Source organism: Numida meleagris, chromosome 2, assembly GCF_002078875.1.
Source record: "Numida meleagris isolate 19003 breed g44 Domestic line chromosome 2, NumMel1.0, whole genome shotgun sequence".
Lineage (NCBI taxonomy): Eukaryota > Metazoa > Chordata > Aves > Galliformes > Numididae > Numida > Numida meleagris.
Genome location: NC_034410.1, coordinates 24,030,771 through 24,102,859, shown reverse-complemented (window position 1 = coordinate 24,102,859; position 72,089 = coordinate 24,030,771). Strand labels below are relative to the sequence as shown.

The window sequence follows — 72,089 nt, the reverse complement described above, 5'->3', positions numbered from 1 at the left end:
GCCCTGGTCAGAAAATACCAAAAAGGCAGCTATGGTTGCACAGGCTACAGGTGCCATTCATCCCAAGCACTTTAGCAAAGAGCTTTCCCAAACCATGCTCTACCACCACTGCTAATGCCTCTACTGAGGTAGAAGCATCCTCTAGTTTATTACGAATTCTGCTTACACTGAAGTAAATGGAAAAACTTTTATTGTCTTGGAATTACCACATAAATATGTGGTTCATAGAGATCTCTGGAGACACCCGCACCCAAAGTAAAATGGGCTGTTACTGTCATCTAGGCTGACTAACCTCTTCTTAAAGACATCTGCAGTTTTCTCAGGCAACATGATGCACTGTTTTCATAGAATCATAGAATCATTTAGGTTGGAAAAGACCACTACTATCTTCTAGTCCAACCATCAACCCATCCTCACCATGGCCACTGACCATGTCCCTCAGTGCCATATCTACACGTTTCTTGAACACCTCCAGGGATAGTGACTCCACCACCTCCCTGGGCAGCCTGTTCCAGTGCATCATCACCCTTTCTGAGAAGAAATTTTTCCTCATGTCCAGCCTGAACCTACCCTGGTGCAACTTAAAGCAATTACCTCTTGTCCTACCACTAGTTACCTGGGAAAAGAGGATGACTCCCACCTCGCTACACCTCTCACCGCCTTTCAGGTCACTGTAGAGAGCAATAAGGTCTTCCCTGAGCCTCCTCTTTTCCAGACTGAACAGCCCCAGTTCCCTCAGCCGCTCCTCATAAGACTTGCGCTCCAGCTCTATTGCCCTTCTCCGAACATCCTCCAGGGCCTCAGTGTCTTTCTTGTAGTGAGGGACCCAAAACTGAACACAGCACTCAAGGTGCAGACTCACCAGCACTGAGTACAGAGGGACAATCACCTCTAGTTCTTTGCTACAATTTCTCTTAATAAATCCTTCCCACTAAATCTCAAGCCTTGCTTTATCCCCTACAAGCATGCGCTTTCCCTTTCTCTTTGCAGCAGCCTTCAACATAGGTTTTTTTCACTCTAAGAAACCCTAATTCTTTTGCTCTTCCTTCAGAGGTCCCGTTTTCTCCAGTCCTTATCAGAGCAGCTCTATGAAATATTCCTGGTTGTTCTGGGACCACATCTCCCTGCATTGCACACCATGAACTCCCAAAGTTCAAAGAGACCTTGGCAAGAGAGTAAACAGCGCTGTTTCCTCAACTATAGATTAGGGATAACTTAAAGAAAAACAAACAAACAAACAAACAACAAAAACAAAAAGACAACAATAAAAGAAGCTTCACATACAGGCATCCCATCACTTAAGAAACAGTGATTTGGTTATATGAAAGCCACTTCTCTGACCACAAAAGGCGTGCTTTCCTGGATGGATGGTAGCAGGATCCAGAAGGTGCAGGTATCCCATATCTCACCGGACGGAAGAAGAAGCCTAATGTGGGGAAGAGGATGAGGAGAGGGCAGGATATGAGTTCTGACCAGTCCAACAAGATGACTGCACGTAGTCATGTTTGGCTGCTATTTACTGGGCTCTGAGACAGCATGTGATGTTGCAGCTGCAGGAGGCAGTAGGCAGGAGGCAGGGCTAGGTTGCTCCTGTGGTGGCAGCTTGATACAAATCCCCTTAGTGCATTTCTGTGTCAAGGTCTGGAATAGAGTAGGATACAAATTCAACACTCAGGAGATGGGATGAATCCAGAGGAGATTCAGTTGATCCACAATGAGGGCCTTGCACTTCAGAAGTAGCTACGCATGGTATATTATTAAAAATAACTGCTTGGAAGTAGCTATTCTGACTCCAGCCAGAGACAGCCCGATAGGTCACGTGGTAACATTCAAACCGAGCCTTGAAATGTGGACAGGTGAAACTAGGATGAAACCACCAACAAAAAATCTCCTCAGCTTCAACAAGGCTAAAATCTGCCTCTGTATTTCAGTACAGATACACCCATGTGATGGATGCCATGGGAATTTATAATCATAGGTGCTGTGACTGAAAGGACCTGTCAGGTCACTCCGTCTGTTCTCCCAAATAATAAATAATTTGTTCCTTAGTGATACCAGAAAAGAATTACAGCTCATACTGAATTCAATTATCTGCCTAAAAAGGCAACGAGAATCTAGGGACTTGCAAGCAACCTTTATCATCTTATTTATTTCCAGGTGATTTCCTGAAAGTAGTCACAGCTTGATGCTTTTGTGAGGTCCCATAACTCCCTTCTCAGAGAAGATGTATTTAAAGTAATCATCCATTTATGCCATTTATACCTGGCAGATAACTGAACACTAAGCACCATTTTAGATTTGTCTGATAAAAAAATTTGAAAGAGATTTCCGTGAAAATAGGATTTCAATGATATTTTGGGGAAAACACTCTGCTTATACCATTTCTTAAATTTAGAACTAAATTGCTACTAATGGGCAAAGGAAGAGTCTCATGCATCAGGCTTTGGTGCACCATGCGCTCCTTTGCATGTGGCGGTGGGGTCAATTAAGAAGTGTTTCATTTTGCAGTGAGGTATTTGCAATGCCGTGGAAGCCAACGGAATTACAGCAGTGCAAATGGGAGTGATGCAGTCGTGAATAGGTGCATGAGCTAAAGGCCTATTTTAAGTCATGTTCCAACTGTGTTAATTGGCAAAAGATAAAACAAACACACTGCTTGTTTTGCTGCTGTAAGGAGTTTGTGTTGAAAACCATGACTAAATAATAATTAACAGGCTTCAAGTAATCAATCAATCGTACTTCATGAAAATAAGTTCTAAACCAGAGTCTTGGACTCAGCTTTAAAGTTCGATGGTGGGGTTTTTTTTTGGTTTGGGTGTTTTTTTCTTTCCTTCTTTCTTTCTTTCTTTTTTTTTTTTTAAAGACAGCAATGATGCAAAGCTGAAACTAAATCCAGGCTTGCACTTGATTAGCAATTCCTTATTGTGGTTTTACAATGTAAAATTTGTACAAACAGATTAAGTGTGTTTTTAAGCTGTTCCTAAATAGCCTGGGAACTAAGAATTAAGCGCAGATTCTGCCCAGCCCCTAAAAAACCAACACACCCTTCTCCAAGCCCAACACCTGCTGTTAAAAATACATCACACGATGCTCTGATCTTGTATACCAGCAGATGTGAAGATGCCCAGAGGTCTCTCAGATGTTTGTGTTCCTGGGTCACATGAGGGCACCAGGAAGGGGAGGGAAATTATGCTGGAATTCCAAAGGTCACCGCTGGACAAAAATAGTCAAAATTGCACACATGTTGAGAAAAACAAAGGTTCAGAAATCTGAAAATCTGGCCAAGGAGCTTTCCTGAGAGCAATATTTCATCCCTGAATTAAAAGGAAAGGAAAGGAGAATACAGTGTGAAGGAATGGAAAAGAATGTCACCAGGAGAAAGAAAGGGCTCTTAGGACGGCCTATGGCCTCAAGCTGAAAATAAGTAGCAATTTCCAGCCCAAATGGGTAAGGCTTTCCTCTTTCACATGGCTTCCCTGGGTGAGCTTTTACATATTCCTACCTGCACTGAGCTGGTACGCTTTCAGGTTATGATGAATAATTACCATTAATGATCTGCTGTGTTATTGTGTGTTCAGAAGAATTTTATTTCCAGCACACCTGACTGGGCTACACTGCTTTATCTGCACATTTTTAGCCAGCGGAAGAGCCTGGAATTTGCCCCCATGATTTTACAGCTGTACTCTCTGATTTTAGGGATATTATTCACAGCGTTAAGTTGTTATTTACCCAGAAGACATGTGGCAGCTCCCTGCACAGCCCTCACCCCAGGGGTCAGCCTGCTCTCCTTGCACCCAGGCAGGCCTTGCAGCCTCGCATGGCCCCAGTGGGAGGAAGCGGTGCTCAAAGGGCTCTTGTGTGGGGGGGAGGCCCAGGCCATGCACATACAGCACATGGCAATGTTAACAGGGCTCGGGGCTTCTTAAAATAATCAACCCAGCAGCAGTGACACAGCAAAATACATCATAATCACATCAATTATGCAATCACTATTTTGTGAAAACAAGCCTCTGGGATTTCTTTTTAAGTAATCAAAGAAATATCAGACAGGAAAACAATGAACCTTCCTATTACAAATGAGCAAGTCTCCACTGGAGAGAAAAAAAGAGAGACGAGAAACCGGCCCCAGACATGCCACAAAAACACCGAATTCTGCCTGCGAGAAGGTGACCCTGGGCTCTGCTCCTCGGCCCTGGGAGAGGACAGAGATGCTCAGTGCTGGCTTTGCTTGCCTGCAGTCCCTGGGCAGTGGGGAATGGTGGCAGTGCCACCAGATCCCTGTGCCCATCACCTGCAGGGAGAGCTGCCACTCTGGCCATGTTTTGCCAAAACCTTGTGTGAAACATGCTCAGTGCTGCCTGTTTGGAGGCCTTAGAGGATGCTTCAACCTTCTCCCTGCTAACTCCTGAGTGCTGCTCTGAGCTGTTCGCACCGGGATGTGTGAGCCTTGGGGCTGGGTTACAGCTGCTGAGACCGCAGCCTGCGTTTGGCAGTGAGCTTTGGAAGGAACTATAAAGAAGCACTTCGCCCCGCAGCTAAAAATCCTGATAAAATCTGTAAGCATCTGAATGGCAAAGGGGGAAAAAAAGGGTCAATTCAGTCCTCTACCTTCCTTTTGCATTTTCAGCTCATCCCCCCATTACCGTGGCTGCTCTCTGAGGCAATGAAGCATCTCTGCTTGTCCTCCGTACCTCCTGGTCCCAAGGCTGACTGCTGAGGTGCAGCCACCAGGGCTCCCACACAGCCCATCTAGTGCCAGTTCTGACCAAAATGTCACCCCAGTAGCTTGCATCCTCTTGGCAGGGTGAGGGGCAGCAGCAGGGAAGCCCAGAGGAAGGGAAATACGACGCTGTAACAAACTCTCATTTTGGCCTATAAGCAGCTGAATGAGGGCCACTGCTTCTGTGAGAGGACAAGAATTCTCCTCCTTTACCATTTTGTCCCAGCCCTGGCCACGTCCCATTGTCCCAAAAAGCTGCTGCTGGCCCTTGCAGGCTGAGGGAGCGATGTCAGCCAGGGGCCTGGTTGTGCTGGGGTAAGCGGGCCCCTCAGGACAGGGATCCAGCAGCAGTGGCTAGCAGGGCCCTGCCTTGCCGACATCAAGCATGAATAATCGGGCTTTCATGTGGCTGAAAGGTGGGAGGTGAAGGCTCAGTGCAGCACCTTCCGCCTGGGGCCAGGGCATAGAGGCTGCCGGCTCCCACCCCTTCCCTCCAGCCTCCTGCCAGCCCCAGGGGCCGGGGAAGCCACCCTCCCACCCCTCACAACATGCTTTGAGCTCCAAGGAGCCTCCTCCTAAATGTGTCCCCTGATGCTTCCCAGGTGTCCCATCTCAACTCTGTCTTTGTCATATTGGTCCCCGAGGTGGCTGGGCTCCTGTGGTCACAAAGGGGATGCTCTCCTCGGGTTCCAGCAAAGGGTGGCCACAAAGGATTTGGACATCACTACGTTTCAGCAAGGGTTGGTGCTTAAATGCCTCAGATGCATCTGAACAGCCAGCCCCCAGACTCATCCCTTCTCTCCTCTGCTGAGCAGAGGAAAATTCCTACAGAGCTGCAAGGGTACCTAGTGCACATGGTTTCTCTGGTGGCATGAGGGATGTTTCCCTTCAATGTCCCCTATCACAGTTGCTTGTGGCACTTCTGCTTACTGTCCCTGCTGGGATGCTTTTATTCATGCTCAGAAGGACGAGTTATTTACAGCAACATTAAAACTGGATGTGTGAGGTGATCCCAGTTCTAAAAGTATTAGGGGCTGGGCTTTGCCACAGGAGAGAATTTCTCTATGTATCTACCCCTTCAGGATCAGTAACACAAAATCAAGTAGTGCTTTGCCTGGCTTCATACTCAATGTCCCGTGCGAAAATTCTTCCAATGCAAGTGTGAAGAAAAGATTTCATAACGCATCCCCATTCCAGAAGGAGAAGAAATCATTGTACATCGCAGAAGCTGCTCTCTCTTCCTCTTCATCCAGCCTAGCTACTTTTATGCCTCTCTTTCTGGTTCACTCCCTTCATTTTCTTCTAGATCCTGTGCATGACTACTGTTGCCAAAGTTGCTTATCTCACTTCTGCATAACGAAGCTGTGCAGATCTGGCTCTGAAGATTTCGGTGCATACCAGGCTAGCCAAAGGCAGGCAAATCAATACTCTGAAAGCCATTTATCTCAGAGTTAAATCTTTTCTTTACACTTCCTTACAAATCTAATTACCGAATTGCTCTGCTGTGAAGCCTTTTCAGCGTGCCTGCATTTTCCTATCTCTGAAGGGTGATCTTGGGGGACTTACAAAGAAATGAGTTATCATGCTGATTTTTCTTGTGTTCAGGTTTCAGAACTTTTTAACCTAGCTGTGCAGTCAGGGTACAAGAAATCCTCCAGTATTTCTCTCTCTTTATATTATGTTTAAATATGTCCTGAGCAAATTCAGCTTGATTCTGCAGGGGCAGAACACTGTGGCTGGATATTGAGCATGGACCACTGCCACAGGCACCAGTGGAAAGCTTTGGACACTCAGCCCTGTGCAGGCACGATGCTTAGGAAAGATCAATGTGGCACATACAAATACAACCTAATCAAATACAAAATATAAATTAATGCACAGAAGGGGGAAAAAGACATAAAATAGTAACCAAATGCACTAATAGACCACAGCAACTCCTGATTTTTGAATCATGGTTTTGAAGCAGACAAGAAAAAAGCTAATTTGACAGAGCTGAGGAGTTATGAGACACTGTATTGTACACAGCTCACTGTATGGAGACCAGCTAATGAATTCAGACAGCCTGAAAGGAAAGGAAAATGAGTGCCTTATGCACAGATGCTTCTCATTGTCATTTAATTTACTCTAATTCTATCTATGTATAGTCATATTTCTCCAGTTTAAATTCATAATAACTAAGGAAACAAAGAATATACCACGGTGGAGTTATTAAGAGAACCTACTCTACAGTTAACAGTCAGCATTTACTACTCTGAAATACCTACATATGCAAAAGAGCAGTGGGAGAAATCACAACAAGCTTGAAGGAATGAGTGTGGAATGGATCTTGCTGCTTTTAATTATTAGGAATTCTCTTCTGCTTTCAATGATGCTAGAAGTGAAACAAATACGTCTCGGAAAGTTTTGGAGCTTGGACGCTCAGATCAGACCTGCCTGCAAAGCTGATGCCTACCTGCAGAGGAAGGGGAAGAAACAGGTGAGGCTTTGAATGAAGACTGAGAGAACATCTCAGCTCTGTACCAAACCTCCCCGATGACAGTGAGGAAACCCTTTAGCCCCTCTCTGCTTCACTTCTACATCAGTAGCACAGTCTGGACTACAACATTTCTGTGCCTGCCTTCTTTTTTTGGTTAACAAGCCTCTCCATATCAAGTAAGCAACAATCACTGTCACCTGGGGGAGTCAGGCACTAGTGCAAAGACACCCCAGGTTATGCGCACACACATAGATGGTACAAATAAAATGCAAGCACATGTACAGTGCAGGAGATGCAGATGCTGGGGCTTAGCTTTTGTAGTGCTCTTAGCACGGCATGTGTGGTCGCGCCACACCATTCACTTCAGCCGCCCCTTCCCTCCCTGAAAAAGACAGTTTTATGCTCACTGTTTGATTAAAATAGTGCTAATATTTTAATTTAAAATGTGCAAAGGCATAGTGCAGAGTCTTAATCGACACCTTGCAAACAAGAAGAAAAGAGAGGAAGGAGTGCACCAGATTCTGCTGCTTTTTTTTTCTGTGGTCTCTTTAGAGAAGAAAAGGGCACGAGAGGGAGAAAGAAAGGTCCTAGTTGAATTAATGTAAATGTATGAATGAGACACTTCTAAGCATACCCAGGTGCCTTGCCAGCTCAATGCAGAGAGGTCACAGAGAAATAGAATGTCTAATCATTGAAATAAACACAGCTGTGCATACTTACATTTTCCATACCTATTTTGCTAGTGGGGAAAAAATAATCACTCCTCAGAAGATCTTTTCCAGCCACTTCTACCTTCTTTATTTTTTATCCAAATTTTTGTTTAAGAAGTGTTTGAGAGTTAGTTTTTAAAATTTCTTTCTTTCTTTCTTTCTTTTTTTTTTTGAAAACATTAAAATAAGAATTACTCACTGTAGCCGGATTCCTGTTCCCTTTTGGGTGATTTCTAGCATTTGGAATGCTACTTTGCCTTCCAAACATTTTTGGTATCAAATTGTGTGGAAGTGTGCAAAGACCATTTTTTTCAGTGTGGAATTTAATACTTGTGAAATTTTAAGGCAAGGAAGAAGGAGACTAAAAGGGTTTTTGGACTGCAAGCACAAAGCTGAAGATTTTGTTTGGACGGAGCCAGTGGGGAAAAAAGAGCAGAAATAATTCTGCTCGAAGTGAGGCACACAAAATTTAGGAGGAACCAGTGAGGACAGTCTTTTTTTATATATAATTTTCACAGACATAAGAAGAATATTTGAAAGCCTTTGAATTCATCGTGAATGTTTTGAACAGATACGTTGTTTCAGTATTTTATGCAAATCAAATTAAAGCCAAGAAATTTGGCTGAAAAGCACCACTGCTTTTGGATTAGTAATATGGTCAAATAACAAATATTACCTCTCCTGAGAAATCTCCCGACACTTACAGCTTCTTTTAGGGAATTTATTGTCACAGCATTGTGCAGAAAATGTCTGGCAGAGTAGGAGAGCTCCTTGAAAAATTAAGTCAAATAACTGCAGCTACTTATTGCTTGTGGCCAGAAAGCTGCTTTTAGCAAATGCTTTGAAAACAAGGGGCTCAGCCACCAATTATTGCTGCAGTGCATGCAAAGTATGCCCGCATACAACTTGTAGATACCGGCCTGTTGCTGGGAATTGTACCAACCGCTGCCTGCTGCCTAGCTTTGTGACAGCCCCTCACGGCAACGCACGTTTCTATTTTGCTTTTCCTCATGACCAAAAATACTGCTCCAAGCTGAAAACTTCTTTTAATTCCTAGGACAGGGGAAAATGTGCTCGTTGTTTTACTGAAGTAATCTTGATTCGGATAGAGATAAAAAACTATATTAAAATCAAATTTTAGTGTTGTTTAAGATACATTCCCTAATTTGGAGATAGAGCAAGGAGCGAAAGTATTTCCCGGGGTTGTCTGCAACCCCACAGCTTTCAGCCTCCCTGCTCCACTGCTTTGTCTATAGCAAGCATCCTGCGGGAGCACGGCTGCACCAGCAGGGAAACCACCTCCCCTTTCCACAAGCCAAGGCATCTGTCCCCGTACGGGCTTGCTCAGCCCCCATGGAGCTGAGCCTGGATGCCAGAGTTCACCTCTTTGGAGGCAGAAGACATTAATCAAGGCAGCAGGATTAGATGGGAAGGATTCTGTTGGCGTGGCTTTCCGTCTTGTGCTCCTTCCCAAGGCAGCTGGAGGATGGGTCTGACACGAGTGCCCCAAATTCTATGGTTTTTTTTTTTCTTCCCTGGGAAAAGTGGAAACAAGAGGAAAAGAGACAGAGAGGGATCATTATGGCTAATTCTCTTTTAAATATCCAGGCCAATTCAGATAATGTTATAGCAAGGGCCATATTGAAACAATTTTTAAATAACCTTTCCCTCTTGCTTCTGCACAACCTTATCACTGTTTTCCCTACATAGGGAAACAAAACTCACACCAAGGCTTCAAGCAGTGCACAGGGCTTGCAATGTGCTCCAACAGCAGCTCCCTTGAACATACTCCCCAAGAGAAGGGCTCTGCTTCACCTTTTAAGGCACAGCTTCATAGTTGTGTGCTACACGGTTTGAAAAAATGTTCTTAAAAACCACACTGCTGGCAAAAAAACCACATGAAGTGAAATCATCTCTTTAAAATGTATTTTTAAACAGTTTTTGAACAGTTCCCTCACACAGTGGAGCTCATTGAGTATACAAATAGCCAGCTGTAAATAACCGGGAGACTCAGAGCTGCAGAGCAGATCAAATACTCAAAGGCAGGGAATATTCAAAGCCACGGTTTCAGTAGGTACATTTCAAAACCTAGGGCAGTTGGCAAGAACCAGAACCAGCTTTGTAATATCAATGGCCCAATGCAGCTGCCGATTTCTGGAAGTCTAGCTCAAATCTGCTTCACGGTGTGAACATCTCCAAATACTTCTTCATAGAAGCAAGGGGAAGGCGAGATGGGCACTGAATTCCTGAATGACAGAGGCTGTGGAGACAGCTCAGGAGAGCAGTAGGAACGAGGCATCTGTGTAACCTGCCATGTGAGAAAAGCCTGTGGGAGAAAGGAAACTCACCCCAGCAAAGTGCTGAGGAGAGCCAGAAAATCTCTCCAAAGATACAGTAAAGAGGGCAGGGACCAATTTATCTCATTAATCCACGAGGCCAGAAGAACGAGTAACAGGGTTTGAATTACAGAAGTGCTACAGTAATCACAATGCTGACAAATGTTCTCCCTTACAAGGAGTAAGAGGAGGAAGTGTCGTCAGAGAACTGGATTGAAATAAAAAGGGGTTGATTTATTGTCTGATTCCATCCAGGTTTCCATCATGTCTTCAGCTTTTCCACCACTAATGCAGGTTTCAGGAGGATCAATGAAATGCTGTTGCTGCAGTGTCCTAGCATGCAAGTTATAGTAGAAAGAATGATTGAACTTGCGTCACCTGAATTTTACACCCATGTAATTGCAACAGCATCAGTATACATGGAAGGAAGATAACAGACAAAATCACTTGTATTTTCTTTACAGCAAAGGCCTTAGAGGAAAAGCAAGTCACCTGGTAGCTTGTGCATGGACTAGTCACAAATCTTTCCTAAAAAGATAGCGTCATCTGGGATTATTAGACAATTCTGATTCTCTAAACTAGAAGTCAAAGGAACAAACGTTTAAGAAAAGTTTAAACGAGAATTTAAAATGTTTCAATTCTTTTATATGAAAGAAAAAAATATTTTGATTTGCTCAGTATGAAACGTTCCCTTGCGTCACTTGGAGCAGCACATTAAGCAGCAGGCTGAGGTCCCAGGGAGGGAGAAGCCAGCTTTTCCATCCAATAGCTCCTACTGTGAAGGAGAAGAGGGTTCAATACTTCTCTTCCAGAAGCTGTAGCTGGGGAGCATCTAATCTGCCAGGCTACAGCATCCCAAAGCAATGGAAGCTTTCAGTTTATCTGTTCTACTTTGCTTATATCTACATCTTTTACATGAAATGAGTTGTTCTACCCTTGGGGTCAATATTTTCCTCACCATCCTAATGACAAATGTTCACCTGCCACCCCTTCTGATTAAGTGATGTGTCAATGTCCCATGCAAAGAGCAGCGTCAGCAGAGAGAACTGCTGGAGACCCCACCTGAAAACAAAAGGCAACTGTGTCAGATCCATGCCAAGGACAGGCAGGTCATAACCCTCTTAGGCAGCTGTGAAAATTGAGCTTGGGTTCAATTCAGCCTGTAATTTTATTGAAATTGTTCAATAAACTGGAATACCCAGCTGGAATTAGTTGGTAATATTAGTGAAATGCCAGGGATGCTATTTTTTTTTGCCCAACAATCGAAAATCAGCAAACGTAAGGAATATAATAGTTTGATATCATCTAAGAAGGTTAGACATGCAACTTGGGGAAAATAGGACTTCTTTTAAAGAAGGTAAGTAACCCTTGGATCAGCTTGGATAGGAACATGGTAGAGCTTCAGTCTCTTGCAGCCTTTAAGTCACGATTGCCCATCTTTCTGAAATATGGGCTGTAATCTGAGCAGAAAAGTCCGATGCCTGTATTATTAGATAAGTTTGATGACTTGTGCTGGGGGATCAGACTACATACCCCTTGTGTCCTACTAGGGCCTTAGATGTCCTCAATATCAGATTAAATGAGAGTGAAGAAGGGCACAATGACGAGCCCTACTCTTTGCCTACTGTGTTTGCAGCATTAGATGTGTCACGCTGAGGCTCATGCATGAACAGGGACCCACTGGAAAAGCTAGTTCTGGTTTCATTTATACACTGAATTGATTGAAGGCAAGCCTATGAGCGATTGCTCACTTTACATTCATTCCCAGAACTCTCACTTTTGATTTAGCTCAAGTGACTTTGAACAAGTTTGAGCTCCCTTGAAACAGAGCATGCAGAGATAAGAACATCCACGCACAGGCTCACACTTCAATTACAATTTGAATTAAAACCTGGCTTGTTCCATTCCAAGGCTGGATGCAAACAAAATCACTTGAGGCACTGTGGAGCCCTGACTGGCATACGACTTAATTGCTAATCACCTCTGACAGCCCGTTGGCTCACTAGGCCTCAACACAACGTGCAACCTGCCAACAAGAAGTTAGTCAGCAATAAATAAAGTTACAGATTCTGGGACTTCAGCTGATTCCAGCCTGCCTGTGGGGATGACAAAAAGAGGAATTTTCAAACCTCTGTTCTCCTACAAAGCTGGTTACAACCAGGCCCGGTGGAAAACGAACGTGGGCCAAGTGCTCCGTGTCGTGGCCCCAGACTCAGCCGGTTATTACGAAATGTCATTCTCTGTTGTGCAGCTGGCATTTCAGAGCATTTCCAGTCCTGAGTTTACTGGTACTGTCTGGCTAAATTTGATTGCCCTGCAGTCACTTGATTCTATTTCATGGCCAATTTGCTCTACCGGTCTGGTGCATGGCAGAGGCTGTCTTGGCCACTTGATGTGGTGGTAACCAGCAGAGATCTGCTGGCTCAAACCAGAGTGACTCAGCAGAGAAGCTGGCTTCGCACGCATGAACCTGACTCATCTTCCAGTCACTGAGAAAATGGTTTTATCCAGGAAATAGCCTGCACCATCAAGGCCTTTTCACAGAATATGCTGTCCTCAGTTTCATTCTTAGAAAATCATTCATACTCCAGCACTAAAACAAGAAGGATTAGTCTCCTAGAAAGTGAGATTCCAGCATTGCCTGGAGAGTTCAATGGGCCAGGAGCACATTTCCCTATGGATATACAGGGACTCAGTGGCAGGTGAAGGGGTGATACCCCAGCTGGTGAGAGCACTGTGGTATATCCTTCGGTGAGGGGTATGAGGCCCTGGCAGATGCCGGGAAGGGGTCAGGCTGACTCCAAACATAGGAAAATCTTACTGCTCTTGGTTGCACCCTGTTCAAGAGGCTCCTCGGCTGGAGCTGAGGAGCAGAGGTCCTACAGCACCCAAGAATCTCCTACATATATAGCAGGAATTATGCCTGGCTCATTCCAGAGAACTCCCCAGCAAAGGGAAAACACAAAATTAAGGATGTTTTTCTGGGGGAAAGGAGTGATCAATGAAACCACTGCTTCTGCAGTGCAGCTGCTTGATCTTGTGGGATATCGATGTACAGTCCTTTGTGGGTTAGTATAAAGAACCAGCACTGTCATGTTTCCAAGATAAAACTATTCAGGGGTAAATTTCCCATTCCTTTAAGACATCAAAAAAACCCTTGACAGCAACTTCTGAGTACATCCTATTCTTCTTTCCTCCTCAGAATCATGGTAGAAAAACAGTTTATTGATCTCTGCTAAGAAATCAAATGTTGTTATAACTCTGAAGGGTGTCCAGTTACAGAGAAAATCGGTGGTAATTGGAAGCTTCGTGCAGACCTCATGTGACCCTGCTCATTCCGGAACAGAAAACTGTTTTTGTCTAACTTCGAAAGAAACCAGACAAGCCCTGCAAGGTTACTTATAATCCTGACACCGCTCTCAGAATTGCCATATGCTGGGAACATGCTTTCTTGCCTATCTACAGTATATCTCTGAAGGACTTTGTTACAGCCCTGATATTTGGCATATCTTAAGCCTATTTAGAACATCAACACCATCAATCACTTGGTATGGGGCCGAGCAGCTGGATGAACCTTGGCTATCATGCAAAGGCTATTTGTCATCTGGGCAAGTCTGTTTGGCGTACAGCGCTCCAGTCCCAGAACAATTTTCCCTCTCCAAAAATATTCTCTTTGATTCAGGAAACACGTGATTAATAATGAACAAGGGCTTAAAGATGGAGGTCAAGGCTGAAGTCTTAACCAAACAAGTGCATTGCTTACTAACGTTTGCCTCAGTCTTCAAATATTCCCTTGAAGAGCACTTTTGGTGGAGAAACCCAAAACTGTTCTCAGGTAACTTAAGATCCAAGAGACCTGAGTGACCGTGGCTGCAACAGAGGTTTTCCTCAACCGTGATGATGTTCTTACAAATCAGTAGCTAAACATCAAATCTGTAATAGCAACCTACACCTAGGATAAACCGTGCACAATTAAATTCCCATTCTCTCTAACACAAGCGATACTTGGCACATCAGATATATAGGCAGTTAGCTCTCTCTTTAAAATAAGAAATATTCGCTGAAGTGTCTTAACCATCTGTGTGAGCCAAAATAAGAGCAGGGGAGTTTACATAAACAGTCTTAGCGTGCTTAACAAGCATGTAGCTAATGATTTATTTTTTTAAGCCTCAACAATAGGGGATATAAGCAAGTACTTCATCACTTGTGTCTCTTTGCTGTTAATGAAAGACTTGTAATTAGTGGGTGACTAAACTTCAAAAGTACATGTTACTTCAGTACATGGGGCTATAAAAGACAGATTCTCCCCAGCCATCTGCAGAGCCAGAAGGAAAAGGGAGGAGAAAAATATTTTGAAAGTTTGCCTTATCAGTTAGTGCATTTTGTTCACACTTTCAGCCCCGCTTCTTAGCCCCTCTCCGTCACTTATCTCTCTCCATCTTCTCCATATTTGTCAGATGTCTAATCTTGTTTAGAGTGTAAACAGGCAGGGCATTTTTAAAATCAGATCCCAACAGAGTGCAGTGCAATCTAACATCTGACTCGCTGTGGGGTTTGCTGGGTAGGAAGCACATGCCGTGCTTCTGTTACAGGGACGGCCCTATTAAGCAATGACAATGCATGTAAACCCCAAATTTGTTAGTGCTCATTGTTAATAAAGCAGGGTGAGTGACCTTGTCATATTTAACAGCTTTGAGCAGACACAGCAGTGTAGATCCTGAGGGCAAAAAAAAAAAAAAAAAAGAATTTCCACTAGTGATGTAATAACATACCCAGATAATTAGCCCCTTTCCCATTTCCAACGGCTCGAATAACTCCGTAGTCCAGCTGGCAGACTCACGATGCTCTGCACCCATGCAGTCAGCATTTGTCCAAACAGAACCCAAAACAAAAATCAGAGCAGTCTGTCTCGCCTCCAGCCCAGGGCAGCATTCAGAGGGGAGCGTGGCTCCAACCAGTGGCACCACCACCTCCGGCTTCCTGCAGGCTCAGAGGCTTCAAGCAGCAGCAAGAAGTGACCCAACAATGTGGCGAAAGATGCACATTTTAGCTGCTTTTCAAACGGAGCTGAAAACTCTAGGGACTGAGGAGTGAAATACCTTGTTTACTGCTAAATTCCCAATTCATGTAACTAAGCAACACAGCACTACGGCTCCAGAAAATGGAAGCAAAATTAGTTTTTTAACAATGCCACATTACCTTTGTACATCTTGTTCCAACTCTCCCTCAGGGTCTTACATGAATGAATCAGAAAATTGCTCCCTTATGCGAGGCTTGTGTCTGCACCTGCATTAAATCCATGTCAGAGAGGGGTGGAGGAGGCGATGCTGGGAGCGCCAATAGGATGGCACATCCGGATTGCAGCGCTCGGTCTGTCCAGCACGACAATTGCCTTTAATAGCTTTTTGAGGCACGACAAGAAATGAGCCTTGCACCGGTGGTGGTCCCTTCAGATAAAAAACAGAATAAAAACAATTCGGGAGCTTGTTTCGTGGAGTGCCTGTCTCCCATATGGCTGGACATCTCCCTGCAAACAGTCAGAGATACAGAGTGCATGTAAATGGGTATTAATTGCTGACACTTACAACATTTTTGTAAATGGAAGTATTTTCTTTGCAGCAGACTAATATTTTCAATGGTAGAAAACGGGAATTTCAAACCGTTAGGATTGGTGCCTGCGGGTGTCTTGGAGCCGGATTCCTGGACCGATGCCCACAGCCTTGGTCTGGCACAGAGCCAGACCCAGTGCTGAAAGGGCCTGTTTTCTGGTTCTGGTTTTGGATGTCGCTTCCATGAGTTTGGCACAGGCGGACTGGAACACGAGCTCAGCCTTGAACCTGAGCATTAGACTAAAGCTAATCTGAAGCTTCAGCCCACTTTGCATTATTCCCGCTGGTTAATTCCAGCTGTTCAACTTCTCCCCCTGCCACTGAGCCAGGGAGGGTTTTGTTGACAAATTTGCCATGCGTTTCAAGGAAAGCAGGATCTGGCCAAGGCTTTGGGGTTATATATTTTTTTCCACTTCAGGAAATGGAAGTGTTGGCAAAAATATTCTCCGTTGTTTAGGATAAGAGTGTGTTTGGACATATCCAGTTTTAAGCAGTCTGCTTAGCCTGATACTCTTGATATATGAGACAGCAAAGAAATATGTCTAGGAGCCTTGGAATGAGGCATCTTTTTTATAAGATGAGTGAAATACACACGAGGATGAAATATTACTTGCATATTACCACCAAAGCTGGTTAAAATTCACTCAATTGACTCCAGATGTGGGTTTCTTCAGCAATTTTAAAGTTAGCACTACTGTAACTAGGTGTGAGGCCAAGGCAAACTACTCTAGTGCTTTATAGCACTTGGAAGCTACAGTAGTCAAATCAAAATATGTTACAAGAGAATCAGTTTCTTTAAGCTTAACAGCAGGAAGGATTTAATATACTGAATACAGCCAACCCATCTTCATTTGAAACAACATAAAATAAATCCTTACCACATTTGTGACTTACTATTTGCATAAAGGACCTGGTTCAAGAAGCAGATCACTGGCATTACTCATGCAAGCAGGGCCATGCAACTTTGCAGTACTTTTTATTTATTTTCAAGAGGTTACAACTGCATGTCCATGCTCTGTTAATGGGGTCAGTCATCTGAATATTGTGAGCTACTTTTCAGTATATATTTTGTGCTTAATGGAATATATAAATTCTACTTTTGCGCTCCTTCCTCTGCTTGATCATTCTCCTTGCAATTAGAACTCTGTCAAAGCTTCAGAGAGGCATTCACTGCTTTGCTCACTAGCAGTAAGTTTTACTTGTCCTACAGTGAATTGCAGTGGTATTTTATCAGTGTCTTTTCATATCTTATCTATTAACTAGCTGCTCATGATTACACTGGCACAAGACTCTTTGTTATTGCCTTCATCCATTATTTCGTTAGCAAGCCATGAGACCAATTCCTAATGAAAGGCAAGCAGCTTCTGAGTGCCTTCCTAACCAATGCTGACGGCATCCTGGGCTCAGCTCGCCTCTCCTCCCTGAATGGGCACAACCAGGATGCCCGTCCTCTGCCCTGCCCAAGGAGCCCAGAGTGGCCACGGCAACAGCCTGGTAAGACCTCGCTCTTAAAGCCCCCAGGAGTTTACCACCTTTATGGAACTTAATTGAGTTTGTGTTGTTCATTACTCTTTGTAAAATACAGAGGGGACCTTGGAAACAGGACTTAAGAGCACCCTTAGAAAATAAAAAACAAGAAACGAAAATGATTTATTTTAAAGTAAGTAAAGCAGTCCCCTGACTTCTGAACATTTAATGCTGGCCATATTGCAGCCATCCTATACTGGAATGACAGACGTGCTGAACTTTCAGCTCAGAAAAAGCTTTTCCTGGCTGTAGAGAAAGAAGTAAGAGTTGCCACAAAATTGCACAGTAACCTAAGTGTTTAAGATTGTCTCTAAACCACTCAAAACCAGCTTCTTTCTGCCTGACATTTCCAGCATGCGCACATTGCAGAGAATAATTCTAACGCACAATTTAAGGTGGCCAGGTAAGTCTCTTTTAATGTATTTCATATAGCAAAGATTTAGAAAGAAAACCTGAGGTCATTTAGGGGTTTTGACTGAACTTCTCTTGAAAGAGATTTAGCAGAAAACGGTGCTAGTATGTTAGTATGTGCTGGTGATATAAGGACACATCCTCAGCTGGTAAAAATCAGCTTGTAGCTCCACACATGGCAGGGGAGTTCTGCCAAGTCACAACAGCTCTCATGCAAATTTGCTCTGATGGTTTCAGAATACTTTAGTTCTTCGGTAAAACACTGTTTAACTCAAAGTTTAGAAGAGATATAAGCAGCAGAAAAAAAAGGAAAAGGTGACAATAAACCAGGAGAAAATATCTCACACTTAAGAGCCCCTGGCATGCTACACACCACTATTTGATTAAGTGAAGTTGTAATACAAAGACAAGGATTAATCACACAAAAGAGCAACATAATTAATTGCAAAAGCTAAAGGAGAATTTCAAGAAAGAATGCATCCTTTCATTTAGCTTACAAAAATACAATTAGTAATTATTACCGATTTCCTGGAGAAAGTCCAGAGCAGAATTAAAAATATCTTGAGTCACAAGGAAGTTCATTGGTCTGCAGGGACAAGCATGCTAGCTCTGTGAAGCCTGTATTTGTTCAGCAAACTTCTCATTTTTAAAGTGATTGGGGCTGAGTTACACACCAGGACACCCATGACTGGGCCCATGCCAGGACCAGGAAACTCTTATTTTTAAAAGTCAGTTATCTATCTTAAATAAAGGTGGATTTCTGCCTAAAAATTTTGTAACATCTGCTGTGAGTAATATTTAAGGATCACTGTAATTCAGAGAAATCATTACAAGCAACCAGAAAAAAAACACACCCATTTAAGAACAAATGTATTATAAAGGCATCGTGAGTGGATCAATCTGACCTAAATTATTTTAGCTCATGTCAGAGGGAATGATGCGTTTCAGAGGAACAATATCCTTTAAAACTTTATCCGCCTGGGATCGTCTGATCAGCCTTCACATTTGTTCCAGCTTGCGTGCACACTAACACTTCAGTCACAGGCATCTCACAAGGCGTGCAGCTGATGGTCCTGCTCTGTTTCCCCTCCCTGGGACAGCAGCAGCTCCCACACAAGGCTGCTGCCTTCTTAGTCTCTCCTCTTTTTTCAAAGGCATCTCCAGGCAGTTCTGTTTCTAGTGCTGCATTCCTGTTATGAGCACATCTCTATTATGAATACAACATATTATGAAATACAGGAGGCAGCAGGAAATGCTTTTCAATGTGCAAGCACTGGAGCAGTGGCACAAGTACCCAGAGGCTGCAGAGTCTCCTCGGAGACCTTCAGAAGCCGCCTGGACGTGGGCCTGGGCATCCTGCTCGGGGTGTCCCTGCTGAGCAGGGGGCGGGCCGCATGGACCCAGAGCTCCTGCCCACCTCAACCATGCTGAGATGCTGTGATTATTTGAAAAGGGATTTGTGCCAGTCTTGATCCTAAGTTCTTGTTGAAGTTTGGCCCATCGGTTATGGAGAACTGGGCTGTGGCCTGCATCCCTGGTGCCTGGTGCTGCTGGTTGAGAGCTGCCCAGAGCCTGGGGGAGCCTGGATGGGAGTAGTGCCAATGCAGCCAGGTGCACACCATCTCCTTCTGCACTGCCTAGGGGGAAGGAAAGGGAGCAGGAACAAATTATTGTGGGGGCCATTCCAGAGAGGGAGGAGCACGAGCAACCCTGAAATTGTTTTAGCCTAGCGTTGGGATAAAGGTGGCACAGAACAAACCTCGAAATCCGGCAGCCATGAACACCTCCGTATGCACCTTCCCCACTTAACTGAAACCTGCTTGGGGTTACCCAAAATGCTTCTGTGGCATTGAAGTTCATTGTAACCAGGCATTTCAGTTTGCTTGCTTTCTATGTTGCTGTTGAAAACAGAGTTGAATACATCTTCTGTGGTGCACAAAAGGACAGATAACCCATTTTATTTAAAGCTGTTAGCATTTTATTTAAAGTTCTTAGCTAATGCCCGTGAGAAGCGGCACTGATGAAAATACAGACTCTGGCAGTGAACAGCTCCAAATAGAAAGTGCCAGGGAGATTCCTGTACTTACAGGGAGATGGAGGAGATATACATAATCTAATAGGTCTTTTCCATCTCATTTTTTGTCATTATGATTCATGCTAATTGTTAGTGGGAAATCACTTAGTGTCAGCAACAGAGGCAACACATTCATTTCTTTTTAGTCATTGCACATACATTGTATTTGAGGTGAGAAAAAGGGTTTATTTCTCCTCTCCTTTTCTCAGAAGCATGTTTGGATTTCATGCATAAATAGCCTTTCTTTCCTTAATCTGATTCAGATGACAGTATGCATTTGCATAAAGCTTCTTCTTGGGGAAACCATTCAAACCTTTATCTAGAGACAGAAGACATGCCTCAGAATTTTGTCCTGCTTTATAGACAGCTTTTTTTTTTTCCTCTTTTTTTTTTCTGATGCATTATTTGTATCATATGCTAATTTATTATAATGGTTATTAAGAGCACCAGGCCTTGCCTTTCAGCTTCCCGCATTTCCCCAGGCATACCTTAACATTCCATTCTATTCAGCTGCACTCATCTTCTCCTGTCAGGAAGTATAGAACAATTAATACGTACTGCAGATAAAAATGTTCACACCAACCCACACATTATTTGTTGTGGCTGCAGCTCCAATGTGCTCTGTGCTTTCTAGACATCCTAGCTGGATCTGTCCCAGTGGAACAGGAAAGGTAACGTAACGTAAAACTGCTCATTTTTACCATACCACCTATGGTTGGCCAGAGGGACAGTGCCATAGCATAGCTTAGCCTAAAAAAATCAGTCTTTGTCAAATAAAGCTCAGATTGAGGCATGGGAGTTTAAAATCTTCCAGACTGTGCTTCAGAGGTACTCATCCATTGACAGGGAGGGAAGTCAGGACAGCAATAGTCCTCCTTGGATTTTCGCTGTCTTGGGCGAAAATCTCACCCTTGTATCTCCACTGAGGAGATGCATCCATCTCGACCAGGCCTGAAGAAGATCCCTTTCCCGTCACGTTCATACAGTTCCCTCACCAACAAGGAAGGTTTCAAACTCCTATCCTACCTCCATCCTGAATTTCTTGTGATAAAGCTTTTACCTTAGATGGATTTCATGCTCTGAGGTTTTGAACTGATATTCATATACGTCAATAGATCCACAATGGGATAAAGCTAAGCCATGACTCTACCCCTAGTTTCCACTTTGGCTCGTTTCTGATTCTTGAATTCAGAGCAATATCCTTCTAGCTCTGACAAAACGTAGTGCACAGGATAAGTCATTTTTGTGGCTATGTAACCGAAGAAAGAGTGATCCTGTCTTTACAACCTTAGTTTTGAAAAAGTGTATGATTTATAATGTAGCAGCAAATCTAGATATATTTCATGGCCTTTAATAAATAGTAAAATTGTACCGGACACTTTTATGAAACTAAGTTTCTGTTGTCCCAGTCCTGAAGTGGAAGTTTGAACGAGGCCAGTATCAATATTTTTCTCAATACAATACCATGTGTTTTAGAAAGCTAAAATCCATACACACTTCATTAAAGTGGTACTTTTTCATGGAGTATTTTTCCATGTCTCAAGCTGATACAATATTTATCATAATCACTGAGTTATTAACTGTCTTCTTGGGAAAGAGAGGTATAGATAGATGTTACATCAGCAGTAAGTCAACAGTTAGAATAAGAATAGATTAACATCCATTCAGTATGGTGCTACAATTGTGCTAAGGTGTTTAGTGACACCATAAACTACAAAAAGCACAAGTCAATTAACCTGTCCTATGGGAGGATTTTGTATTTGCATCTCAGCTGAAGTGGCTCTCAGTGAACTAATACAGTGATAAACAGCAATACATCACTGTGTGCATGTTTAGATACCCACATAAAATTATTTCAAAGCAGTCAGAAAGATAGGTAAGCATCTTCCAATGAAATGAATGAAGGCAAAATTCTAAATCCAATCATCTATGTTTTAAAATCACAGCTATTTTTTGCATCAATTATTTCACTGAGATAATTCATAAAAGCAATAGTTTTCTGATCAGAGCCCCAAATTTCCCAAATGTAGCAACAATCCTTAATTATCAAGCTTATTTAATGTGCATACAAACTAAAGAAGGCGAAGGTTAAATATCATGTTTGAAATAATTCAGTAATCAGGAAATGAATCCTTTAAAGAGAGACAAAAATGATTCAGTGGGAGGCAAGCATTCTACTGTTGCTGCTCAGAGCAACATTTGCATTCCTAATTATTCCACGTTGAGTAATATATTACAAAAAGGAATAAGTATTATGCATGTGCAGCATCAACTCATTTCTGAAGGATAAGTAAAGTAAATCAGAGAATTCATCTATTATGAACCACTGAAAGTCTATGATTCAGAAGCACTTTGGAACCCAACACTTGAGAATCCTGAAGTATCTCTCCTGGGCCAGTGGACGTAACTGTTCATATGAGGAACTGTTTCTTGGATCTGTACAGCTGTCATTACCACACACAAAAAAGACAACGCTAAGTTGGTTGGACAGGCCAAACCCCTATCAGCAATTAAGTTATACCGCTCAATGGAGAGTCTCAAACACAGTCCCATGTTTTATAAGAGCTCATACTTACAGCACTTGTGACACTGCCAGCTGCCTTATGCTCCAGGTGCCTTGCACTCTGCTGAAATATGGGATTTGACTGAAGTCTGCACGGTATTCTGCCCTGCACTGCCATAAACAATGTCCACAGGCTTGTGAGATTCTTCCTCAGGAGGGAAATCCTTTTCTGTATCCTCGCTTTCCTGTTTTTACCCACCCCGGGTCTCAAATGAAGGGAAGAAGGGAGAAATTCACTGAAAATGGGACAACTCCACATAAGCACACCTCAAATATCTTCTTTTGTATTCCCCACAGGGAGTCGTGCACACAGCTCTTAGGTATAAAGAGCTCTTCTGTAACGAGCACCCAACCTTCCCAGGAGGCCAGTGGCTGCCCTAAGGCTCACACAGGGTTACACAGCACCTGCTTGATTTTCTCATTTATTGCCACCACGGTCTGTGCAGCTGAAGAAGAGGATGCACAGGAGAGAAGCAGTGCCAATGAAAGAATAAGATATTGGAGTTCATCCTTGTTTCTTCCGACAAACTGGAAATGCAACATTTCTGCAGAACATCTACTGATGTAACATGTGTGTCTGTATATTGTTCATAGCCTCCCTACAGTGTTCATTCCCCAAGGAGAAGCTGGAGAATACCCTGTGGCTGGAGGACAGCCAGGATATGGTGACAACATCAAGTCATCCCTAAGCTTTTGTTTTACCATGGCATATTCCTCCTCCACCTTTGCTGGTCATTTATTGGAAAATACTGATATTATAAATAGACGTGGGATTCCCAGTTTAAATCCCCAAACCAGCCCCTGAATGGGACTGCAAATGAGTGCACAAGGCAGAAAGTGTCAGGATCTTAGAGAGTGAGATGCACAAGGGCGAACACTGGCACAGGGATGGGGAGAACTGGTCTTCTCCGCCAAAACCTCCCTTCATCCCTGCTGATCTCCATGGAGCCTAGCCTCTCTGTAGAGCCCTCTTCTGCCTTCTGATTCAGTGTGGCTAAGAAGTGCAAACAGCAGCAGTGACAGAAACACACACCTCCCACTGCCCAGACTGCTTCCCAGCTCTGACTTCAGATCAATAAAAACTGTTAAAGACCGTCTTCTTCCCATTCAGCACATGAAGTTAGCTGCAGGCTTGCTGGCAGGATGGTTAGAAGGACCAGAGTGCTCAAGCATCCAGGGACCAAATAAATAACAGTATCTTTTGTGAGACTTCCCTGTTTCTTGCTAAAGAGATGCTGGGGAAGCACATTCTGAAATAAGCAATGTGACAATAAGGTTAAAACAACAAAACAAAACCCAACAAATCAAAACAACACCATCAAAACAAACAAAAAAACCTCCCAAAAACGTGCATAAGCCTATATAGACATAGCTATATAATAATGGTAATACTTCCTGCTAATTGTAATGATTGCTCTTCTCAAATAAATATCAGACCTGTCAGACCTGGAGAGCACTATTTCTTTAAAACGGTGTGTCTGTCCCTAGAGATCTCCCAGATCTGTAGCTAACAAATCACATAAACTTGCATCAGTGACCAAACAACATTAGGACTCAGGTTTCGGATGTGAGGAATGCCTGCTTTTTTTCTACTAAGATCAGTAACAGCTGAAGAAATCCAACGACATTCTTTATAAGCCCCTCAGAGCTTATAAAATAGTATTAGCTATTATCATAGTTAATATCACTTGATGTGGAAATATAAACTTGGGAAAACAAGTAGTAAAACATTTGTGTAAATGTAACTCCTGACATCTATATTTATTAATTTGCTTTTGAGGAGTTTTCCATATTAAAGAAGAGATTGAATAATCTGAATGTGCAAAATACCATGTTGTCACTAATATATTTTATTTGATTACAAAAGCAATATTAAAACGTTTTCAATATAATTCTTATGCAAAATTCAGTACGCAAGATTTTTTTTCCCCCCAAATCTAACACACTTTTGACAAGAAACAGATATGTTGAAAGACATCAATAAATGTACTGATTAAGAGTTTGAGACACTTACTTTAAAAATCTGGAGCAAAGGATGACTATTCTAATTACCTAAGACATGTGAAGTCAATTGTCCTTAATACTTTAAGAATGACAGATTACAAATGAATAGATATTAGGGCTTTCTGCTCTGTTGCTTGCTGAAGAATCTGTTGAAGGACAAGTACTTGGATGTGTCACCTTGCGTCTGGGGAGGAAGGGAACAAAGACAACTGAAAGGATGATGATGGGAAAAGTAAGATTACCTCGGTGTTGCATTCTTTCCTAAATCCAAACTGGGGGCTGATTCTCCAAAAGAAAACAATGCTTTGTGTCTCTCAATTAGAAATACTTAGAGGTATACACAGCTAAGCCCTAAGTGTTAGATTCTCTTCACAGACTCGAGTACTTCCAAGAGATCTCACAGACCGTATTTCTTATATATTAAAAAAAGAAATTAATTCTCTTCAGTGCTGAAATGACCCAGCCCTCAGACCAAGTTTTCTGCTCCTTTCAAGAGAAAAGGCTCAAACAGCTAAACACCTAATGATGTCAGTTCGAGCCTTCAGCTCAATAAGGATCCAGTCTTCGCTCCAAGTGGTCCTGTAAAGCTGCTTTGCCTCCAAACAGAGGAGGTACACCTACTCCTCTGCAGGTCAGGAAGAATACAGGTTATGGTTAGCAAGTGTGGTATTTCTTCTAAGTAATGATTTTTAGATGGAAGCAGACTGTGAGAGTGAGTTCTGAAGGTGCAATACCCATGCTTCTACTCCTCATCCAAGAACCACAGCATGAGATCAGAGATAGCACAATTATCTAGTTTACATCTCCTGCATGAAATACATAATTTGCTTCTTCCTACAGGCAAGCCCACCAGGGATCCTTTGCCTCATGCAGCTACGTGCAGTGTAGAGGCAAAGAGAACTCAGTATAAGTCCCAGAGCAAGCACAGCAGGTGCTTGTCCACGAGGTCCCCCCACACAGCCACTGCAAACAGCAACAGCAAACAGCGGGGTTGTGCCATGACAGCCCCTCCTGGCACACAGTGCTTGGTGACGGGGCTGCCTTGAGCCCAGCCATACAGTCTGGCCAACCCTCCTCAGAGACCTACACGGGGGGAGTTAGGGTCTTCTGAACCTGTGATCAACACCCATGTCAATGCCTGCCTGCTGCCCTTTGCACAGGCCTCACCGAAACTCACCATGGAGGTATTTATGACATGTCCATTACGCAGCATCTGAACACCTGGAAGAGAAAAGGCTCTGTATTCTATCACCAGTCCTCCCAGTTGTGCTGTTCTGCTTTCTATTCTCATCCACTATAAATATCTCAGCTATTCCTCTGTCCCCTCTTTCAGCATGAAATGCAATGTAAAAAAATGATTTTCTCTTATCTAAGTCACCAAGCAAGAAAATATTTTTCTTCAAGTCCATAAGAAAGAAAATAACGCTAATGAAAATACTTCATACATAAAATAATAATGCTTATTTATGTAAATCAACATTGGCATCTATTGTCTGCAGCACAATTAACATTCTGTTTGCACAGAATTGTCCATGGACAGTGACTGAACACAACAAGAACTCTTGAGGAGTTCTGCAAACACATAGAAACGTACCCAAGTACACAATAATTGGTGAAGGATGCCATTAAACCAGTAAATAACCATTATAAACTCAGCAGCAGACCTTTTAATATCTTGGTCCTCCAAACACAAGGAATATTTACCCTGCCTGGGCTTCAGCAGCTCAACCTCCCTTACAGGAACAAAACATCTGTTAAAGGGAGGCCTCGTACTTCTGTGGCATTCCCAGAATACAACCCCAAATGAACTTGAACCAACATAACTTCGCTTGCTGCTGTTGGGTACAAATATCCACGCTGAGCACAAAATTGATTATAAAAGTTTTTGCAGATTTGGGTTTTTTTTGTGTGTGTGCAGAAAGTAACAAAGTAGCAGACAAAAGGCATACACTTAGAATTCTCAGAACATGGGCTCCTTATTCTTTCCCCTCTGATAGGCTTAGAAAAAATGCAGATAGCAGCAGAGCCCAGAATTCATATTACCAGTTTTACATGTATATAAGGTTATTTGCTTATCAAACTGTACAGGATAGGCACAGGACCTGACAGTCCTGCCTATGGAGAAATTTTGTTTCCAAAAATTCACTGCCCTGCTGATGGGGAACCACAGTCTTGACTATAGTTGTGATGGCCTAAACACGTATCTGGCCAGGAGAGAGGAAATAATTTCAAGAAGTACTAAAGAAAACAAGACCAAAGTTATTTGCTGACGTTCTCCCCAAAGCGTATGAGGTAAGAGGGAAAAAGTGGAATTTGAATGAGACAGAATAGTAGCTGTCTGCCAGGACCAGACAATAAATTGAAGGCAGTCCTATGAAACACTTATTTATAACATGAAATGAGTGAAGAGGTAGAAATTGAACTGGAGAATTGTCTTCTCATCCTCCCACTTTACTTTCTACTTCAGAAAATCACAGAAATTCTCTGTAATTTGGCACAATGGCTCGTTCTTCTGTTCGACTCCTTAACACATTTCATTTCTTCCAGTTATTCTTAAAGAGCTTCGTTAGGCAAACAATTACATGATTAATGTATGTCTAGGACAGAAAATATTTTAGTCAACTATTACAACTTCTGACTCTATGTTCTTATGGTCGAAACCACAGGGAGATGAGACAAATTTACCTATGTAACCACATAGATTTTTCTATTTTCCCCAAGGTATAACAACTAGCTTTAACTATAATTAAACCTCTACTTAAATGAAAATATTTCCATTTTACTTCTATCCAGGTGTGATGAACTTGTCTGTATTTCAAAGACTCTGGGTAGGAAGAGTTCTTATCCAACTGAAATAATTTAGCAGACCAACCATACAGAAAAAAAAGGTAATTTCCTCCAACAAAAAGCATCAGGACATAGATTTTAGGTAAGAAGAATCCCAGCTTGAAGCAGCCTGAAGATGTTTCAGAGCACCTTTCTCTCCAGAGGGCTTACTAAAGAAAGAAAAATACAAAAGGAAGACTATTGCAAAAGGAAAGAAAATCTAACTAACCCACACCATAGACATTTTCTTGCCTGATAAGACCAGAGCCAGGTGGCTAGAATTAAAGATTTGTGTTTATCTGTTGGAAGATCAGCACTGATTCATTCTCATTACATTGCAGCAAGCTCACCTGTGAGGCTTTATAGATGCCTTGGGGGGAAGAAGCTCAGCAGGGGTTAACTTCTTGTTGAGGGGAAAGAAAGGGGAGGTGAGATTTGGGTTTTAATTGGTGCAAGGGGAAATCCCCTCTCTTTTATATTCACGGTTCAGAGAAAAACACAGGTACTAACGATAATAATAAAAAGTCTTAGGACAGGGTTTTGCTAAGCACAATTCTCAAAGCGTTTCCAGGTCAGCCTGGAGGTGGGGGAAGGGAGTTATCATTATAAAAGCTTCCCCTGAGGTTCAGTGGGGAACTCAGTCATGAGATTTGTAGGAAGCTTTAGCATGTGTGAAAGCAGTGAGTTTATTGCTTGAATTAACTGAGCTGGGGAATAAAGTATACTTAATGCACTTTTAAAGCACCATGTTTTACTTCCCCATTTGTTTCTATAAAAGGATGCTTCCCAAGCCAATCTGTGCAGAATGTTTGTCCCTCTGGGTTTTACCTTGATTTGCTTGGTTGATCCAGACCAAAGAGACGTGAGCATCTGCTTCCAGAAGTCATTCTTTCCCTGTGAACCACTGACTGCGATTACTCTCTTGGTTTCCATTTAAAAGACTCCAGCTTGCAAGATGCCAGTGCTTCTCTCTATTATACTAACTGCAAACATAAAAGAAATCAGTTAAAACCAGTCAGAATAGTTGCTTTAGCCCTTTTGCAGTTGATGCAAACTCAAACATCAGCCTGTTTAAAAGCAAGAACAAAAAAACCCCAACACCCAAATGCAAGGCAGCTTATTTTGAACAAAACCCTCTTAAGCTATTCCAAAAGCACTTTTTTTTTTGTGCGTGTGTGTAGGCAAAGCCCTCCTGGAACAGAGTGAATTTCTGTGCATTGCCCTCTGCTGGGTTGGCAGCTCTGCTCCGAGCAGCCTGACAAAGGCCACAGAAATCCTAGGGCCGCAGGAGCTGGCCTTCACCCATTTCGTGGAGGAGGAGACTTTTCCATCAATTTTTTTGCTCTGTGATAAAATACAAGAACAGTTACATTACCATCCCTTGACAATTTGAAAAGGAAATGCCACTGGCAAAAAATAGTGTTTTGTATTTTTGTATTTGTGAATTTTCTTTTTTTTTTTTTTCCTTTTTTCTTTTCCCTCATCTAGCTCCCTCTTAGTAGGCAGCAGCCTACTCAGTGTAACCTTAAAGCTGGCCCTGGCAAATGCAGTGTTGTATTTCCACCGAGACTGTGAAGCTTACAGAATAACAGAGCTGCCTTAATGTGGCAAATGGAAAGGCCGGAGACAGGCCAAGATTACTCTGACATTTAAAAAATCCACTATCTTTTGCTTTACACATTCACTTAGTTCTCACGTTAAGAAACATTTAAAAAATAAAGCTGTATAGAATCCCATTAAATCTAACTATTTCATACTGTGTAATTAATTGTGCCCTTGCTCTTTCAATCCTCTTGAACTGAAATTAATAACATTGTGGGAAGCTTTGACTTTTACAAAGATGTATAGTTTAAAAGCTGTTAAGAAATACTGACTCGAAGAACAAAGCAAGAGAAACATAATAAACAGGCTAGAGGAGAAATGAGCCCATTTCCTCACTTTTTGTCAGCTGGAGCCTGTAGCTTTCCCCACCTCTGCACATCTCGCAGAGTGAGTTATTTGAAGTAGAAGACTGTGCATGTACAGTACAGTGACACGGAAACCTTCTGGCTCCACAGCACCCATTCGCTTTCAATCTACATTATGCTCCACCAGCTGCAGGCTACACAAGAACATACCCAGCTTACCTTTCAATTCTGTTTAATACCCAAGATCTACCAAAGACCAGAAGTTGGGATGGAGAGTTATTTGTTCGTAGTCCCATTTTTTTATTTCACCGAGGGACAAGTATCTTCAGACTGTTGAATTTACTATACCATAACTCAAAAAGGAGGCACTGATGTCCTTTTTCTTCCTGTTTTTCTGGAGCCTGGCCTGCCTGAGGCCATACAACTGCTGCAGAGATCACAAGGACAAACAGCAGGGAAAACTGTGGCCAGCAAATGCTCCTACACTGCTTCCTGCGCAGGTCCCACTGGCAGCCTCTGTGCCTGTCACCTGGTGTGTGGCTGCCTTCAGAGGTACGTGCTATCCTGCTAATAGGGGAAAAAGAAAAGTTCATAACTGTGATGAGAGAGAAAAAACAGTGTGAACTCTGACGATCAGAAGGGCAATGACTCCTCAGAGTTGGTCATGATGACTTTAGCACCCTGTATGAGGAATGACTAGTGTAATCCTGACTTAAATGCCTACCCTCTGGCTTTCTTACTCCCCAGTGAAATAAGAAGATCAAAAAGGAGCTTGAAGTTTCTAGGGAATGTCTTTGGCATGTAAGTAAAATACTGAAAGAGCTGAACACACATCTTGCTTGAAAAGGAAGTTGGAGTTCCACCACTGCCTTCAGTGGAAGTAGACTGAGCTGTCATAAGGGCAGAATGAGGTACACTGGTTTTTGTCCCAGGGCTGACTAAACTAAGCTGCACGGCCCTACTTGCTCCCTCAAGAAGCCCTGGAGAGGAGCTTCCCACGGAGAGGACATGACCACGGCCTCTGGCGGCTGGAGGGTGCCAGGGCCTTTCATCCCAGCGGCTCCCACGCTGGTGCCAGCTGCTAAGGAGATCTCTCGTCGCCACATCTCTGCATCTGACAGAAATGATTTTTCATGGCGTCTGCCTGTGCTGGAGTCAAATACAGCTGCTTAAAGTAGAAAAACGGAGCTTATAGTCAAACAATCCTTTCAGTGAGATGGCGGGGTAATTGGAGTAGGTATAACACAAAAAGGAGGAAAGGTTTGGCTGGGATCTCTGAAAGAGGCTTGGGAGGTGAGAATTTGCAGTGCCTGACAGTTAAGCATCCTGCTGCCTGCAGGAGTTTATTACCCCACACTAGATGCTTGGGGTCCATGCAGAAGTTTCTCAAGAAAATTAAAGCAATTAAAATGAGTTGTTCAGCATCCAGGAATGAAAAGTCTTAAAAGCCAGCATGTGGAGGAGGGAACTGCCTAACCAAAACTAGTAAGAAAGGCCTGTGTTTCTAACTTTCAAAGAGAACATGTTATATCACGGCAATTTTCCATCCTTTCTTCATCTACAGCTACACTGGACACCCACATACCAATTTGTTCATGCCTGTGGAGAAAGGTAACCTGGATTTAACTGAAGCTGTTCCCAAACCATAGGTAAAATGAAACATAGAGAGAAATGTTGATCTGCCTCCTTCGTTTGTTGTTTAAATGAGGCAGTGAGTCTGCTCCTAATGAGTAACTACAGAGACAAAAGAACCAGGAGGCAGGGAAACAGAAGGCAGTTAGCTCTGGTGGGAACTTCCCAGGAATTCAGGAGCAGAATCTGGTTTTGCAGTGGGGTAAAGCTATTTTTTGAATTTTTACCCTGAGACAGTGCAACTCAAAACACTAAAAATCTGTCTTGCTTACGGAATCAAATCACCAGCTCCTGGAGTAATTTACTCCAGAAAGAAAATGTATTATGATTTTTTCACTTCTATTAAAAAAAAATATAGTTAAGATGGTCAACAGAATATTCTAGGTGGAAACATACAGGAGCAACAGAACCTTTGTCCCTCAGATGTTTTGATATTTTGAACAAAAATAGAGCAAATGTCCTTTTGTTATGACACATATCACAATCCTTTAGCACTGATTATCTTCACAGAGGCGACCAACCACAACATGCACCAAGAGCCAATTTACAGACTACACCAGCTTTCATTGTTTCTCTTTCCTCTGCCTTTCAGAGTGATCCTTGTTCATCTTGATTCCTTCCCTCTTCCAGAAGTTGCTGTGTGGGAACATTCTGGAGCAGGATGTACTTGCCACTTTTAACCAGGTGTTGAACAATGTGCTGTTGCTGCTATCTTGACAATATTTCACTATCATTACTGAAAAATAGATTTATTGGATGTCTGATAATTATTGCTGACGTTAATACTATTACTAACACAGTCTTTTTGTCAGCTATTGTTATCTATTTACAGAACCCTATTCAAATAATAAGTTATGTGAATGAATAAAAGTAAAAATACTAACAGTGATACTGCACTCCCTTCCAGCTTCATTTCTCTTGGTTGCTCTCTGCCTACCAGTGGGACATGTCTAAGTACCAGGGGCAAAAAAGTCCAGATGCTTTATAGGTAGGAATTCAATCATGTTGGAAGAAGAATCATTTGCCACAGCTGAATACCAACACCGAGATTCATGCCTGTTACTTATTTCAAGCTTTTTCAGTAGTGTTACAACTACTCATTCCTGATTTGGAAGCCGCGTGCTACCCTAGCTCTGCTTACCCAAGTTGTCCCAGTCACAGGAATACAGTGTGAAGCACATGCAGAACTGTGTACAGAGACTGCTGACTGCCTTGCAGCTGCCTTCATTTTCTGAACACATCTCTGCTGAGGGTAAGCAACTTCCCACTTTGCTTGCCATGGAAAACGTATTCCAAGGAAATAATTCTCAATCTCTCTTTTTTTTTTAATCTGCAAACCTGAAAACATTTCCCAGGGGAAAAGCAAACCCTACGAAGCAGGCTGAAACCTGCTAACAAGAAGGATGTTTTTCACAGTGCTTCTTGTAGTATTACCTGCAGTGGTGTCTCCCCTTTCCTTGCCTCAGACCATGGGTTGAAACCAGTTCTGAAATTGAATTCCAAATAACAATATAGGGCAACAAGAGAATGAAACAGAAATCCTTCTGGTACTAGTATATTATATTAGATTCTTACAAAACTGCAGAGAAAATAGATGTTTCACCAAAGGAAAAAAAATGTAGTGGTGTCATTGGGACATAATGTAATATTGACTTCAGAAAAATGTAATTGAATCATAATTGATTGGACAATTTAAATGCCTTTAATGAGTTAAAGCTGTGATTTCTTTGTGGTTGCATTATGGTTAGACAATTGATTTCTAAGAGACAAGACGGCTAAAGCTAAACCTGGGTTAGTGTGCTGTGTCCACCTGACAATCTTCAGACAAGATCGATTTCTTGAAGCAATTTTTACTTTTTGCTGAGTCCTTAGGTGTCAGCATCAAAGCTGTTCAGCCCTAAAGTTACAGACATGAGGATTAACTTCATGTATCCTTCCTCACCCTCATATAGACTCACATATGCAACTGAGATGGTCTTTTTTTTTAAACTGTCTTACAGGAAAAGTGTTGGCTTTTGAAGGTGTACTTTGGGGATTGAGATATTTTCTTCCTTTTGTGGCATCTCAGAGCATTAAAACAATCGTGCGCAGATTTATAATGAGCTGTTTTTCCTATTTCCCTTTGCAAATCAAATTAAAGACACAAAGTGGAAAATGTCATGTTTGAAGGATGGGTGGCTTTTTTCCTAGTAAGTTTTCAGGGACGGCAAACAGACAAAGTAGATAAAAGCCAATATTAGCATTCCTACGTTTAGTTCCTGTGACTATAGACATTAACGTGTTTATTATGAATACCATCTCTATAGCCCTCACAAAACAGCCATAGTAGGCTTTATGTCGGTAATAAGAGCTAAACCTTGCTGTATTTCATTTCACTCCTGCTGATAGCATTTATCAGCAAAATCTAGATTTAAAACCTCCCAAAATATGCAATTTAAGCCTTATCATAACTGGATGGCTGAGGAGGAAAGTGAGGGATTATCTGGAGCCTGGAAGCACAAATGTAAGAGTGTATTGTCATCATGGGCCATAGGCCTTTTGGCAAACTGTAGTGTAAGCTTCAGCTGACAGGCCTTTTCGCAGCTGACAGATGAAAATATGAAACTTAAATTCTTCATGACAGATAGCTGTGCTGAATGAAGGGGCTGAGGGGACAGGGATGGGCTGGGGGTGAGAGCGGCCTATGTAGCGGCCTCGCATGTGCCATGCAGGGCGGCTTTTTGTGATCAGCACGCTGCAGATTTCTCCTTGAGTCTTTACTAACAAACTCTTGTACCAGACTAGTAGGTTTTTTTATTCTTTTTCTTTCAGATCAACTTTATTTTTTTTTTCCCTGCAGCAAATGAATTCAGAGTCTTAAAAGACAGGGGTGGCAGATTAAATTTAATATGCAGGCTTGAAAGACATTTCCTGGATGTTTCTCCATCAGATCTTTCCACCCAAGCTAACGTGCTGCTATTGTAGGAAGCTTATTAATTGGCTTATGAACTGTGCTTAATCCTCAGTGTTGGCAAGCTTTGTCATTTTTTTTTTTTTTAAATTGTATCTGGGAATGATTGCTGCTTTCTGTCAGCACCGTCCCTCAGTCCAGCTCTCCAGCCTGCCTGCCCACACTGCAGACCTCTCCTCCCATCCTTGGTGCATGATGGAGCTCCCGGGACAAAATGTCCTAGAGGACATCACACCAGCTGATTGCAAAGGTCTCCTCCAGCCTTCAGGTCAATGAAACAGGAAGAAACATCTCCGTGTTGGTTTGCTAGCTTTGTGGAGCAGGGGAAAGACCCTGCTGTGGAGCCGTTATGCTCTTCCTTGTGCTTTCAGCCCCACTGCCAGACTATAAAGAGAAGGCCTGGGAGCCAAGAACAGCAACACACAGAAAAGCTGTGGGCCAGTCCTGGAGCCATTCCCAACACAGTTCTTGCTGAAGTCAATGGCCAGTAGGATCTAACTCTTAATGTTTGTCTTCTTTCATACACTTTGTAATTATCAACACAAAAAATAGAAAACCCTAAGGTAACATGTAAATTCTTACTAGATGTTCCATATGTATCCTTATATGCTAGAAGTATGGCAGGACTGCAATGTCACAACAGACATTTACTGAAGTACCTGGGGAAATGTAACAAAAAGTGTTAGTGGAAAATGGTCTTTCAGCTAAATTACCTAATATATTTGCTAATGGTATCTGATTTAAAAGCCATAAAAATACTAAGTTAAAAGCACATTAGAAGATGTGGTATATTTATAAGTGTTTGTCACCTTGGCAACAAAAGTGAAATTCCAAATCTAACACCAGCTTTGATGGGCCAAGACCTTTGAAAATTGATAAATGCCTGCTCTTTATAGCAATGATCTTCTTTCAGTGAAGAAATACTGCACTGTAAAAGGAAGTTCTTCACTGCATAACAGGATTCTGCTAGCTTTCAGTTATGGTTTTACTCTGTCTGCCCACTGTAGTATATATTTTTAAGTCCTGACAATAAAACAATGTGTTTGCAAATATGGTAAAGTGCCCGTCTTCCTTGTACCTTTTTTTTTGAAACTTCAAGCTTTAATTTCGCACTCACAAAATAGGTTTGTTACAATCACATTGAGCTATAAACTGGCTTTGGTCAATTTGCAAATCCATTGCTGGGATCTGATTGGGGGGATCTGATTGCTCTGTTGGGCACTTTTTCTTCCCACCTAGAGATATGTGTGCCATAAGCACTAAACTATATGTGCTCTGATAAATGTTGTGCTGGGTTCAGCTCTGCTTTCCTATGTAGCATATATTCCCACAGAACTGTGCTTTAAGACTTAAAGCTATTTATTCACCTGTAATGCACATTCTCTCAATTTATTACCGCTTCATACAATGAGGTACTTATTGTGTTAATTGTTATAGATCCATTGGCTTGCCCACTGATCACTTCTGGAGATCATAGGGACTGGTATACACAAGAAAAAATAGCAAGCAAAAACATATGCATACTGCCTAGCAGACATCCTTCAACACTGCAAAACTCTGCTTTGCATGATGACAGCAAGCTACTCCAAAGAACTGTGCAGCAGAGTAGCACTCAGAGAGAATATCCCCAAAACTGAGCATAATGGTGGGGGGTGTTTCCAGAGGTATGCAGACAATGCACTAATAACACTTTGTTGAGGGTTGCTCCCATTCCTCTTCTTGAAAGAATGACTATTAGCAAATCACCTTTGGAAGCAGGTTACCTTAGAAAGATAACAATGAAATTACTGGAAGATACAGGTGTTGTATAGAATCAAACATGTCATTGGGCCACTTCTGAGATGGAGAAGCATTACCCTGAATAACTGCTCTTTACCTTGTATCCTCACATCAGATGGGACTGATAAACCTACTTGGGTACAGAAATGAAAGCTCTGTTTATTCTGTGTGGGTAATTTCTGAGCAGAGGCGAAACTCCATGGATTCAAGGGTCCAAAATGCCTTAATTGATTAGAAATGCCTGTAGAGAGTTTTAGGTAGTACTAGATTAGAAACTGCTGAGTGTTTTATATCTGTCTTTCTCCTCTTTGTTTTGTAGACCCTTACATTTTCCTTCTACTTTGATTCATAAGGTCAACAATTGGCCAAGAAAGCCAAAGCAAGTATGAAAATTGACAGGAAAGGAGAGAAGCAGAATGGGTGTGTGAAGTGCAAGGAAGCAGTAGGAAGAAGGAGGCCTGGACAGTGGAAGAATTTCCCGTCAGCACAATTAGGATTGAATATGCTCAGAAACATGTTTTGTATGTTGGACTTAGGAGACGGAAGTACCTACATCTTATTTAAGGCACAGTAGAACAGAGCTGAATTGTCATGATCTCAGGATGTATTCAGCTGAGCTCAGAAAATATGCTCAGAAAATACGTATTTATTTTTCATTCAAATTTCTTTTTTCGTTTTATTCATTTTATTTTTCATTCAACGTAAGGGAGAGAGGAAATGTGTTAATATCAACGCAAGCCTTAGAGAAGTTGCTTTGGAAGGAAGAACTTTTAATTTCAGAGATGTTTGTGACGTCTCAGTATTGGTGTGTAATTCTGCTCTCCTGAGTCCAAACTAGATTACATTTTTTACATTCTATTTTATGGGAAATTAAAAAATATATATTTATATTCTGACTGAGATTTCAATTGACAATTTCATCGACAAGTGTCAATGTCTAGCTCATTTTCCTCATGAGTATAATTTGTCTTTGTTAAAATCAATCAAGGCTGAGAGTGTCAATCAGACTGGACCTCCAGCCTTGTATTGTGCTTCAGTGGATTGAAGACCAGGCCCACAGCTCCATCCATCCCCATCTATCCAGCCAGATGTGCCTCATCATGAACTGACCGAACATCTCCAGTGAACCATAGAACCGGCCCCTGTATTAGTGAAATTGCTTTCTAGCAAAATACATGCAATTTATATGGAGCTGATAAAGCATCTATTAAGACACTGGTTAATAGACGTGGTTGGAGCTATTTTTCAAGTATTGATAATAGGGTGGAAAAAGGGTTTCAATTAACTGAGCTAGCAAGAAGCATATGGATAGACATGTGCTCTTACACTCAAGTGCACAATTTTCACTGATTGATAAACCTAACACACCACTTGAGACTATATTCTAGTTACACCTCTTCACCATTAAACTCTTCGTTTACCCCCAAATGAATAGATTAACATTAAGTAAACTCTACTGAAAAATTGTCCAATTCACGGATGCTTTAATATAAATTTGCAGCAGCCATAAAAGAAAATTAAAATTATCATTTGAAAACCATTATTTATAACGTACAGTTCAAGATTTCTATGCAATAAGTGTTTCAAATGGGCTTATTAAATGAGTTTACCCAAATCTGCATAGGACCATCAGCATAATATATATGCATATAACATAAACACCTACCTGTGTGAATATTAAAAAAGTGATTAAATTTTATTTTGAAGATTACCAATCACATCGCTTTAGAAAATTTGTATTCATAATTTTTGTTTGCTCTTAAGTGTTCTTCAGATAGCTTGGATTTTCTTTTTAAAACAAATAAAGGAGGTTACATACCTGTCAGTCAAATCGGCATATTATATGCTGAAGAAAAATGACTACGTTGTAGGGGCATTTCCGAAAACAAACAAAAATAGAGAGGAGATGGGACTGTCATTTGATGAATCATTGAGCATATCAAGATGTAATGGGATATTGGTGGGAAGGTTCAACCTCTACCGCCATATCCTCCGACATCCACCTTTGATGTCGTGGGCCAGCATAATGAAATAGGAGGCATTACTTTTGGAGCAGTCCATATTATTATCTTCCTGAAGTTCTGTATTGCAGCAGCCAGCACAGAACCGTGCCCTTAAAACACAGAGATCTGTTCTGAATGGTTTTAATAAAATCTGTGCTACTGTTTGGAAAAAAAAAAAATTGTCTTTGTAGGTTTGCAGGAGCATGAAAACAAGATTATAAAACAATCTTTCAGACCTCAAAGATCTGATCTGCAGAAGTGCTCAGCACTGCCAGCTCTGGGTGTTCAGGATCTTTCAAAATCAGGCCCAGAGCCTGAATAGGAATGTCACCACAAGACATTTTCATGCTATTTGCAGATTTTCTTCACAATACCTCCAGCTTTTGATTGTGCTAAAGCCTTAAAAGCAAATCAGAGAAAAGACTCCTCTATTGTGTATTACAAAAGACACAGCTAGAAACAGTAAAACTGAGAGAGCACTCCTTCACATGACAATCAGGTTAGGTCTTTTACTTTCCTTCTCAGCCAACCTCAGTAATAACACACTTAAATCCAACTTTTTTTGCTATTACATACTGCTGTGGGTGAACCTACCTATTTTTAATTTACCTCATATGTTAGATTAATAATTAGTACCCCACTTAATTTTATAGTTCACCTGCTGTAGTTTAATAAGTACTGTATGTGTAAATATATGAATATAGGCAAGTATGCAATGTAGAAAAATGATTTTATATATATTCCCATAAAACCATTAGTTTGTAGATCGGTTTGACTTATGTTCACCGTTTACTCTGATGCTGTTTTTATAAGCATTCCAGCTATCATTGTTGATATCATATTTACTACGGGGCTAGGAATCAAAGATTTATGTTCTTCAGAAAGCATGTCAGGAACAGAAACCCTATTTTAAAGTGTTTTCTTTAAAATTCCATTCAGAATAATCTCCTATCCAACAGAGACAAAAAAAGACTATCAATTTTGTACAGCCATATGTACAGTGGCCCAGAAACTGCTGTGGTATGAACTCATGTGGAAGGGTTAAATAAGCCCAACTGAGAAGAGGAAGAGGACTTGACCCAATAGCTCCTTATGGCTCTGATTTGACATACTTCATCTAGTTTACTTGGTAACCCACAATAGAGAGCAGAAAGTTCTCAGGAGTCCGTCCATTTAAAAAAAAAATGAATTGACACCTCTGCTAGAGACAGAGCATTTCTTTGTTCATTTAGGTGGAAATCCACGTGATGATTCATCAGAGCCCATACATGCATTGAACAAGGCACGACAAGTTAACAGAATGTTTGAAGAAGAAGGTGTCCTCAGCTTTGCACAATGGATGAAGAAGGGCTTTGGGTCTCTATGGGCTTCTGCATTGAAAAAGTAATGCTTCGGGTCATATCACACGCTCTACATCCTTCTTTTCCTGACAGAGTGGCCTTGCCGCCTGTGTGGTGGCCACCACCACAGGATCTAGAGGTGGTCATCATGGTGGAGCAGGGTGCCTCATATAGTGAGGAGGCCAGGGAACTGCCCCGGGCTGCTTGCAGCCAGCTCCAGCGTTGGTGCGAGCGCCTCAATGCCTGCCAAAACCTCCACCAGTCAGGAGAGCCCATGGTGGTCCAGCATGTTTGAGAAAGAGTGGTAACTGTGAGGGGAAAGAGTAACTGAGGAAGCAAGTGTAGGAGACATTGTTGGAGACATGTAGAAGTGGACATTGTTAGCAACATGACTGAAGAAGCACTTCTGGAAAGGAGTGACTTTTCCAGCTATGTCCCAGCTATAGCTATAGCTGTATATGTATAGCTATAGCTGGGACATACCTAAGGGACTGCAGTCTTTGGACAGCCTATTCTGGGGTAGAGGAGCAATGAGAGTAAGAAGTGGTTCCTCACAAGGAGTGAGGAACACGGCAGAAACCACCAGGCCTTATCCCAAACTGCCTGTGCTGCCCATTACTTCACTGAAGGGACAGAGAGGAAGGGATGGAAAGCGGGAAATTCTAAGAGGTTATTTAGACACACCTGACCTTCCATAAATAATTATGGGGAGAATGTTTCTTGGCTCCTAATATAGTCATAAACGAGACAGGTCCCTTCAAATTATGTTTTAGGGCTGATAGTAAAGCCAGGTGCTTGAATCTCCACCTGTTTGTGCCAATTTCTCTCTTTTCCGAACAGAAAGTCCAGAGGGACTTCCTGGAGGAGCAAGTGACATAAGACCACGGGGAACTGATACCTTCCCTGATTTGACCTAGGTATCAATAAGGCCTTCTGTTTGCCAGTATAGCTAATGAGCAGTAGCCTTGCTTATCCATCAAAACACCAGAAATAACACTTGGCAATTCTTCTCTGGCTACAACATTTAATTTTATTTAAGTCAAGATTCATCTAGATAGATCTTGGCTATACCTTTGCCACTGTGTAGATGTGTAAAGGTAGAAGGATGTTTTACAGATGAAAAAAAAGGCCTTCTCTGTTCACCTGATTCCTAATGATTCATACTAACCTGTCCAGCATCTAGTTTGGATTAAGATTGCCAACATGAGTTCAGCATTCTCAAGACAGACTTGGCAGAGATAAACAAAGGCAGTTGTGTAATAACAGGAAAAAGACACTTAGGCACCAATAACAGTTATTCCAACATACAGTAGGAGTGCAATTCAATTCCTTAAACACAGGCAACTGGTACCATTGTGGAAAACCTGGGGTATTTCGTTTCATCTCCAGCTGCCACAGGGAAGGGTCAAGGTCTCCTAGATTACACATCATGCAGCCCTGTGTTTTAAAGCATCTCAAATGACATTAGATATTTTTGTTTAGGCAACTGAATTGTACCCTGACTGTCTTGATATCTGCAGGGAAATGCAAGTCTTGGTGAACAGTACCTAGTAATTAGTCATATGTTCAAAACATCAATACAATTTGCATCGAGGCTCAGTAATAAATATCTTGCTGACATAGCTACATGTATTCAAGGGTTACAGAGCTGTCTGAAATCTGGTTCTGAATGCATCTGGTTCTCTTCCAGGATGTACAGTTGGGAGGCCAGAGATCAAGTGGCCAGAAAATGAAAGGGGAGTGGTATATAGGAAGCTTCCTGCACTCTGAATGGAGGAAGATTTGAAGGAAAATAACAGTGAAAATTTGAAATGATGAACTGAGAGGAAAAGAAAGATGACACCAAGAATGGTAAACAAAGACAGGAAATAGACCGCTGGTGGTGTTAGTCCTTGATTAGGAGCCCGTTAATTTTTGGCTAGAGGGCTAAACCCAAGGAGACATCTTGTCAGCCCAAATGTGGAGAGAAAACAGAAAGACAATAGAACAATTAGACAGAGGAAGAGAGCAGAAGTGAACAAACATATTGCCCCTATTACAATGACACACAGCTAGAGCTTTGCAGCAATACTGTCCAGCTGCCTTTAGACTAACTGAAAATGAGAAAATAAATCAAACTTTCTTTCGACTGTCAAGGGTAAAGAGAGAGCTGTTTCTTTTTCAGCCACCGGTAACCTGATAGCTTGCCACAGTGTAGTTCACATAAGGAAGTCTGTAAAGCAACATCTAAGTGTTCCTTGTGATTAATATTCCTTATGATCTCCAGCCACCTAATCGCATACTGACCTCAGTGAGGGTCAACTGTGAGAAGAGATGGGTTGTGGGAGCAGGGTGGGCTACCAGGAGGTGCTGGTGAATGATGGAGCATCTGGAGAGAAAAAGAGAACCACTGCAGACATGAACAAATAAATAGTGGCAAACCAAAGGTGCTGATCTTGTGAATAGTGCATGGGTCCAGAGCTGCTGAGTTAGACTGAAAGAGGTGAGGCAATCCATTCCTGACGTCCAGACACGCTGAATGTAGGATATGCTTCTCTTCCCCAGTTTAATCTAAAAAGCTATAGCATGAATTGCACTGTTATCTTGAGTTGGAAAACGTCAGTTCTGGAGGATGCAGTAACTATTGCTTGGGCTGCTGGATATGCTGCATAATGCAGGATAGATATGCTGTATTGCATGGTGAGTTCTTGTATTCTGAATGAAAAGCATGTGGTAGCAAGATCTCCCATATTGTCTTGGGGAACTGACTGCTTTCCTGGATATCAACCAGCCTGCACTGTAAGGTTCAGAGAGGCGTCTGCCTCTCGCATCCAGAGGCACTGTGTGGGCTCAGTTGGTCCTCTAGGCTATACCCATGCAGATGGATTCCACGTTGTGCCGATGAGGCCAGCTGGATCAGATGCACACAATGACCATTCTCTTGCAGTATGAAGTTTCTCTTAGTAGGTACTGCCTGATAGCCTGGGACTATGTAGACCTCCAAGCCAACGGCTGTCTAAAGTCCTTTATATGCCTCTGAAATTTCTTTTCAAGAGGACACCTTTAACTAAGGCAGCTTATAAGCAAATTCATTAACAATCTGATCTATTTCGTCTTCTTAATCTTTTCCCCAGAATATGCCATCAGCCATTAGTGTGTCCAATTTAAAGAAGATGGGCCCAGGCACTGAAATGACTACTGGTTGACCTGAAAAAAATCTAGAATTCTGAACTATTGCACTACACACATTTTTGTTTAACCATGAAGAAAATAAAAGCTCTACTTCCATTTTTCATGTATGCAAATTAAACTCTGAATAAATAAATCTACATAATCTCACCTCCCTGCTAGACAACTTGCAGTAACATTTGGCAAGAGAAAGACAGGCTTTTCTAATACTAATGCATAAAACATGTTGAATATAAAGAAATTAAAAAAAAAATAAATCATACTGAGTAAATAGCTGCTGTGCAGCTCTGGAAAAAATAATAGAGGGATTGATGAGTTACTCAGGACTGTCTTGTTCAATCAATTCCAACATGCTACCAGTTAAGGGTATGTTTAAGTTAAGGTTTTCATTGGGATATATCCTAGTCATATCCTGAACCACTGAGAGTTAAAGAAGGTTTTTCCTTTAATTACTATGGAACAGAGTGTAGACCTCGCCGATGAAGCACTCAGGAATGTCAGGCTGTTGGTCCTGCTCAGTACGCAACTGAGTTACTGCGCAGAGATTAAAGCTTCAGAAAAGCAGATCTCTTACTCTGTTCTGGGAAGGCAGGAAGTGCCTTCCCAACTTGATCAAAACTATTCCTTGCTCTGCGTCTGCAGTCCATGTGGGATACAAGCCTGGTGACTGCGAGGACTGCAAGTGGCCCTGGGGCTGCAACAAGGAAGGATAAAAAAAATCACACAGTGGCAGCATGTCCTGATTAGATATCAGTGGCTTTTTTCCACTCTGATTGCACAAGGTAGATGCTGAAAGGCAACTCTTACTCTTGATGGTCCGTCTAGAAACCATCAAATGCCAATTGTACTTGGGTCTTGGGCACCCTCCTCTAACCTTTTAGATATGCTCTCACAGTGAAAAATTTATTCTGGACAGTTGAATCCTTACATCCTTTTCTCTAAAGAATTAAGAGACATCAGTGGAGCTAGGTCCACCAAAAGGCTTGAGTGTTATAAACTACGTCACTCCAAGTTTAGAGGATGTAATACTTCACAGAATTCAGAGATGTTTTTTCCTCAGTGGAGAAGGATGTGGAAGTTCTTTATATGTTTCCTAGGGATGGTAAGGTATGGGATATACAAGGCCTATAGACTGAATAGGAAAATGTGATGTAAGACTTTGCATCTGCCAAGAGTTCACAGGCAAAAGACTGGCAATAAAATCAGGTTTGTTTTTTTTCTAACAACTGGCTGCAGGAGAATAAGTGCTTTCTGCTTGTCTACTGTACAGTCTGGTGGTTCAGCGTATGGGATATGGGATGCCACCCATATCATCTAACTCTTATGACCTTTTCGTACAAGGTCTGGTTTGGAGAATGCCATGCAAATCAGGTCCTTCAGGCAGTGTAGGACAGGTATATGTTAAGAAGACATACATGGTATGGCAGATACCTGTGTCCCTTTGGACATTACCAGCAGAGAGCTAAATGGTTTGCGAGATTACAGCGAGGTCTGCAGCCATCTGGGAGAAAGGCCAAATAAGACAATACAAACCCCAGGCTTCCAAAGCCTGTGGTATTAGATTTGAAACAACAGATTTAAAGTTCTTTTTTGCTTTTAAATCCATTATTTTAAATCAATCTTACAAGTAAAACAGATAACTATGAAGGCGCTATTATCTTTTTTCTCCACAGCAGACATGTAGGTAAAGTTGCAGGAACAAATTCAAGCCGCTTCCTGCTCCACAGCTATTTGAAGCCATTTGTCAATAGCAGTTTCCAAGTCAATTCTTTTTTCTTAGATAACCTGGGTGCAGTTGAGCATCTTTATACTCCCGAGCATGCTGCAAAGTCAGCTCTGGGTAAGGCAAAGTCTAGAGGGTAGAGGCTGAATGGACACAGATCTCTACAAGCTTTTGGTACATGACTTTACCTTGTACTCTCTGGATAGAGAAGGATATCTAATAGTCCAAACTGCATGGCTTGCTAAACGTCCCAACCAATTTATGCCTAGATTCCCCAGACTAATTTATTAAAAGGGAGTTTTCACGATTCTCACAGCCCAAATAGAAACCAAGAATGAAATAACATAAAGAGGACGCACGTTCAGTGTGGGATGGGGCTGGTACGAGCGCAGCGGGTCTCGTTTTAGGGTCTCGACCCGGGGATCCCCGAGCCGCTCCCTCACGGCGGGCGGCCGCGAGCGGACCCGCAGGTGCCGCGGCCGGGAGGGCGCTGTGAGGCGGCGCGGGGCGGGAGGTGCCGAGGGGCGGTGCTGAGGGGTGGGCGGGCAGCGCTGAGGCGCAGGCGCAGTGGGGGCCGCGCTGTGCCGCCATCCCGTCAGCGTCGGCGGGCAGCGGGGCCGAGCATGTCGGAGAAGAAGCAGCCGGTAGACCTGGGGCTCCTGGAGGAAGACGACGAGTTCGAGGAGTTTCCGGCTGAAGGTGCCGAGCGGGGCGGGAGCGGCGGGCGGGGGAAACGGAGCGGCGGGGGCCGTGCAGCCTTGTAGGCCGCGCCGCCTGCCAGCAGGCCGCGCCGGGCCGGGCCGGGCCGGGGAGAGAGCGCGGCCTACGGCGGGCGGGGCCGTGCCGCACTGTACCGTGCCGTACTGTACCGTACCGTGCCGCCGAGAGCCCTGCGGGGTGGATGCCGCGGGTCGCTGTGCCCGCGGCCTCAGCGCCCGGCGTCCCTGGGTCCTCGCTGCCCGGTGAGGGCTGGTCGGGCAGGAAGGGACGCGCAGCCCGGCGGTGCTGTGTCATCGTGCGGGAGCGCTGAGGGCGGTGCGGAGCGCGGGGCCCCGCTGTGTCCGGGTGGGAGGGGTAGGTGGGGGGTGAGAGCTGCGAGGTGGAAACAGGTGTGGGTAGGGAATAACGCATGCTGTAGGTGCTCTAAATATCGTCTTTGCAGACACAGGCCTGTGTTGGTTTGCTTTTCGTAGGTGCAAAGCGAATTGAGGGAGGGGGCTACAGGAGTCTGGGCTTCAGTAAAGCAGTCCGAGGGCCTGTCACAGCTGTGGTCTTGGAGAGGGTTCTGTGTCCCTAGCTCTGGCAGCTGTCTCGACCTGCGGATGGCAATAAGTGATATGCAACGTGGATGGAATGCCAGTGGTTGTTTTTTCTGTCCTGTGTTCCTCAAAGATGATTTCTCTGTGGCCTTACGGCCCTTAGGGATGCAGAGTCCTGCAGTATTTGTACCAGCGTTATGTTTGTGTATAGCAGAGGAAAAAGTTATTGATGGAGCGGAGATGAAACCTAAAATAAACAGAGAAGATGAGCCCTTCTGCTTGCTTTTCCATATGTTTCTTAATAGGGTAAAAAAGATTATTATCATTTAATATAAATATTAACTGTTAGGACAAAGGAAGTCTTCGAAGTATGCATCTGAACCTGGGGCCGACCAGTGCGCTGAGCTGCCGTTTCAGAAATTGCTCGTTGGTCTCACAGATTGGTGAGATTCACAGCTTGGTGCTCGTGATTTGAATCTTGGTATTCATCTCAACTCATTTTAACATTTTGTGCCTTTAAGTTTTCTTGTCAATAGAAGGAATTTTTTCATGATCTTATCTTCTTGTTCCCCTGCCACCGCGCTGAGAAAAAGTTCTTTGTACAGTTAAGCAAAAGCTTAAACTATAAAACTGTGTTTGAGACTGGAGGAAATGGAACTACCAGCAAATCAAACTGAGTTAGCTGCTTGTTAGACTCAACGTACATCTATATTGGAACTGAGGAAGGGAAAATGAATTCTGCTTGAATCTCAGCTTTAGGAGCACAGCTAGGAACCCAAATGGAGATGCTCTGCAAACTTCCTGGGCAGAACAGGCTTTTATTCAAGAGTGGCCACAGCCAGACTTCCTGCTGCTGTATCTTGCTAAGGAGGCCCAATGAAATCTTCAAGGGAGGTAACAGTGTTTGAGAAGTTATAAAGAAGCTTTGGACCATCTGGAAGATTATCTTCAGTTATTTGGGAAAGAGCTATAATAAATATTTGATCAAACTCATGTCAAATTATTGCTCTTTCAAATTAAAACACTTTTTTTCTATATAGCAGAAAAACTGTGCATTTTATTATCACCCCCCCCCCCCGTTCTTTAATCCAAAGCAAATTAGGTAATGCAAACTTGTGTTAAGGACAGAAACAGTGGCTTTTGAGGGAATTTTATTTCAGTGTAGAGTTTTTCTTGAAACAGTGTATCAAAGCAAGTTTAAGTGTCCAGCACAGGTGTCATATTCTTAAGAAATAGAGCGTGATACGTTCAAGTGTATGTGAATTGGTCACTAAAAAGCTTCTTGTACAGTGCTGCTCTGAGTGTAATGTGTGAAATGCTGGGATCTTAGTTTTTTATCATCTGCTCAAAGAACGCTTTGTTTTCCTTTCCCAAGTAAAAATATGGGGAGAAGTTGCATTATATTCAGATAATTTTTTAAGAAGTCCATCCATGACAAGTTTATGGAAATTGATGTTGTAATTTTGGTGTATAGTAACAGTACTTGATAGTAGTGTGCTCTCAGATGTTCTTTGCATTTCCAGTCCCAGATAACACTATATTGTTTTTTACTGTGACTCACAGGCACGTGGAATAGTTGTAGTATGTAATTCTGGGGTATGGTGTCAACATATAGATGGCAGAATTGTAGAATCTTGTAGCTACAGCAGGGAGAGTATAATTTTGACTTCTGCTTTTCTCTCCCCTCCCTCCCTTTCTCCTTTCAGCTGTGGAAGGTGACTTGGGCCTTTTTGCCTCTTTACTCAGTGTGGTATGAAACATTCTTCTGGTGTCCCCAGCTCTTTTGTGAAGCTGAATTTGTTGTGATGAATGCTAGTTACTATGGTTTTTTGAAAACCATTTTGAGCAACTTTACATTAGTAGGATAGAGGAACTTGACTTTGATATTGGTTAAAGCTGTTTTGAGCTTTGCTTTTTCTATCAATGCAGATAGTCATGTGAACGGCTACGTTTTTGTTTTGGAAAAAAAAGTCAATTGCGCACAAATTGGCAAAGCTTATTGTGGGTTGTACTCCAATAAAATCCCTCCCTTTAGCCAGTGAGCGGTACAACTAAATTCAAATAATGCATTCTCTCACACTCCTGTTTTTCCTCATTCGTTCTCCCCAGTTCTTTCCTTTGCTTTCTTTAAGCCCAGACAAATTTCTGTGTTCCTTCATCTTTTTTCCTTTATACAGCTTGAGAAGTTTAATTGTAATGCCTTCAGCATCTGTGTCTTTAATCGGTTACAAATGGATTTTCTTTCCTGGTGAATCTCAAGTGCTGATTTTGTTGCCTGTCAGCATTAAAAAGAGAAGAAAAATGCAGGAACCAACTTTCCATCTTGTAAAGAAAGTTGTTCCCAGTGAACTAGTTCTTGATCTTTTACCCTACAAGGTGTTTTTTTCATATATCTGTCCATGTTTAATGTTACTTTGGCCCTTTGTCCTCAAAGCTTTCCCTGAATTGAGGCAGACAGCTAGCCGAGAAGTAGAAGGTGACTGGGAGCAACTGCTGCTGGCAGGTGCATCTTTCAGTTTGCCTTTGCTTCTGCATCACAGATAGGTTTTTTGGCATTTATCCACAGGCTGTCAACGTCTGATGTGAGTGAATTGAGGATCTGTATGTGTTCTGGAAAAAGCATTTGGCATGCATTTATCTCTTTAATCATGAGGAAAAAAATATTAAATACAAACCTGGAACTGGGTGCCTTGTGTTGGACTTCCTGGAGTTAAATACCCAATAATGGTTTTTTGTACTGCGGTTCTGCAGCCTGTCCATTTGTATGCAGAGTGTCCCCTGTGAGCACGTAAATCCTGCAAGTCACGATGCAAAGCGTGCAGTGCTTTTCTTTCTCAGTTATGCTTTTATCATAAATTAGGAAACTTTTTAATTAATCTCACTGTGCTGTTTGGTTTCACGAACGCTTGAGAATGATCTGAACTTTAATAGAAGAGTGAGGAATTCCTTATCATCTGAAATCTGCCTTACCCAGAGGTCACTGAGACGTGGTACCAAAGCAGTGCGACACACTCTATAGAGCCTTCTTTTCCTGTCTTTAGATTGGACTGGTTTAGACGAAGATGAAGATGCACATGTCTGGGAAGACAATTGGGATGATGACAACGTAGAAGATGATTTCTCCAATCAGTTAAGGTAATTTTATTTTTTGACATGGTATGCTAGAAGCTGGATAAAATGTTTAAAACTGCATTGTTTAGTTATTAATATCTGAAACTTGGAAATCTGCTTGCTTTAAAAAAGAGATCTGAGAACAGAAAGAAAAGGAGGCTCCATTTTGCCTTTATCTGTCTGAAAGGTTTCAGAACCAGACAGGGGATTACAGCACGATTTGAAGTACTGATCAGCATTTAATCTATTAATAATTGAACGGTGAGCCCTGAGTTACGCCTTATGCCGTCGTCGTGCTCAGGCTTTTGTGATGTTGCGCAACTTAAGGCAGTACAAAGATGTCTGCAGATCGCACAGTTGACCTTTTCAGTGTCACACAAATCAGTTTGTACACATTTGAGAAGTCTGAATTGTACCACAGAGATTGATGGCAAGGGGGCCAAGACTCTCTGTGCTGTGCTATATGGTAAACAAAGTGTGTTGGTAAAATCTTTTTCCATACCTTCAAAATAGCACTGCTGTTCTTTGACCAAACAGACAGCTGATCGCTGGAAAACTTATCCATATTTGTTCAAGTTCCTTCTTCGGTGTGATGAGCAATAATAGCAGAGTAAATATTTGTAACGTGCTTTAAAAAAGTGATAGTAATTTGGGAACCTCTAATCCACTTATGTAATCCTCTTGGTCACTTGTCGTTTCAGTTAATGATTTACTCGTGTAATTATAATTTAAATTGTTCCAAGAGTCAACACAAATTCACATTTCATAATTAGTCCTTCATTATGTTGCATGCAGAGTAAACGCAGTACAGCCTGATTAACAGTTTCTGGGATGATCTTTGTAAAGGGAGAAAGTGACCCTTTGTGTAGCAGATACAAAACCACTTTGTAAGCAAGGACTATAACAACAAGGTAGTTAAATTGTAATGCTGGAAATGTAATGCTGATACATACACAGTGAAATACAGGGGTGGTATAATTCTTGACAAACACAGTTGATCTTGACAGACCTTCAATAGATATCTTAATTATAGCCTATCGTGTTGGCGTCCTTATACTTGCCTTAAAATGATAGTTTGCAAAGTTGCTTTGTTGCAGCATGTTTTTATTTCATCTTCAGAAAGAAAGTGGTGCATTCCTCCACTTCTAAAATTCCAACGCTGCGTAAACTAACCTGAGATTTAAACTGCTGTGTCTAGATACGTGTGTGCTAGGACAAGGATATAAAACAGGGTGTAGTTCGGGCTGATGTGTTGGAGGCAGGTAGGTAAGAAGCTAACTGGGGATGGATTAGGAGCAATAACCTATGGCAGTTGCTGACCTGCTGTCCCGGCCACAACTAAAGAGAACAAAGCAATCATTTTTCCTTGGAATCATTGTATCGCACCAAGATTTAAACATGGTATTCATATATTTTTTAAACTATTTTTCTAAGTACATGCATCTAAATCACTCAGATTGGTGAGCTCATTGAGTTTTAGGAAATTTTGAGAATAACCAGTATGAGACAATACTGTAGTTTTTTTTCTAATGGGTTGTTGCTGGCTTACCAGTGCTGCTTTGCACCATATAGTTCAACCAGCCACAGCTGGTCAGGGGACAAGTCAATGTGGTGAAAACAAATATTTGTATTTTTCATACGGGATATACTTCTAGTGATCCTAAGACATTAAGATGAAGGACTATAAAGTAAGTAAAGTTGAGATTATTTATGTGAATGAGAAAGCAGCCTGACATGTTCAGTGTTTCTAAAATGACTGCATGTTGTGCAATGTGCATTTTGAAAAATGTCTGACGATATTTGTGTTTTAATGTGCACATCTTTATTTTTTTATACAGAGCTGAATTAGAAAAACATGGATACAAGATGGAAACTTCATAGCTTTTGCTGATATGGAGCGGTGTGACATTGAACTTTGGATAGACTATATTGAGAAAAGGTGGAAAATGAGAAGACACTTAGTTCATTATCTGCTTGGATTTATTATTGTTTTGTATGGAAAATAAAGTTTTTAATCTTAGCCTGAGTCATATGTTCAGCCTCTGCTAAACTGATAACTTGTCTTTTGGTTCTTAGATGCTTTGTGTGGCAGAGTTCACGGATCCTCATAGAATGCTGCCCGTGATCTTTCAGTGGCTGATGTCATTGCACCAGCTCCAGTGATGGGGAATCAAATACACACAACCAAAGTGAGGCCTAGGGAGCATTTCTGTGATAAGTGATGTGGAGTGTAAAATAAATAAAACACTCGCGAAAGAAGAAATACTCCTGTATTCCAATTAAAGTGCAGCAGAGGTAGAACGGATTTGGGGGAAGTGATAAAGCTTATTTTGCTTTAAGATTTGGTCATAGTGGCTTGGTTTTTTTTCTTAGTAATTTAACGTGGGTACCAGTTTGATAGCCTTGGAAGATAAAGCCCACTGTAGAGTACATCTTACAACAGCAGAAATCCAAATTTGACAATTTTGTCCTGTCATTTCTGAACTCTGTTAAAGAAGAGACCTCTCTGGAGGTGAGGAAAGTTCTGTTCTCATGGTTATTTAATCCTGGGAATCTCTGGTGAAATTGCCTCCAATTTGCCAGTTACAGCAGTTCATCTGTATCACACAAATGCCTGCTGAGAACGGAAATCAAACTTCCAACTCATTTCATGGAGGCCAACAAATAGTTGCCAGATAGATACAAGCGTAGTGACTGGATTCGATTACTCCCTGAACTAGAAAACAGAAGGTGGAAATTGCCAAACCTATTACCAATTCCGTGATTCCTCCCCGAAGGAGCTGTTAAAACTAGCGTACCCAAAGACACGGGGAGATAAGGCAGTCCTGGAAACGTAGGCCATGATTGCAAATAAAAAAATATTTTTTTATTATCAAGAGACAAATATAACTGCACTCATGGGACCCTAATTAGCTGCTTGCTCTTTCATTGGTTCTTTGCAGAAGAGAAGACAATTGTTTTCTAAAGCGAGCATTCAGAATAAAGGTATTAAATGATGGACATGTTCTAATGGAAGTAAGTGCTTTTTTTTAACCCCGTTAACTAAATAGCAGTATCTTCTGTTATAACTGTGTTTGTTAATGCAAAGTGCCACGAAGATGACAAAGGCAACTGTCCTTTTCCCCACCCCTTCAATTTAAGTGGTGCTATATTTGTGGTGGAGTTAGGTTGGCTGGGGTTCTTAGCACTTTCTGAAGATAGCTCAGTCTTTACAGAGACCTTCCATTACCATACAAACGGTTCTGCAAGTCGAAGTGTTTCAGATGGTACTAGATCACTTTTTCTAGTTTTATACTGCTTGGGGAAAAGAAAGGGAGCTCAAATAAATGACTAGTTGGGATTGAAAGACATGGCCAGTGCACTCCTGTTCTGTCAAATACAAAGTACTGGCATTCGCGTTTTGCTGAATAACTTAAGTCTGTATATTGAGCAGCTAATGGCAATGCAAGCATCCTTTAATTAGGGCCGGGGGGTTGAGAATGTACACTGAGTACAATTCTGGGCTTGCTGGTGCTATTGATGTGTTAATATTGGGAAGTTGAGTAATGAGGTGGGCCAAAAGAAGATGACAGATGAGTTATGGGAATGTCTGCAGCAATCTCTGTGCATGGGCAGCTGCTTTCCATTATATGATTCTGGAAACCTGGTTAAGGCAGCCCTATCCTATCAGTTGCTAGCAGCAGGAGGAAGCCATTGAGGCAAAAAAGCATCTTTGCCTCGAGAAATCTTGCTTAGTTTTTGCTGAGCCACAGTTGCCTCTTCTGCTTTCTTCACAAAAGCCGAATTAGAAGTCTAGGCTGTATTTCAGTAACGGCCTGCTAGTACGATCCCCGGCTAAAAAAATGAAACCCGCTAATCTGTTTTGAAGGTGGGTTTGATGATACGGTTGTGTAATGCTATCTGCGTAAGAGAATTCATCACAAAGAGAGAAACAAGTCACATACAGAATAGTATGAGAATGTACTGCAAAATCAGGCACTTTAAAAAAAAATTCTTTTCCTTCTCAAGTTTATTGCATGGTCACACATGTTCTCTTTAATCTTTCTAGTATAAAAAAGTCTTTGGAACCTCTCTCTTTAGATGGTCTGTTTTTCTTTCTAAAAATATTCAAATCCAGCTGTTTTTTGAGACTGAAGCTAGAGTTTTTTGCCTGCTTTTCTTTTCACCTTTGAATGCTCTGGTGTTCTAGAGGGAAAGCTGTCAAAGATGTCATTGCAGCAATTCACCCCAATTTACCTGTTGTAACGCACGAAGTGTGGGAGATAGGAATGCTTTGGGGCTGTGGGGGAGGACGCACTGTGAGAAGACAGGGATTTGGGAAGGATGATTGCACGCTGGCACAGGTGGGCATACGGTAGAGAGAGGGAGGTTTGCTAAGGACCTGGGTGCAGGAGAGATTGAGCTTTCTATTGAGCAAGTAGGTCAATGTGTGGAGGTGGGGATGGGAGTAGATTACTGCTTGGTACGGGTTTCTGCAGGGATCCAGTTCCCAGCTGTGGGAAGGAGACAGGTCACGGTGAGGTGGGTGTAGCGCTGTGCTTGGGGACCTAACACCTGTGGCAGCCTGTCCCTTGCTGAGCTGTGACATGTGGGCACAGTCCCATTGCCAGTGTTTGAACCACGCCGAATACATGGTGCGCATCTACATCTCCCTGCTGCATGCAGCTCGGGGAGGTGTTGGCAGCAAGGGAAGGTTGAATTGCCCTGGCCCAGATGCTAGGGATGCCCCAGGGCAAAGCACCCTTCAGGTAACTCGGGTAAAGCCTTGTGAGTTCCATGACTGCTGATGAGCTGGACTCTGACTTTACCTTGATCCTCAGCAAACTGCGCTCACATAAGAAGAAATGCAAAGTCACAGCTAAGGCAGGCATTCCAAATGGCAAGCCGGCAGAACGCAGGTTATCTGGAAAGCCTTAAATGCAGCTCTTTTGTCTCCAAAGAGCCCTCGCTGTTTTCCCACTGCCTCCCTCTGCCAGGTTTTGGAGCAGCGCGAGCATCTTCTACCGGCGCTGCCTGCTGCCGGGTCACAGCATGTCCTGTCCTGGTTATCGCCGTGTCCGAGCTGTGCTGTATGCAGCGGGCAAGCAGCGTTGGGTCTGTGTGCTTTAACCATGTTCGAAGACATTTTCCACCATCCCTGGGAGATGGAGTATTTCCCCCTTTTTGAAGTGTACGCTAATTTTAAGAGCTCAATGTGAGACCCTAGGACCTCATGTTTCACAGGGTTCGGTAGCGGGTAAAAGCCCTGTACGCACAAACGTTTCCTTGGCTGCAGTTACTGCTGTGCACATTCAGCATTTCTGCCGACCGGGATTTATGGGGTATCAAGTCAGCCACCCAGAAAAGGAGGAGCAGGCATTAACCTATGTAGCTTTGGTAATGAATGAGGCAAGGACCCCGCAAGTCACTAGCTTCCTCTGCTCGTTTTTTCACGATTTTTGCTTTTTTCTTACCCTGTTTCTTTCCTGAGGACTAACAAGTCCCTGGGGAAGGGGGTGAGTGTGGGGAAATACACGATCGTAAAACTGAGGACTATGAGTATACGTGTGCACAGAAGAAGGAATTTATACCGCACAGAGTTCCAGTTGCAGCGTTTCCTATCTTTAAGTGTTTGACTTTACAGCCCTAATAATAATCTTCTAATGCAGGTATGAATTTGTGTTTGCATAATAATACAGCTAAATTTGGTTTAATTCCAAGGCGTGCAGGGAAGTAAGAAGATTGATGCCCAGAAAGTTTTTGTGATGGAATTTTACTAAAGAATGAATGTTACGTAACATTTCAAACACACTGAGATCCTTCAAGATGAAGTGTGTGATATAAATGTACAATATTTGCAAACTATAATTTAGCAACCATTTAAAAATCGCAGTCAGTGCTCCAACCTCTTCTGTGCGGTGGGTGAGATCCTTTGTCAACGGAGAGCTAAGGGCAGTGAATGTGAGATTCATTAAGTAATTATAGAGGAACATTAATTTCAAATTAATTTCAACAGTTGTCTTAGGCATTAGCAACCAAATTAGGGAGACCAAAGGCAGGCAGTAATGCGGCTTAATACTTTTAATAAAAGAAGGCATTTGAAGTGATTTACATAACTCTGATGATAAGCTCTCATTTAATGGGTTTCCAAGCGCTCCCTGCCTCCCCTTCCTCTCACCTCTGCCCGGCTCCGGGATGTAGCCGCGCTCCCCATCTCCTCAGTTCTCATTTCATCGAGTTTCTCCCAAACCTGCCCCACGCCGGCTTCATAATAAACGATCGGGCTTTCTGGAATTTGTTAGCGTGAGCTGGAACCTTTTAGTGCTCCTGAATCCGCAGCGCTGCAAGGCACGGGGAAGCGGCGGAGCCACGACTGACAAGGCCCCCAGGAAAATAAATGGTGGAGAATAAAAAAAAAAGCAGATTAGGGTATTGGGGGATGCTTGCCTACAGGCAGGGCAGGGAGATGAAAAACAGCACATCAGCAAGTGAATGGGTCACATGTAATGGGTAATGACCAGCTCTTTTCATCTTTTCTGCAGTGATCTCAAGGCTCTTAATGAAAAGGAGCAGGCACTGGGCTGGGTTTGCATTGCACCTGATGGAGGCACAGCTGCTCCGTGGCTCGCTCAGGGTACAAAATAGCCCTGCAACACTCCAGCCCTCGTCCTTTGGCTCCTCCTGCGCCAGCACGATGGAAGTGTTGCACTTCTGGGATGGCTGGTGGGCTGTAGGGTACACGAGGAATGCTGGAGAGGGGCGGTGGGGACTGCCTCTGTTTCTCAACCACATCTCTCAGTGCTTAAACACCTCCAGGGATGGTGACTCCACCATCTCCCTGGGCAGCCTGTTCCAATGTCTACCTTTTCTGAGAAGAAATTTTTCCTCATATCCAACTGATATCCATTGCAGCGTTGGCTTTCTGTGCAGGTGTGAGTGAGCTGGTGCTCAAACCCGCAAGCTGGGACCCAGGCACGTTTTCTTTGGGCAGTTTGGCATGAAGAGGCATCCAGCAGAGTGCTGGGAAACTAAGGCAGCACCAAGCCCTGGAGCTCCTCTGTTGCAGAGTACAGTGAAAACAATCCACCTGAAGGTTAAATGTGCTGCTAGGTGATGTCTAACAGCAGCCTTGGCTTCAGCCTGGATACCCTCTGGGTATTGCAGCTGCTGCGTTATGAGATGAGAAATGTAAGAATGTGCACTATATTCTGTCCTTTGCTCAACTCCTCTATCATCAGTGTCCATTAGAAAAGAAACGAATGTGCCGTTCCCTAGGCTGAGAGCGCCGGTGAGATCATGTTGGGACTGGACATCTTCCCCAGGACAACATTTCTAGGCAGTGCTGAGCTGAAGGCCACCTCACCAGGGGCTGTCTGTTCCCTGGCTGGGTGCTGCTGTCTGTACTGCGCAGAGGATCTCCTGCTGAACCCTGGAGGTATCACAATGGTTAAAGGAGTAATAATAAAGCCAGTTGGTAGAGGTTTGATTGCAACTTGACAGAGCTGCAGAAAGTGTGTGACTCATCTTAAATAGAATATATATATTGCAGTTATAAATAGGCTCCTTTCTGTGGTTGCAATGACATATTTAGAAATTGCTGTTCTTTTTAAAAATAACTTTGATGTTATACAGATATTTGGGGCTTGCGGGTTACATTGTTTGTTGAGAAAATAGACACTTCAGCAGCAGCTTTCTGTCACACCAGGTATGCATGGTGCTTTTACAAACATGGCATTAGAGGTGTCCCCCTGCCCTAAAGCTGAGTGAGACAGAAACAACACACAAAGACCCTGCAGGAGAGGATGGAGTGGGCTGTGGTGGTTGCTGGTAGAACAGCACCAAAAAGGAGTCAGAGGAAAAGAGAAAGGTTCCTGAGTGAAGAGGTTAGGAAGAAGCAAGGGATACTCTGGTTCAGCTTCAGGGGATAAAATGCCTAGGGTCCCAGTTGCCTCTGGATTGAAAAGGCTGATGTGGAGTGAGCTCTCTTCCTAGCTTGATGGACAGCACATCTGGAAGGCAGAGGGAACTCAGTCCATCTGGCTCATCTAGGAGGCAGCTGTGGGGTGCTCTGATGGCACTTCTCAAGTTCCTCTATGGAGAATAAAATTGTCCCACTTTGATGGCTTTTGCCCACACAGTAAAGACATAGTGAAACTGGGACATTGGAAGCTCAAGTGAGACAAATGCAGGCTGTACACTTTTATAGCAGGTTCTGAATTGAACTGTTGAAAGATTTCTCCCTGAGGAGTACTGGGCTGTGCCCATGGAGCTGGTAAACAGGATTAAGCTTCTTCTTGATGCTTCGTGGTGGCTGAGCAAGAGGGTGTAGGTGCAAGGCAGGAATGGCAGTATGGAAGCATGGCTATGTTAAACAGGATAAATGCGTATGAGCATTTCAGTCCTTACCCACCGTTACCTTCCCGTTCTCCTGCTCAGCATTACAGAAATTTTTGCTGGCCTTTAGTACTATGCAATGTGAGTTTCTGCTGTACCACCATCATGCGTAGGGAATGTGTAGGGGCTGGACACAAATATTTTGGTACTTCTCTGGAAAATTCTCAGCAGTTTCCAGTCTGTGTCTGCAGGTCTTCCCACCTTGAACTGTAATGGTCCTTAGTGGATGCTTCTGCAACAAATGTACCATGCAGCTTTTGCAAAATTTTGGTTCTTGATGATTGAAAAAACATGCAGTGGGGAAAAGAAATCTCCTTTTCTGGGCTGTTTTTTGGCCCAAGAATAATTTCTGCACTTTGAAGCTTATTCCAGAGCATGAACCTCACAGGAAGCAGCAAGAAGGAGGGAAGGAGGGAAGGAGGGAAGGACATCCATGGAGGATGCCTCCGTGGTGCAGGCTGCTGACTTTTCTAGCTCCAGTGAGCGACAAGCCCTGATGGTCTGTGGCACTTCAGCATCAGCTCTGTAGTGAGCGCTGTTAATCGTCATCACTGATTGCTCTTACTGAGACTTCAAGTGATTGGAAAAACTGCCCGAAATTCATGAAAGGAGAGTGGAGCCTCTTCAGCCTACTGCTGGAAAATCTTGAAAACAAATACATGGTTAGTTAGGGAGGGGATGGGCTAAGTTAAATATTGCATTTGTACATTTGGAAAAACATACAAGGAAAGAAAAATGTAATTGTAGAGACAGCAAGAGAGGTGCAGAAATGCTAGAGGTAAAAGCCACAACAGCCCCTGAGCTGTAGAGGCGAGAAATGCTGAATGTAGACGCACTCCCTCAGAAGTAAGGGACGTCCTGATCCTCAGCAGAGTGGGTCACCAGGATAAAGGCCTGTGCTAGCTCCCCATGCCTGGGTTCTGTGGGTGTTTCACCACTGTTTGTGTTGTGGAGTGGCTCCAGGCAATGCGCTGCACCTCCTCTATATGGAAAGAGGAATATCTATTTTATGAAGTGATAGCAAGCTGTTGCACATCCCCAGCCCTACTCACTCCGTAGACTCTGCTGGAATGTCTCTGGACAGAAATGTTTATAATTCAGAAAATATTTAGTTATTGAAACCAAAAATCTCTGTAGGGATGCACGCTTTGAGCAAAACACTTCAGTTCTGCCATCAAGACAACATAGGAGAGAGTGGGAAGCTGCAAGGGTGTTCCTGGCTGGCTGGGTAGATGGAGGTCCCTTCCATGTCACCACCTGCCACCCACCAGTGGGGGACCCACACCTGATGGGTGTGAGTGGCCCGATGTCTCACTTCATCACTTCTAGCAGCTCCTGGCTCTATCCTGGGTCTATCTTGGCGAGGAAATGGCAATGAGCGCAAATTCCAATTTTGGGGGAACCCTGTACTCCTTTTATTCAGGAATATCTCTGCTATTTTAAGGAATTCACAGTTTGAGACTTTGTTGGTTGTTTTAATCTGGTGAAGATTACTGAATTTCTATCAGTGTAGTTTTCACTATTTTCAGTCACCTAACACATATTACCCAGAGAAGCTGCAGATGTCCCATCCCTGGAGGTATTCAGGGCCAGGTTGAATAGGCCCTGAGCAGCCTGATCTGGTGGGTGGCAGCCCTGCCCATGACAGAGGGATTCATACTGGATGATCTTTGAGTTCCTGTCCAACCCAAGCCATTCTATGATTCATTCTGTGATTCTATGATGCCTATCTGAAATGTGTGTTTTCCCATGAAAGACACCTCATTTTTTGTTCTGTCCTGCCAAAACAGCCCTGCTTAGGTTGGTAGACCTGTTTTTTGACAGGCGTACAGATCACAGGAGAGCTTCAACCTTGATCCAGCCCCTACCCTCCCTGGGACTCGGCCCAGATGGAGCTGTATTTGGTTACATCTCCCTTGCACCCTGCATTCTCTGATTTGCCATCTGTCCACACACCTCTGTCAGGGGATTTAGTAGATGCAGTCGCCCACAGACTCCGGGTGTGTGGAATGTAAAGCAGAGAGCAACTGCAGGCCTCTCTCTCACTGCCTCTGTGGAGGAGGGCAAAGATGAGCGCTGGAAAGAAGGGAGCTCACTGCCTTCCTGGCAGGGTTGGGGCTGTGACAGGATAGTGCACTGTTTTCAATATTCCACTTAACTGCTACCAAACACTCTCTTACAACTAAAAAATAAGTGATTTACATACTATTAATGATCACTATAATTTCCTATCAGGCTTTGCTATTAAAGTGGCCTTCCATGTTATCAGTGGCTTTCTTCAACAGTCACCCATTGCTTCGAGGGCTTTGAAGCTGCTTTTCTGTTTCATTTGAAATAAAAATGAGCACAGGCAATATTAAAATCACAGGCACGTGTTTGTTTTCAAAGGGACTGCATTAGCATTTCAAGGAAAAAAAAATCTTCCTAAAAACCACCAGGTGATCGCCAGCGCGCTGCTCAAACAAGGCTGTGAAGTGACGAGGTGGAAACCTGCGCTCCCCATAATGAGATGGAAGTTCAGCAACAGCGGAGGGAACGTACATAAAACAGGAGGTGTGCAGAGCTGCATTACTATAAGGGCCATCGAATCACACACACAGTGTCAGGGAGTTGGCACTGCTGATTTTGCTGGAGATTCAGCAATTTAAGTAACTTAATCAAGTGTCATAATTGATTGGAGGTTCATTTCCTCTCTTGGAAATCATTAAGGGTGGTCATCGCTTGCTAAAAGCATTTGATGCCCCCCACAACGGAGTGTCGGCATTTCTCCCCCTCGCCCACAGAGAGCCATGGCCAGCACGTGGCAGGGAGTGCGGCTCGGGCCCAGCGGAGGAGCACGTTGTCTCCAGGAGAGATGGAGCCCCACTGAGAGGACAGCGGTCTGCCACGGTGCCTTCACCAGTGGTTGATGAGCTGCGCTGGACACTGGGGAGGGTCGTGCTGTGCGAAGCGGCTTTGTGCCGCTTCCATAGAATCACGGAATAGCCTGGCCTGGAAGGGACACACAAGGATCATTGAGTCCAACTCCTGGCTCCTCACAGGAGCACTCAGAATTCAGAACCTGTGTCTGAGAGCATTGTCCATATGCTCCTTGAACTCCAGCTGCTTGGGGCTGTGACCCTGGGCAGCCTGTTCTGTGCTCCCCACTCTCTGGCACAGACCCTTTCCCTAACCCCCAGCTGCTCCTCCCCTGACACAGCTCCATGCCGTTCCCTCGGGCCCTGTCGCTGTCACAGAGAGCAGAGCTCAGCGCTGCCCCTCTGCTCCCTGTGAGGAGCTGCAGCCGCCATGAGGCCTCCCCTCAGCTCCTCTGCTCTGGGCTGAGCAAACCCAGGGACCTCAGCTGCTCCTCATACCCTTCATGCCCTCCTGTCCCTTCGCTGTCTTTACAGCCCTCCTTTGGATGCTCTCTAATAGCTGTATGCCCTTCCTACATTGTGGCACTCAAACTGCACCCAGTGCTGGAGTGGCACGGTCCCTCCCCTCACCCGGTGGCAGTGCTGGGCCTGGTGCCCCCCAAGGGTATGGTTGGCCCTTCTGGCTGCAGGGCACACTGCTGGCTCATGTTCAACCTGCTGTCAGCCAGAACCCTCACATTCATTTCTCTGGGGCTGCTCTCTGGCCTTTCATCTCCCAGTCTGTACCTACATGTGGGGCTACCCCACTCCAGGTGCAGAATCCGGCACCTGCCTTTGTTAAACCTCATGCAGCTGGTGATTGCTCAGCCCTCTGATTTGTCAAGATCTCTCTGCAAAAGAGAGATCAACCTCTCCCTGGTGCAGTGCCTGTTCAGATCACAAACATTTGGCAGTGTTAAAATCTTCCTGTTGTGTGCACAGAGAGCAAAGCACTGTTTCTTTAATATGCTTCCAAATGACTTCTCTTTGATTTAGGCCATAGAAAACACCACCTCTTAGAATGTGACAAAGCTAAAATAAAGTATTTCAGTCCACTGGAAAGGATTTTTAGTTTAAAGGGCAACTTGTAAAATAGTTTTACTTTCAAACAAAATATAACTGATGTTAAAAAGCTGCCATCTTTGTAAACTGGAAATCCCGACCACAAAACACCGTATCGGCTCTAGCAGGCAGATTTCTGCTGATCCTACACTTCCATGATGTAGCTACACTATTGTGCCAACCTAATGTAACTATTTTAATCAGCGGACTCAATTGCAGAGAAACAACCTACTATACACATGATATTCAATGTACATATTGAGGATATTCTGTTTAAATTGGTAACAGCCATCTTCCAGCAGCAGGAAGAAAAGCCCTCACCGCTATTTTTTTTCATGCTTCACTTCAGTGAAGACTTAAATATGGTAGCATTTGTATTTTGCACCTTGAAAAATATTTGTATTTTAAAATAGTGCATTAAAGCTTTGAGCCTGAAAACACTAATACACAAGAGTAACTTTATTTATCCATCAGGACTATTTTAGTCAAATGGTCTAATATTTGCAAAATCAGATTCTGAAAAATAATGTACTATTTTATGTTGTACCACTATTGGTGCAAAAATTAATGGATGCATTATTTAAATCAGGCATTGAGAGACAAGCTTTGCATCTTGGCTGTTTTTGCTATCGTACTGTTGGAAGAAACAAGTAAATAGAGTCTGAGAGAATGGGAATTGAAAACAGAGGAAATGAAATGGAAACACATGACATGTTTGAGACGTAAGGCACACCTGCTTCAGGCTGAAGTGTCCCAGATTCAGAGCAAAGGCAATTTTCAGCCTTCCTTCTGACTCAGGATTTAGTAAAATTCTTGATCCGTCTTTTCACATCAAAAAATCCTTTCATCCTTTTGGTCTCCATCAACCCCAGAGGTTAAATCTTCCCTTTCAGCTCTGATTATCACAAACGTTACTCTGTAGGAGCAGAGACCCTGGTTTTATCCAGAACTGGCCTTTGCATTCAGGCTCAAATGCCTTTTCTTCCACAGTATACACAAAACAATTTGTTTAATGCTCTGGATATTAAGTGTGGTCCTCAGAGAAAACTCTTGAGACTTTGCTCAGGCAAGGTCATTTTTAACCGTAAGAGTGAACCACCTGTGACCTCAGCCAGGACTGTGAGCCGTGCCAGCTTCAGTCAGAATGAAGGTGTGGAGGTCTATGAGCAGCACCGCTGAAGGAAGCACAGCAGACTTTTCTAGCAGGGAAATGAAATATTTCCATACATAGGCCAACAACGAAATTGTTGGGCTAATTAGATGAGTAAATCCTGCCTGATATCCTACACACAGACAACCATGTTTACTTCTGGGACTGATTTTTACCAGACCTTTTATTAGCAATCCAAGTAGCAGGTAATGCCTCCCTCAAAAGCACTTCTTGACTCTTTTGGAGTTAGATTCTGACCGCAAAGGTGTGATACCCTTTCTGTTGCTGTTTCTGTCACCGTGGAGTAGCTGCGATGGTCTCTGTAGCTTGGAGTCGATTTGGAGATACGGTACTCTTGAATGGTTAAGTGCTTCCTGCTGTCATCTCTGTCATTTACTGGTAGCAGAATGAAACCTGTATTAAAAAAAAATCCCCCATTAAAGCACTTAGCTAAATAACTTTCATCCCATCTTGTCACTTTATCCTCAGTTCACTTTGTATTTCATGCCTGAGCCACCAAGCTGGGGAGACCTGCCCTCTTTGCACACCTCTGGGGCAACACTTGGCTATTTCATTCAGCTGTGCACCAGGGAGTTCCCAAAAGCAGCAGAGCTGGTTGTCTGGAGAAATCAAGAGCAGAAATACCACTGAGAAGGAAATAATGACAGTCACTGCCCTCCACCTAAAATAGGACGTCCGTTGCATACACTCTAGTATCACACCAAGTGTGACTCCTTCTCAGGTTTGAGGTCTTCCCCAGGGATGGAGGGTGAAAAAAGCAACACCTGGACAGGATGTTTTGTTTGCTCACCAAACAGGATTTTCACTTTCCTGAGTAAATAAAGTGTGGACTAGTTGAGAAACGGAGCTGAACTATTTCACTTTCTTCATGGCAGGTGGTTTTCTTCTACACAATTACTTGCAGGAGGTCGGTACCTCTGGTGAAGACCTGCTCATCTCTGCTTTTTCTGTTTTGGCTCTCTGCCCCTGTTCAGATCCACTTCCTGCTACAAACATTTCTAGATAAAGCTATGTTATACATTTCGTGGCATACATATACTCTGACTAACAGCTTTCGTAAATGGTATCTGCCTTTTCCTCCTAAATAGACCCTTTTTACGCAATGACTACCATGCATTTGTGACTGTGAATATTTAAATAGGTAAAAATGGAAATGCATCCATTGTCATACAGAATAACATTGCGGTCTTAAACTTCAGATCCATCCAGGATGATTTGCTAACATTTGGTACTCCAAGCTGAAGTGCCAAAATTGCCTGTCTCATGCAATTTTCAAACATTCCACCTGCGCAGAACTATGGAAAAATAGCTGTATCTCGTAGAGAGAGCAAACTTCATTTAACCTGTTTTACAAAGTACTAAATAGCTTTTCTATTTCAGATGAAGAGCAGGGAATATGTCCACTTACCAAGTACTCCCAATGCCATGTATTCCAAGTAGTTTTCAGAGATATTATAGAATACTGCATTACTATGATTATTTATTGAAACCACAGTCACGTAACTTTGTACAATCCATGAACTCCAGTAGGGAGAAAATTCATTTCTATTGCTTTTAATTTCTTGAATAATCAAAATAATTTTCATTAAAATTGTTTTGAAAGACTAAAACTTTCTTTAGACTGCTCTCTAAACACAATTGTAAGCTGTTTTGCTTATTATTCAACCAAAAGCCGAATATCTAACTGTAGTTAGTTTTCCATAATCCTAGGGCTGGTTCTACTTTCTGTAGTCTGAGTTTTCTGTCACACTGGAGTTTTTTTATAGACACAGGCAATTATTTTTCCACATGTAAAAATATTTACAGAGTGCACTTCGTAAACAGAACTGCCGTTTAATCTGACAGGTGAAGGGTGGCTCCCTATAAAGTCTATTTGTCTCCAAAAAACCCATGTTTTTTGCAAAGAAAGCCAATTTCAGCGAATGCAAACCTGAATTACAGTGTAGGAAGAAAGAAAGACTCAGTAAACATTTTGCACTGGTGTCCAGGCTCAGAAGGGGCTTTGAAGATCTGCAAGAATTATGATATTATTCGTAACTAATAAATACTTTCTCTGAAGCAAGAACTGTCCTTGTGGTTTGTAGAGATTTAGTCCATTAACATGAACAACCACAGAACACGTCCACCATTTTGATGTACACTATTTTATTCCAAGAATTTTGTCTTTTTGTTGTTGTGTTGTTAGTAATTGTATTTCCAACCTTTTGTGAGAAGTAACCATGGCTTCTCAGTATGAAAGAGAATTCAGAAACCTTTAAGACTATGTTGCCTTGGGTAATCTCCCCAAATATCCATCAAAAAACTCCACTTACTTCCATGTTCTTATGTTCTTTAAATTGTTTAAATCAAGGTATTTTTTCTCTTAAAATAAATGAAGGTTCCATGCCAAATAGTTACTAATTGCCAATTGATTCATATGTGATACAGTGTACTTTGGAACTCGATATAAGTAATTGTGTTGTGGTTTTTTTTTGTTTGTTTGTTTTTTTGTTGTTGTTTTGTTTTTCCATAGACTTGTGTTGGATCTGGGTCAAAACCTTGGAAAATAAGGATTTTTCTACAGCAGAGGGAAAACAGTGTTTTGAATGGGGAATGCTTAGTTTGTGAATATGACATAGTGCAGACTTCCTTGCCTTATTTTCAGCATTTTGTTTTGCCCTCTGAACTTGAACTGTCAGGAGAATGATTTGTCTTGTGATGTTTGGCATTTCTACTGCTAATGCCATAATAAACTAAGGAGAAAAAGGTAAATGAAAATTAAAAAGGTGCCACATGCAACTCAAACATTATGGTTAAATTTTAGACTTCTTTCATGGCAACCACTTCTGAAGATACCTATCCATGGTGTCTACCAAAACAACCAAAAGTCACACAGATACCTCAGAGGGACATACAGCCGTGCCCAGGTCAGGAGCTACTTGAGTCACCTGGAGTCACGGGCTCTGAGCTGAGGTGGTGGCTCATGCAGCCACAGACAGTGCATTGGATCCCAGATGACACGTTTGCCACCAAGGCCGAGCAGGATGAGCTCACCCCTATGCACCAGTGCCAGATCTCCAGGGTTTGCCTACCGTGACTCTACAGCACTTCCCATGGGAGAGGCAAGGCAGAGCCCTCAGAGGAGGAAGAGCATGTCCTTGCCATCTTCCATGAAGGAAGATCATACCATGCAGCAGAGCCAGCCTTTCCTGGGAAGGCCCTGAGATGGGTTGTGACGTCAACACGAGTCAATGGCATGCACTGTCAGCATGTGTGTCGGCTGTGTGAAGCTTCTCAGACACAGCCACAAGGCTGGCTGAGAGCCATGTCTGAGAGAAATCTGCCTTTTGCAGTTGAAGCAACAGTAGTTTTCCCCAGTGGGAAAGGAAATCAAAGAGAAATTTTGACTCATCTGCTCTGCGCTCACTCGTGAGTTGGGAGCGGTCACTGATGGCCTTGGCAGCATTTTCATCACCAGCCTCACTGATTTTCCCTGCAGCAAGCATTGCACAGGCGTGCAGCAGAAGGAAATCTCTGATCCAGAGGAGGTAGATTTGATGGAGGAAAATTGAATGAGAAAGATTATGGTGCTGTTGAAAGACACCTGGAAGTTTGAAAAACACTACTGATCTACCAGTACTGAACGAGGGCCAGCAAATACAAAAGCACAGTGGGACCACAGAGAGATGTGTCCTCCATGAACCTGTGGCTTTCTTCTGGAAGTGTAGGAATCTCCTGGTACACACACTATGGCTTGAAAGTCAGTGGGATTTTTGCTCCCAACATACAGGACAAAGTACCTAGGCAGGATCTGCACCATAGGGACTATGGAAAATGTCTCCCTGTTCAGTTCCCAGCAGTTTAGGGAGAGTTCATGACCAAACGCTCAGAAACAGCAAATGCTTGGCTGCATTTTTGGTAATTTCTCCCTCTGCATCAAAATGATCATGTATATTCTTTAGAGCTGATAAAGTTACGTGACTCTGAAGCCAAAAATACGTGTTGATAAACTGAGGAACATTAAAGGCTCTTTTTTTGGTTCCAACCATTTCGCACACACTTTCTCTAAGCTGCGGCAGGCTTCCAGCCTAGCTAAATCCAAACGTTGTTCCTCTCACAGGCACACGCTGAGTTCACATAGCAAATGTGCGTGGTACAGTTCACCTCAGGTTCTGATCATTTCTTCTCCTTGCTATGTAAATTTGCTGGCCACCACTGAGATACGGTGTGGGATGAACCTCGTGGCATCAGCTTGGCTACGGTTTTATAAACACATGAAAATAATGCCTCGATTTTGAGAGTTTTGGCTTTTTTTTTAATTTGTGTTTATTTGCACATCCCTGAGCATTATTCACTTGTCAAACAGTCATGTGTTGGTGGTAAGGAGGCAGGCAGGTTATAAAAATGAATTAGCAAGATTCTCATTTGCAGAGAGTAATTTGTTTCCACTGTGATGCATGCATGTATTGTCAGGTTGGTAGAGAGGAGCCTTCCCAAGAAACGGGAATCAGATTTATCATCTCAATTTCACAGTCATGTTCAGTTACTTTATTAGCATAGCATCATAGCATAGCGAAGAAAATCCAGCTCTCCTGCTGTTTTCCATTTCACAAGAGCTCCCTTCTCCCCTCACACCAACCCTCCCTATTGCTGGTCCCTCATAAATAGAAAATGGTGCTGGCATACTTTTCTAGGCAGAAAAAAAAAACGAAAAAAACCCAGATGTAATCTATTTAAATCTTTCACCTAAAGCCTCTCGGGATAATACACATTGGACAGGATAGGGAATGGCCATGTGAACAGGGCACAGACCTGGCAACTTTCCCCTCTGTCAATCGGCACGTTCAGTCCTACCCCAACCAGAGTGAGGGGGACTGCACAGCTCTGTCACTGCCAGAACTGTATTTCTTCCCAAAGGCATGCTTTCACTGTCTCTGTTTTAGATGTAAACCTACAGAGAAAAGGTGCTTCTCTTTGGTCTGCCTTCTCAAGGCCCTGATTTTGGCTATCACAGGGCATTTGGCTCACGTGGATGGTGGCACATGGATGGTGGCACGTGTCTGGGATATTGATGCTTATAACAAACTGAGATTCCCACACCATCCACTTATTGCTCTGTCATTTTTCCTGCTGCACCTGGAGATTGCTTCTTGTTTTCACTCAGCTCATAGCCGGTGTCAGAAGTCTACAGAATGTACTGGCTTGTAAAACCGTGCTTATTTGGGAAGCTGTCCCTCACTGTGTGACAGTCACAGCTCTGTTGCAGTGCATCCATTGCTGCCAGCATCTTCTGCATTGAAAATAACACATTTGAAGCAATGAGGCCAGTAGCAGTCACACTGTCAGCGGGCTTCAGTGAAGCAGAACAGATTGGCAGGAGAAGCACTGACTTGCTAGGCCATGGCTCTTCACAGCTCTTCAGGTGTTTTCAGAGTCATTTTTTTGACTGTCATTTTTGGGATCCTGAAAAAAACCATAGGACCCTCCTTTCTCCTTGCCTGGAGTTTCTGCTCCTCAGCCTCCATCTGCTGCGCTGCTCCTGTTCCAAGGCATGTCACGCTCAGCGTGATGTACTGTAATTACCCCAAGGGTGGCAGTCCCCAGGGAGAGCTGACAGCACAGTTCAGATCAGCAGAGGCTTTGAGTTATTTTCAGGTGGTTTTAAAGATCCTTCAGCAATTCCCTTACATATTTTACTGACTCTGATCGAGACTTTTTCTCTTTTAGTTATCTAAATCAAGAGCAGAAAACTCCATTTTTTTCTTACAAGCAGGAGAAAGAGGACTCTGCACTTCCATATGCAATGGCCAGCTGTGGACTTAGACCACTGGCCTTTAGATGTAGGACTCCAAAGGAAAGATGTCTGGACACTTCTTAGAGTCAAAGAGATTAAAGCCACTTCCAATGCTTTTGAGCTAGTTTTCTACTTTTCCACTCTCAGATTTTAAAAATGTTTAAATGGAAGACCCAGAACAATATCTAACCTGAAAAGTGTGACAGGTATAGAAAAGCCAGGGCAGATGGAGGAGGGACCCAAGCAAATCTTTGAAAGCCAATTGGTGGTATAAGGATGTCAAGGTCTGGACGAAAGTTTTGCTCAAGCCAATAATGTTGCAAGCTGAAAATGCTCTCTGGGTAATGCACACAGGAAGGGCTATAACCTACTATCAAAACTGTGAGCTCACAGAGACACTGAAGGCAATCAGGAACATGCATAAACAGTAGTCTAACACTGACTGAGCCTGCTGTGTGCAACGCAGCGCACTGCTGCAGGTGCATGCAGCCTCGGCTATCCTCACTGGCGATTGCACCTTCCTGCTACAGTTTGATGCCCACCTGGGGCCAATGAATCCCACTGGGCACTTTCTTTCCATGCGTATTCCACTATGGATTGTGTAACCTCAAACATTTTGTGGTTTCTCTCACCCTTATTGCAATTACCACACGTCTGTTACCATTGCTGGAAGAAACAGCAGTTTCTGGACTTACGGGATACCTTTTGATATCAACAGGTTGATTCTCACGGATTCCATCAGGAGAAAAATTAGATGGGTTAACAAATTCAGTGCTGTCAATCTTTATATATTTTTGAGGCTATGGAAAATCTCATTCTACTTACAGCTTCTAATGCTCTTACTATTTGATAACTACAACTTTTTCCCTGAATGAAGAGCACTTTCTAGCCCTTACAACTGCAGAGAAAAGCTTCATGCAGAGGAAACCTTGAATTCCAATGACTGATGCAGAGACCCTGGCAAAGGAGATTTGTTATAAACAATGAGTTATCTCCTTCTTACTTTGATTTTGTACTATGCTCAGTACTTCCTGAGTTATGCTATCACATTGAGTACAGCTGGCTGCAGACAGATACTCTACTGTGAAGTCCATTTTTCTGTGATCCCACCTCAAGAGCTGCCCATTGCAATTCTGCATGGCTGAATGCTCTCCTCTAGCCCCAGTTCCAAAGTGAACACTCTTTGAGTGTCTCTCCAGCAAAGTCAGCTGGCTAAGCTAAAGATGCTGCTCTAAGTTTACCCTGTCAACTTTGTGGGCTGAACTCAGGCTAACTCACAGTCCACCCACATGCTGTAGGATGGGCACAGCACACATGAAGGGGGAACCTGGTGCATGTCCACATGCCCATTATTTGGGCTGTTTCGGGGTTCCGGGTGAAGCTCTATGCACAGGCTCTTCACAGCAGGGAGGCAATGCCTACATTTTTCCCTCTTGGATGCTGTAGAAACTTATTCTGGAGAATCTTCTTCTAGCATTCAGGAGAGCTTTTTAACTCTCTCACTTTGCAGTCCATTATAATTTTACTGTGGAAGAAGGTGGCAATTTCTGCAACAAGGCCATTGGATGCATAGCAAGACCTGGATGATGAGTACAACAGAAGGAAGGTGGCAGATGAACATCTCTGCAAAGCTTTAAAAATCAATTGATATTCTCCTTTCACAAAATGAGGGTGTTCCCCAGTCCATATTTATTGATCATTCACGGTCACTGACACCTGGCTCGCCAACGACGGATGCGTGGGCACATGGTGCACTCCCCAGCGCGAGCACTTAATGTGTGGGTAACCCGAGACAGTTAAATTGCCTGGTTAGCATCCCTTCTTGCTCACCCCCTGCCATGAAAAGCCACTGAAAAGAAAGGAGACATGGGGAGCAGGAAGGGGGAAGGGGAGCTGCTGCAGGAGTTTTCACCTGGATACAGTTGCTATAGGAACCAGCATCTCGGCGCCTCCGCTATTCAGAGAAATTTGCTTGCCCTAAGAGCGAGCAAAGTTAAGTGGGTTACCCGCAAGTGGAAATGTTTGGCCCCTGCTTATCCCAGTGGGATGGGAGCCCCCTGGGTGTGTGTCGAGAACCATTGGGGTGAGGGTCTCCTTGGCCCTGTGGGGAGAGTGAGGATGTGGGAAGAGTAATGCAAACAGAGGTGCAAGCTGCGCAGTAGTGGTCAGAGGGCTGCTGAAAGAAATGTCCAGCAGTGGGGACCTGTGGTGGAGAGTGGGGACAAGAAGAAGCCAAGAGATAGTGACAGAAATCAGGACTTCTATTGTGAAGGGAGAGGGATAGAGACTGTGTGTGCAAGCTCTGGAACAAACAGGGTTCTGGAAAAGGTGAGGGGAAAAAATAAAAGCTGCAGGAGCAGTGGGTAGCATGAGAGGTGGAAATCTTGGAGAGTGAGGCAGCATTAGTGGAAAGGGTCTGGCTCGGTGTTTGTAATGTGTGCTAGGAGCCTGGGATGAAAGGCCTAAGCAGCAAGAGCAGTGCTGTGGGTTTTGATACAATTTTGTTAGCTTTCATGATAGCTATTAGTTTCAGTCCTTGAAGCTTCATCTCGCTGGAAGCTCCGGCTCCGTGCCATTACCCCGCGGCTGGGTGTGTGTTTGCGCTCAGTGGTGTGGTGCAAGTGCAGACTGCTGCTGCTGGAGCTGGGGCTTAGCAGCTGCGCGTTAGAGCAGCTCTTGACCCTTGGTTTGTAAGAACAGCTTATTGGCAACCAGGAGTAGATGGTAGGCAACAAGTTAATGACTTGTTCCCACCAGCTCAACAAGGACAGTAACTTCAAAATTGGTATTGCTGAAGGAGCCTGTATGAGAAGATAACAGCACTAATCACCGCAAGGCAGCGAGGGGAGATTGTAAGGCAGGGAGAAGATTAAACAGAATTACACACAGGATGAATAAGTTCAGCAAAGCACTTAAGTCGCTGCCTAATTTTAAACCAGAACTGGTGCAAAGTATGGGCCAATTTGAAGTGATCAAAGAGAGAACAGTTCTGAGGATGGCTCAGTTGAGCGGTGTCACTTAGCAGGAGTTCAAATGAGCAGAAGAAAAGTAGAGAAAAACTTTAAAATGGTTCAGACTAGACAACAGTGGGCGAACAGAGGTCAGGTAAGAAGAGTAGGGTGGCGGAGCAGGAAAGGGGCGGCAATGGGAGAAAATTATTATCTATTATTATCTATTATGATAAACGACAAACGGATTACGGTAAATCTTCTCGATGGTCTATTTACACACTGCAAATCAGCAAGGGTTGGAACGTATTTACCATGTGATGCGCGTTAACTTCACAAATTAATGGTATTACCTTAAACAACTTCTGATAAATGCACCACTTCACAAAATTACGCAATTTATGTAAGGAAACCCAGATTTCACATGTCAACTGATAGAAATACAATATTGATATAATTGTATTTTTCAGAGATACGCATTAAAAATAGGAACAATGTAAATTGAGCAAAAGAAAAGTGTATAGACTACCACGTGTTGTTTGTGCGCTGCCAAGAGAACTTGAAAGTGTTTTTCCTACAGTCAGCTCTGCGGAGGCCAGCCACCATGCAGGTCCTGACCTCAACAATCAATTATGTATGTTTCTGGACAGGAATTTGTGCATAGTTTCATTTAAAAATATTATGTTGCTACTGCCAATGTTTGTTGACTAATCCCACAAAAGAAATAAAGCAGAACACTTGGTAAAAGCCAGGAGCCAATCTGAGGCTATCAGCTGACACACAGAGGACCACTTTGAGTGGCAGTGTGTGTTAAGAGTACTGGTAGTGGTGGTCTGCTCCCAGTCATCTATATGGACAACACGTTTCCAAATAGTACTGCTTGTGGTCACTGCGTTGATCACTTCGGGCGTACAGTGCAGAGGGACAGGAGATTAAGTTCAGTTTTTGAAACCATCCCTAGCACCTTATTCTTACTGAAAAATGAGTCTAAAGAGGGATCTCACTCACTTCTCGGAAAAAAACACCTTTGTAAAAGTTTCCTTTAGGTTCTAGGCACTGCAGTTTTAGGATGTTTGACTTTAGATTACTGATGGCTCAGATTTCTCAGAAATCTGGGACAACTGTTTCTCCCTTGACCCTGATATCAGCTGTTGGGTCTAAGCACTGAACTCCCAAAAATAAGGGGCAACAGATTTTAAACATCTGTAACACACGAAGGACAGGAGTCAGACAACAAAACATGTTTGGATTATGGTCATGTGTACTAGAAAGGTATGATACAAACAGTGGAAGAGAAAATTGGAGAGAAATATCTATCTTGCCAAAGTTCAAGCTACAGAAACAGGCTGAGCTCGGAGTAAGGGTGAGAAAGACAGGTTGAAGAAAAGCAAAGTGTACGTGGCAGAGAGGACAGGCACTCATATGAGGGAACTTCAACCAAAACAACAAGCTTATCCTAAACCTCGCCAGAAGGCAAGTGCTCTTTCAGGAAGAGGTGAAAGGAAGAAGAGGTGATGGCCCTGGCACCTTCTGTCCCAGGAGGATGGAGGATTCCCTTCCAGAGCCTTTTAAGAGCTGCATCCTCTTCTCTGCTAATTAACTGCTGGCTGGATTCTCCTCCAGGAGTTATATTATCGCTTTATCATCATCTTCTCTGCTTATTCTGGATGTTTTTTTCCTCTGCGCTGGCTCACCACCTGCCTTAGCTGACAGGATCCCCCTACCCAGGGCTGAGGA

The 72,089-nt window shown here is 43.0% G+C and overlaps 5 long non-coding RNA genes across 8 annotated transcripts in view; 2 read left to right on the top strand and 3 right to left on the bottom strand.

Moving 5' to 3' along the window:
* LOC110394748 lies at positions 8,617-15,757 on the bottom strand. Its single transcript, XR_002435847.1, has 2 exons — positions 15,442-15,757; positions 8,617-9,441 (listed from the first exon to the last, which is right to left on the bottom strand). It is a non-coding gene; the product is annotated as an uncharacterized LOC110394748 (long non-coding RNA).
* On the bottom strand, positions 21,883-44,235 carry LOC110394026. 3 transcript variants are annotated; one of them, XR_002435340.1, is made up of 4 exons: positions 44,118-44,235; positions 29,512-41,235; positions 28,085-28,239; positions 21,883-27,426 (listed from the first exon to the last, which is right to left on the bottom strand). It is a non-coding gene; the product is annotated as an uncharacterized LOC110394026 (long non-coding RNA). The 3 variants fall into 3 exon arrangements; XR_002435339.1 differs by having other exon boundaries at positions 29,512-42,729; positions 44,118-44,234; XR_002435338.1 differs by lacking the exon at positions 44,118-44,235 and having other exon boundaries at positions 29,512-44,107.
* LOC110394025 lies at positions 44,307-50,154 on the top strand. The gene is made up of 3 exons (XR_002435337.1): positions 44,307-44,457; positions 48,059-48,152; positions 49,967-50,154. It is a non-coding gene; the product is annotated as an uncharacterized LOC110394025 (long non-coding RNA).
* Positions 61,768-72,089, bottom strand: part of LOC110394641 — a 26,336-nt gene continuing 16,014 nt past the window's right edge. The window contains exon 2 of the long non-coding RNA XR_002435770.1: positions 61,768-62,024. This is a non-coding gene — a long non-coding RNA (uncharacterized LOC110394641). The remainder of the gene's footprint in view (positions 62,025-72,089) is intronic.
* Positions 68,840-72,089, top strand: part of LOC110394640 — an 8,354-nt gene continuing 5,104 nt past the window's right edge. The window contains exon 1 of one of the 2 annotated variants that reach the window (XR_002435769.1): positions 68,840-72,089. This exon is cut by the window's right edge and continues 1,385 nt beyond it. This is a non-coding gene — a long non-coding RNA (uncharacterized LOC110394640). The other variant, XR_002435768.1, reaches the window with a different exon arrangement.